This window comes from Molossus molossus, unplaced genomic scaffold (genome assembly GCF_014108415.1).
Source record: "Molossus molossus isolate mMolMol1 unplaced genomic scaffold, mMolMol1.p scaffold_m16_p_2, whole genome shotgun sequence".
NCBI classification, from domain to species: Eukaryota; Metazoa; Chordata; class Mammalia; order Chiroptera; family Molossidae; genus Molossus; species Molossus molossus.
The window spans coordinates 16,150,858-16,222,946 of record NW_023425355.1 but is presented as its reverse complement, the minus strand read 5'-3'; positions in this window follow the sequence as shown (position 1 = coordinate 16,222,946).

The following is a 72,089-nucleotide window of genomic DNA, read 5'->3' as shown; positions in this document are numbered from 1 at the left end:
GATAGATTAGATAGATAGATAGATGATAGATGATAGATAGATAGATAGATAGATAGATAGATAGATAGATAGATAGATGATAGATAGATTCTTCCCCCTTACCAGAATATATACTTCATGGGTCCAGTTATTTTGCTTGTTTTTTTTCCCATTAATGTGTCTCTATCACTTAGAATAGTCCCTGTCCTATAGTAAATTGTCAATAAATACTTCTGTAATAAATGAATGCATGAAATGTTTTTGTTTTTTTTTTGACAGCCCAAATGTTTAAACAGGATTAGATTTAGATACTTTTATTTTGTAAGTTCCCTCCCAAGCACTTCACTACAACCTAATAAATGGATATCATAAAGAAAACTAGAATGCTTATAGGAATACAAGAAACAAAAAGTCACATTTTCTTTGCATATCAGAGTAGTTTCTGTATATGTATTATGTAAATTTTACTGCAGAAAAGTAATTTTTTGTCCAGTATTCCTAAGAACAACTTTGCAAAGTACAACTTTATTACTGGTTGATTATATACCCAAAACTAAAAACCAAAGTCACCTTGAGGCCAGAACTTGCAAGAAAATATTTGTAGAGATTGATTTATTACTATCAATATAAGAAAATGGAAAAGCTTGAAAGTTACCTAATAGGTCTACTTCCCTTGCCGGGACATTAAATTTTTCAAAGAAGAGAATCTAATTCTAGGAGTAGTAACTCAGGCACAGAGTGTAATGGACTGGGACAAATCTAGAGAGAATTTATTTTGGGGAAGAGACTAGTTGCTTCATTGAAGCGTAAAAGAGAGCTCAATAATGTAGAAACTAAGGTTATCTTGGCAAATTTCAGAAAGACAGAGAATGTAGGCACACTGATTTTAGGAGAGAAAACTGAGTCCACAAAGATTTTCTTTTTCATCTACATGTAGAAATCACAGACTGAACAACGATTAATTCAAAAAAGAGAGAGATTGAAATTGATGCCTAATCCATTTTCTGTTGACTTTTTTCACTTTATTCATAGACATCTTCCCATGTCACAGTGTCAAACCACCAAGACATATTTCTAGGACAATTTTAGTTTTGCCTAGTAATATGGTTAAATTATCTGGATGATCCATGCTGCTAACAGAAGGAAGCTTAGCCTACAGGAACTATAAGCCTCCAATGTTAAGGGTTAAGATTTTTAGTCTGTACCCTGGATACCTAGTGAAACTGGGAGAACATAGGAACAAGAAAAAGATAAAAAAAATAGATTCTAGGAAAGAGAGGCACCATGATAATACTGAATTCCCTTTATGGAAGCACAAATGCTTATCTGGGGATAATACTAATTATAATTTTGGATCATTCCTTATTATGAAGCTGGTTTCTGTCTTTGTTCCCTTTCTACCATTATGTTCTACAGGGAAGGGAATGTTTACAACATGCCACCTCTGAGAAGAGAAAGATAGTACATGTGAGAAATATCTGCTAGACAGAAGAAAAGAAAATCCAGATTTAACTTCCTATTTTGGAGATGTGGGGAGGAGAAGACAGAGGGGGAGGCAAAGCAGGTCATCATGAGTAGGTGTCTCCTGGATTCTTCTTAAGTTGAGAGAAATATCAAAAACAGTATTTCTCTGATCCTTATTGTGATCCATGGGGAGAAAGAGAGACACCACCATGTAAGTTCGCCTTCTGCCAAAATGGGAGGTAGGGCAATAAATATAAAGTAGCTATGGCAAAGTACTACTAGATATGTGATTGTGTATATATTTAGACAATCTTCCTCTAACTTTCCCACCTCTTTATGGAAGCAACAAATATCTGAGGCTCAGAATTAAGGAATTTGTTTAAAGTCTCATAGTTTGTTAAGGGCAGAACAGGTAACCAACACCAGAATCCTGACCTAGTCCATGATCCAAAAATCCTTTAGAATTCATCTATATTAAGTTCTTCTCCTCCATCTCAACCATTTTTTACATAACACATTAGTAAATATGCAACTTTAGGTCTTGCTAAAATACAATCTCAACCCCTCTTACCTCACCATCAAATATATACTGATCTAATACACATATTAAACTTTTTTAAAAAGATAATTATTCTCCTATAGAACAATCATCTATAGAACAAGGACTATAAAATCTGCTCTCCAAAACTTTATCTCCAAAAGCAATCACTCCTAAATAATCATCAAAAATTACTTTTTTGTCAAAGTGAGTATCATAACTTCCCAGAACAGTCTTCAAAGCAACAAAATGTTGGGTTTCTTGTTTATGGAGAATAGACAATAAATTTTAAATTAAAAGGAGAAAAAGAGGCAACTGTTTATTTTTGTAGGTAGGCAATGTAAAATGCTTATTATGATAAGTAGATGACTTTGTAACATAAAACAAATTCATTATCATTAATGTCTAAATATAAAATTTCTTTAATTGATAAGTTGAAACTGTAGTTTATGTAGAGGGCTTATCAATTAAAATATAGGTATTACTTTTGTTTTCAGGCAACATGGAATAAAAGAAATTGAATTATCCTCCTGCCTCAAATAAATACAAAACAAAAACAGACACAATATATGAGCAATAATTAAGACTTTGGATGTCAAGCAATGAAGGAGAGATAGGAAACCAATGACGTGAGCCTTATGATTGCCCAGCTTACTGTCTTGGGAGAATTTTCATGGCATAGCACAGAGAGAGGAAATACAACTGAGCCTGAAAGACTCTCTGGTTTGAGGAGAAAGACTCAAAGTTTAGTAAGACCCAAGTGATTAGAATTCATAGTATACAGTACAAGAAATGAGAGTTGCATAGAGAGATAACTCCAGGGATTGTAGGGGCTACCCCTTGAATATTTAACAGAAGACTAATCAACATGTACATGTTGACGAAATTACCAGGGGCTGGGAAAAAATCACCTGAAAAGATTAAAGGAGAATGTTCCCAGTGCTCTTTTAGGGATGATAAATAATACCTGCTCTCTCCAGTCATACTAAAAAGACTTTATGATTCATATGGCATTGGGTAGAGTACACAAGAGGTTCTTTCCTCATTAGTTGTAAATAATTAGTACAAGATATATGCCACTTTGGTCTCGCCTAATAACTTAAGTACATCCCAGAACAAAGCCCAAGAATATTTATAAAAATACAAAAAAAGAAAATCAGAATATAATGATAAAATTTATAATGTCTGATATCCAATCAATGATTACCATATCAGGAGGAAAAACCAAGAGTCAAAACTGATCCACTACTATCATATATGTTGGAATTAGTACAAAACATCAAAACAGTTGTTATAACTGTATTCTAGATGTTCAAAAGTTAAGTAGAGTCACAGAAGATATTAAAAAAGACTCAAATTGATCTTCAAAAGATAAAAATGATACTTCCTATGATGAAAAATGCAGTGGATGGGATTAACAGCAGATTAGTCATTGCAGAAGAAAATATTTATGAACTTGAAGATACAGCAATTACATTTATGCAAAGAGAAAAATAATAATAATAAATTAAGAGTATCACTGAACTGTGGAGCAACTTCAAACAGCATGAAATAGATGTAATTAGAGACCCTGAAGAAGAGAAGAAACAAACAAATCTGAAGGCATAGTGGCCATTCTTTTTTCTAAATTAGATAAAAATTATAAACCCACAGATCAAATAAAAAAACTCCAAACACATACTCTCACACACATACAAACATGGAAAAAACTAACCAAGATATATCTTAATCAAATTGCTCAAAACCAGTGAAGAAGAGAAAATCTTAAAAGCGGTCATAGAACAAAAAGACACATTATATACAAAATAACAAAACTAAGGATGAGAGATATTTAATCAGAAAACATGCAAATGAGAAAAGAGTGGAGCAACATATTCAAAGTATTGGGACAAAAAGGTCATCTTAGAATTTTGTATCCAGTGAATGAGAATATACATATCCCTTCCAGCTGAAAAAAATGACATCATATTAAAATAAATATTTATCCAAAAGAAAAATAATTCTAGAAATGACAACTACATGGTTAAATATGAGATTTTTTTTCTTAAAAGAAAATTAACTGTTTAAACAGAAATTATATATATATAGTGTAACGTTTATTACATACGTATGAGTCAAATGTATGAAAGTTTACATATATCTGGAATAAGATAAATAGATGTATATAATTTTAAGTTTTTTATACTATAATTGAAATTATTTATCACTTGAAAGTAAACTATGATAAGTATAAAAATGTATACTATAAACTAAATACTATAAACTACAAACCCTAAAGCAACCACTAAAGTAATCAAAGCTATAGTTAATATACCAACAAAGATAAAATTTTTAAAAATGATAATATTTAATCTAAAAGATGCCAGAACAAGAAAAAGAAAAAAAATTGTCAGCTTGGACAAATAGAAAACCAAAAGGAAATATATAGACTTTAACCTGATCAACTCGGGAAATTCAGTATTAAGGAAACAGTCCAACTGCAAAAACTGAGCAAAATATTTAAACAGACACCTCACTAAAATATAGGCCTTATGTGGCAAAGTGAAAAGCAATACATTCCAAAATTTGGGTAAAGGATATAAGAATAACTGAAATAGGACAAAAGTACAAACCCAAAATTTATGACAGAAGAAGACACTTTCCACACCAGGATAAGATTGTGTTTGGAGGAGGATATCTGTTGTTTTGCTATGTAGTCAAGGTTGTCAGAGAAACAGAACCAATAGGACATGAATATGTAAATATATACACAAATATTTTCAAGACAGCAAGAATGAGAAAGAGATTAGAGAGGTGGGTTTACATCTATTTTAAGGAATGTGCTCACATAACTGTAGGGGTTGGTCTCACCTTTTTTTAGAAATGTAAATTTTTTAAAGAGTTGATATTGTAGTACTGAACCTAAATTCAACAGGCCAGCAGACTGGACACTCAGACAAGTTTTCTGTGTCACAATCTTAAATATAGGACTTAAATAAAGACTTCTACTTTTTTGGGAGAAATTAGTCTTTGCTTTTAAGACCTTCAACTTACTAGATGAGACCTACCTAATGTTATAAGGTTTATATGAGGAATAAACTTTACTCAATTTTTACTAACTTAAATGTTAATACAACCTAAAAAATACCTTCACAGAAATATCTAGAATATTGTTTGACCAAATATCTGGGTACTATAACCTAGCCAAATTGACATATAAAATTAACTATCACAAATCCATACCTTGTAAACTTGGCACCCATACACATCTTCTTAAAAGCATACTTAATCTCCAAATAAACATAATAACAAAGTTATAATCCTGTCTAACATGATATGATTACCCCTACATGCAATCAAAATGCACTAATCCTTTCCCCAGAAGAAAATGCAAATTTCTTGTATAATGTTCAAATTTCTCCTTAATAATCTCATAACTTAAATGCTATAATATAAAGAAAACATATCTTATAGAGACGTAATAACATTCGCATCATAGGAGTCCCCAAAGAGTAAGAAAATGGGCAAGGGGTAGAGAATATATTTGAACAAATAGTGACAAAAAACTTTCCTAACTTGGTGAAAGAAGAAGGCATTCAAGTTCAAGAAGCACAGTAAGCCCCAAGTAGGAAGAACCCAAACAGTCCCACACCAAGACACATAGAAATTAAAATGCCAAAAATTAAAGACAAAGAGAGAATCCTAAAGGAAGCAAGAGATAAGCAACAGGGTACCTACAAAGGAAACCCCATAAGGCTCTCAGCTGACTTCTCAACAGAAACACTACTGGCCAGAAGGGAATGGCATGAAGAAATCAAGGTGATGAAAAACAAGGATCTGAATCCAAGACTACTCTATCCAGCAAGGCTATCATTCAAAATAGAAGGTCAAATAAAGAGCTTTCCAGACAAAAAAAAAAAGGCTAAGGGACTATATTAACACCAAACCAGCACTGCAAGATATGCTAAAAGGACTGCTGTAATTAGTAGAACACACAAAAACACAAAATCTATGGGATGCAGCAAACGCAATTCTGAGAGGAAAGTTCATAGCCCTGCAGGCCTACCTCAAGAAGCAAGAAAAATTTCTAATAGTCTACCTAACCTCGCAACTTAAAGAACTGGAAACTAAACAGAAAGAAAACCCCAGAGCAAGTACAAGGAAGGAAATAGTAAAGATCAGAGCAGAAATAAATGACATAGAGACCAAAAATCAATTCAAAGGGTCAATGAAACAAAGAGCTGGTTCTTTGAAAAGATAAACAAGATTGATGGACCCTTAGCTAGATTCACCAAGAAACAAAGAGAGAGAACTCAGATACACAAAATCAGAAATGAAAGAGGAGAAATAATAACTGACACCACAGAAATAAAAAAGATTGTGAACAAATATTATGAACAATTATACGGCAAAAAATTTGACAATATAAGCAAAATGGACAAATTTCTAGCAACACATAGTCTCCCAAAACTGAACTGGGAAGAGATAGAAAACTTGAACAGACCAATAACAACAAAGGAAATTGAAGATGTAATCAAGACTCTCCCAGCAAAAAAAAAAAACCAAGCCCGGACAGCTTCATGGGGGAATTTTACCGAACATTCAAAGAAGAACTAATACCCATTCTCCTCAAACTATTTCATAAAATTCAAGAAGGAAGACTTCCAAACTCGTTTTATGAGGCCAGCAAACTCTAATTTCAAAACCAGAAAAAGACACTACAAAGAAAGAAAACTACAGACCAATATCCCTGATGAACATAGATGCCAAAATCCTGAACAAAATACTAGCAAATCAAATCCAGCAATACATCAAAAAAATTATTCACCATGACCAAGTGGGATTCATCCCAGGGATGCAAAGCTGGTACAATATTCAAAAATCAATAAATGTGATATACCACATAAACAAAATGAAAGATAAAAATTATATGATGATATCAATAGACACTGAAAAATCATTCGACAAAATCCAGCACCCATTTCTGATGAAAACACTCAGCAATCTGGGAATACAGGGATCATATCTCAACATAATAAAGGCCATATATGAAAGACCTACAGCCAACATCATATTCAAGCATTTCCCTTAAGAACAGGAACAAGGCAAGGATGCCCACATTTGCCACTCTTATTTAACATAGTACTAGAAGTCTTAGCCACAGCAATCAGACAGGAAGAAAAAATAAAAGGTATCCAAATTGGAAAGGAGGAAGTGAAACTGTCATTATTTGCAGATGACATGATACTATACATAGAAAACCCCAAAGACTCCATCAAAAATTTACTAAACTTATTAAATGAATTTGGCAAAATAGCAGGATACAAAATTAATGTCAAGAAAACAATGGTATTCTTATACACCAATGATGAACTCACAGAAAGAGAAACTAAAAAAACAATGCCATTTACCATCGCAGCAAAAAAATTAAGATACCTAGGAATAAACTTAACCAAAGAAGTAAAGGACCTATTCGCAGAAAACTACAGGTCATTGAAAAAAGAAATATAAGAAGATATTAAAACGTAGAAGCACATACCTTGTTCATGGATTGGAAGAATCAACATCATTAAAATGTCCATATTACACAAAACAATCTATAGATTCAATGCAATCCCCATCAAAATACCAACGACATACTTCATAGAATTACAACAAGTACTTCAAAAGTTCATATGGAACCAAAAAAGACCTCGAATAGCCACGGCAATCTTGAAAAGGAAGAACAAAGTTGGAGGGATCATATTACCAGATATCAGGTTATACTACAAAGCCACCGTAATCAAAACAGCCTGGTACTGGCACAAGAACAGGCATATAGACCAGTGGAACAGAACAGAGAACCCAGAAATGGACCCAAGGCTATATGCTCAATTGATATTTGACAAAGGTGGCAAGAGCATACAGTGGAGTAAGGACAGCCTCTTTAGTAAATGGTATTGGGAAAACTGGACAGCTACATGGAAAAAAATAAAACTAGACCATCAACTTACACCCTACACAAGAATAAACTCAAAATGGATAAACGACTTAAATGTGACTCATGAGTCCATACAAATCCTAGAAGAAACTGTAGGCAACAAAATTTCAGACATCATATGCAGCAGAATTTTTCCTGATACATCACATCACCTAAGGCAACAGAAACAAAGGAGAAAATGAACACATGGAACTACATCAAACTCAAAAGCTTCTGCACAGCAAAGAATACAATCATCAAAGTGGAAAGGCAACCCACTGTATGAGAGAGCATCATTGCCAATGATATGACAGATAAGGGGTTAATTTCCAATATATAGAGAGTGCTCATACATCTCAAAAAATGAAAGACAAAGAACCCAATTAAAAAATGGGCAGAGGAACTAAATAGACACCTCTCCAAACAGGACATACAAATGGCTAAGACATATATGAAGAAATGCTCAACATCACTAATCATCAGAGAGATGCAAATTAAAACAACAATGAGGTACCACCTCACACCTATCAGAATGGCTGCCATCAACAAATCATCAAACAAGTGTTGGTGAGGGTGTGGAGAAAAGGGGACTCTGGTACACTGCTGGTGGGAATGCAGAATGGTGCAGCCACTATGGAAAACAACATGGTGTTACCTCAAAAAATTAAAAATTGAACTTCCATTTGACCCAGTGATCCCACTTCTAGGAATATTCCCTATGAAGCCTGAAACACCAATCAGAAAGAATATATGTACCCCCATGTTCATAGCAGCACTATTTACAATAGCTAAGATCTGGAAACAGCCCAAATGTCCATCAGTACACGAATGGATAAAAAAGCAGTGGTACATATACACAATGGAATACTATGCAGCTGTAAGAAAGACCAGAGGAGCATGACATCATGGGAACAGGAAGAAAAAGGAATTACTATTGGTCCTCTAGGAATAATAGTGAATGTTGCCACTCCCATTCCCCTTGATTCCTGGATCCATAAATCCTGTCTACGGGAAAAACAGCACCGTATGTTAGATCAGCGATTCTCAACAGGTATACTGCAAGAGACACAATGATGTGCCACAAAACATTGTAACCTGTGCAATATCTGACTGGTCAGCAGCACTGACCTCTCTTTTCCCTTTGATTTTCAAATTTTTCAAAAAATTTTTTTGTTCAGATAGAGTGGGAAGGAGAGAGAGAGAGAGAGAGAGAGAGAGAGAGAGAGAGAGAGAGAGAAACATCGACATGAAAGGGACACATCGAGTGGCTGCCACCTGCACGACCAACCAGGGCCAGGGACAAACTGCAACTGAGATACATGCCCTTAGCAGGAACCAAACCCGGGTCTCTCTGGACTGCAGGCCGACGCTCTAACCGCTGAGCCAAACCGGCCAGGGCTGATTTTCAAATAAATAAAAAAAATAACAAGCAACACAAAAATAGCCACCCGGTGAGAATGAATCAAAAGTATATCTATTTTTGTCAGATCAGCAGACATACATACTTGGTGTGCCTCAGAATTTTAGTAATTCGATTATGCATGCCATGAGATGAAAAAAGGTTGAAAATTGCTGTTAGATGATGATATAGAGAACATGCACTCTCTTGGAGAACCTTGCCCTGGCCCTGCAAGGTATTGCCACCCAACTGGCACTGTACCTGAATCTTCAAAAGACCATTCCACCACTCCATCAAGCAAGCTGCTTCAGGACAGTAGGGAACAGGGTAAGACCAATAAATTCCATGAGCCTCAGCCCACTGATGCATTTAACTTGCTGTGAATTGAGTTTCTTGATCAGAAGCAATGTTGTGCATGGTACCAATAACAGTGAATAAGATATTTTGTAAGTCCATGGATTTTAATTTTGACAGAACCACTGCATACAGGACGACATTTCTGTATACCAAGGAAATGTCTATTCTGGCAAGAATGAAATGCTGTGTCTTTTCTGATGAAGATAGTGCAATGTAATCAACCTGCCGCCAGGTTAATTTCAGGTAGATGAATGATTACTCTGGAGAATGGTAACATACTGGGGACTCAATGTCAGTTTCTGATGCTGGTAGATTTGACATTCAGCAGTAGCCATACCCAGGTCAACTTTGGTGATTGGAAGTCTACATTACTGAGCCGATACATACCCTCCTTTCCTGCCATTATGGCCACATATTTAATAAATATATTGGATGATGACAAGGGTGGTTGGAGAAAAAGGCTAATAGTATTTGCAGAATTAGTCATCCTGTCCACTTGAGTACAAAAATTTTTCTCTGATCAGATTTTCCTTGGTGAGCATTAACATGAGACCCAAATATCTTTACCTTTCTTATTTATTTGCATAGGCTTATCCACATACCTCTTCCACAGATCTTCTTATCACCAATTTTTCCCATATATTTCGGCCAATTTCTTGACCATCCAGCCAATCTATTGGCCATAGTCCATGAATGAGTATATAACTATGCATCTGGCCATTTCTTCTTTAAAATGATATAAACAACCAAGTGCACTGCTCAAAGTTTGGCCCACTCTAAAGATATTTCTTTCTTTTTTTTATCGTTGATTTTTTTTTATAGAAAGAGGAAGGGAGAGAGGGATAGAAACATTCATGTGAGAGAGAAACACTGATCAGCTGCCTCCTGCACGCCCCCTACTGGGGATCGAGCCCACAACCCAGGCATGTGCCCTGACCTGGAATTGAACCGGGACCTCTCAATCCATGTGACAAGGCTCAATCCACTGAGCCACACTGTCCGGGCTAAAGATATTTCTTTACCATCGACTTTCAAAGGTGTCACAGGAAGGGGCTGTAGTACTGTCACTGTGCCTTTTCAGGTGATGCCTGCATATCACACAGAACCATTTGTAAACCAACCCTAGTTCTCTCTTTCTCAGGCAACTGATCATAGTAATTCCTTACGAGGATATAGGGAGGGAACAAGAAGAGTGGGGGCCATGAGCATTTGGGCCACGTGCTCATTTAACTTACACCTTCAGGGCCTGCTTAAGCCCAATCTTATATATATACTATTTCCATTTAATAATGCAAGTCTGCTGTGCATGCTGAACTTTATGGCTTGGTAGTCAGACAGCATCTGCTTCATGGCAACTCTGTAGCCCTTGGTTGAGCATTCAGTCTCTACCAAGACCCAATAGCAAGCCAAGGCTGTTTCTCAAAAGAATAGTATTTACAGAGAATGGCTAGACTTTGCTCCAAAATCCTAAGGATCTATGCCATGATTTACCTATAGGGTCTTTCCAAAGGCTTCAAACAACATGTCTGTGTGCCTCTAATACTTCAAGCACGGCTGGATCTGCTGAGTAATAAGGTCCCAGTATCAGAGAAGCTTACGTGACAGCCTGGACTTGTTACAGATCTTTTCTTCCTCTGGGCTTGAATCAAAACTAGCAGCTTTTCATGTCACTTGGTAACAGTATTGCTCTTACAATCCGGAGAGGCCCACTGGATAGTGTGCTTTGGAGTGGGGGTGGGGGAGGGCTGTAGAAGGTATAGAAGAGGCCAAATGCGAGACCTTGTTCTTCACCTTGGAAGGGATATATCAACAAGCTCAATACCGCTGGACCCCAGAAATTTCACTGAGATAGAAGGTCGCTGCATTTTTGTTAGATTTATCCCCCACTTTCTGTCATGCAAGTCTGAAGTAATTGCAGTTTCTTACTCACTAGGTCCCATTAGCATATCATCAATGTAATGGACCAGTGTGATGCCTTATGGAAAGTTTATCAAGTTTTCTGCATATCAAATTAGAATATAAGACTGGAAAGTTGATATATCCCCGAGTTATGACAGTGAAAGTATATTTCTGGCCTTGCTAGGTGAAAGCAAACTGTTTCTGGTGTTTGTTATTAACAGGTGTAAAGAAATGGCATTTTACAAATCAATAACTGTATATCAGGTAGCAAGAGACATGTTCATTTGCTCAAGCAATGCCATCGCATCTAGTAGAGCAGCTAGAACAGAAGTCACGGAATGGTTAAACTTATGATAATCCACTGTCACTTTTAGAAATCTTATCTGTTTTCTGCACAGACTAAACAGGCAAGTTAAATGGAGGATACTGGGGGAATTGGTAGCCTTTGAAACCTTTAAGTCCCTGATGATCAGAATAATTTTTATACTCTCTCTAGGCATGTGGCATTACTCTTGGTTTACTATTTTCCCAGGTAGATTATAGCAGTTCTAGTAGCTTTCACTCGGCTTTTCCTACCATATTAATCTTCACTTCACATGTCAGGGAAATACTGGGATGTTTCTGCCAGGTTCTGAATATGTTTGTTCCAATTATGCATTCCACTGGGGAAATAGCCACAGAATGGACTGATAAATCTACTGGACCCACTGAAATGTATCTGAGCTGACACTCTACTGATCACCTGACCTCAATAAGCCTTTCTCCTGACTGGTGAACCACAGTAGTATTTTTGCTCTCTTGGAATTCATGTTTAGAGCCAGGGTCCAGTAATCCCTGAAATATCTGATTGTTTTATTTTCCCCAGTAAAAAGTCCCTGATGAGAGATGATAGATCCCTTTGTGGAATGCTTTTGGGTTTTTTTAGTTAACAGTATTGGGTTTTGGAAGTGTAGATTGTTCTTTCCTCAAGGGAATCCAGTCTCCCCTTTATTTAATGGGGTTCTTGCTATCTAAAATAGCTAAAGTCTAGGAATAAACTGATAACCCATGACCATCTATTTTTAAGACTCAATTTAGAATTCTGTTCACTTGACCAAGAACTATTCTGCTTATACAGATCAAATAAGGATTTATTATACTTTTCATCTATTGAAATTCTAAGGACATTATGGTCAAGCTATTCAATATTATAGATCCCTATTATGATTACTGCTTTGACTCTGTAGTTCATTACAGTAATCATGCCCACCTTGCCTTGAACTATTAAGTGTCACTACTTGGCTCTTACTCTCCTGGGATCCAGTTATACTCATTTGATTTAAATTTTTCCATTAACTGGCAGAAATTTCCTCTTTAATTTCTGACCAACAAAGAACAGCAATCAGAGGTCTTCAAGGATGCTGGGGTTCCTTTCACAAATTTGTTTCACCCAAGTTGTGGTGAAAGACATATCTTTGGGACCATGCCAGGGTGTGCAAGCAAATATTAAATGACAAATGTACTGTAAAATTCTCCCTAGTCCTTTGCATCCCTTCCTCTACAATAAATATATCAAGAGATGTCTGCATTTCGACTTAACTTAGTGGATGTCACATTTTGGTCCATGCTTCAGACAACCAACAAAATTTTTAGAGCCCTTTCTAACTCTCCAGGCTATAACATTAAATTCAGAACCTCTGCTTATTAAATCCACCCTAACAAATTTGGCCTGATTCAACTTGATCTTTCTTCTTTCTTCCCCCATTTTTCTACACCCTTAGTATTCATTTCATATATATATATATATATACACACACACACACACACATACATATATATATATTTATATATATATATATATATATATATATATATATATATATATAAATCAATTCATTCTTTTGGATTGTAACACATCTCCTCATGGGTCATACATTGTACCAACCTTTCAAGAAGGGTTGGAACTTGAGTCTGGTTATATGTGTAGAAGCAAACAGGGGTGGTTGGCTTAGCCTTGCAACCACCTAAGGGAAGTCATTATAGTTTCCTCAGTCAAAGAAGGATTAATCTCCTCAAATAAGGGTAAAATGGCTTCTTCCACTCGCAAAGTAAACTTGGCAGAATTTATGAGTTCAGTATTTCCACTTTCATTGGGAAACTCTCATATGGCCCTATTGTAATTTTCAGAATTCCTTTTCTTCCCAATCAATGTTCTCACTTTAACAATATCTGAGTTTGGGACTTCAACCTACATTGCAATTCAGCCACTCACAGATTTTGGTTTTTTTTGAAATTTTATTTCTGAAGCCACAAGAAATAAGGTTTCCTTTCATGATAGACATGCAAAATTTTAGATTATTTATTCAGCACTTGACCCAGTAATTTGAAAACCTGAGCTTATTCTTTTCTTTTCCTACTTTGTCCAGAGAGATTCCGACAATCATATTACACTTATTAGTTTGACAAAAATGTTCCAATGTATCAAATGCATATTTACATAGTACTTCACCTCTTATTAGTTATGAGTATGCATGGCAGTATTTTGAATATCTATTTCCATATGACACCATGAACCGTCAATGCTCTCTTTACTATTAAAAATAGCCACTAGTGCCTTCAAATCTAATCAAATTATAGAGCCAAATTCAGAATCCCCAGAACCAATTCAGAAAACTTATCCTTAAAATTCTGTTTCTTTAGAATCAGGCTTGGTATCAAATCAGAGTTTTCCAGAGGAGACGAGAGAGAGAGTTAATTAAGGAATCAACACATGTGATTTGGGAAGATGGCACATATGAAATTCTTAGAGATGGCTGGCAGACTGGAAATTCTGGTTTTTATATATTCTTGAGGCCAAATTCTGTAGATCAGCAGGCTAGAACGTCAGGCAAGTTTGCGATATTGCGTTATTGAGGAAATTTACTTCTTGTTTGAGAAAGCTCAGTCTTTGCTTTCAAGGTCTTCAATTGATTGGATAAATTCTGACCCCATTATGAAGAGTAATAGGATTTAATCAAAGCCTTCTGATTAAAATGATAATAAAATCTAAACAATAACTTCACAGAAACATCTAGAGTGGTGTTTGGCTAAATAATTTGACACCATAGTCTAGCCAAGTTGACGCATTAATTTAACCATCATACTTGCCAAGCATTTTCTGTACCATTTCTTGGTTATTTATATTCTGTTGTCAAAAGTTCAGTGTTCCCTTTATTTCTCATCATTTTCTACTAAAATATCATGACAAACTTTGTGTTTCATACTTTATTTTACCCCTTATGTACCTCCTGCACTCCAACCTTATAAAATCTTGCTATATGAGTGAATTGTTGATGCAATTAAATAATCGATTATTTGTAGTTTTTATTTATTATTATGTCAGTTAGGGTGTTTTCATTTTAAAGGACAGAAGGTATGGCTCAAACTGGATTTGAAGATAAAATATTTGTTCTCTCAATTAAGAGAAAATCTAGAGTTCTAAGATAAATCAAAATCGGAGAGCAGATTGATTTAGTGATTTAAGGATAGCTTCAACAAAACAAGTTGTTATCACCTCACACCTGTCAGAATGGCCGCCATCAACAAATCCTCAAACAACAAGTGTTGGTGAGGGTGTGGAGAAAAGGGGACTCTAGTACACTGCTGGTGGGAATGCAGACTGGTGCAGCCACTATGGAAAACAGTTTGGTGTTTTTTCAAAAAATTAAAAATTGAACTTCCATTTGACCCAGTGATCCCACTTCTAGGAATATATTCTAAGAAGCCTGAAATACCAATCAGAAAGAATATATGTACCCCCATGTTTATAGCAGCACTATTTACAATAGCTAAGATCTGGAAACAGCCCAAGTGTCCATCAGTAGATGAGTGGATAAAAAAGCTATGGTACCTATACACAGTGGAGTACTCTGCAGCAGTAAGAAAAAAAAGATCTCTTATCCTTTGAAACAACATGTTTCGCTCATCCTGGGCGAAACAAGCCAAACAGAGAAAGACAAGTATCATATGATCTCACTTATTTGTGGACTATAATGAACATAACAGTCTAAGGAATGGGGTAGCCCCAGAGATGTGGAAGTGGGGTACAGACTGACTATCCCCAAAAGAGGGGGTGGGGGGTAAGATAAACCACAGAACTTATATGCATGTGTGCATGAACAACGGACATGGACAACAAAGCTGGTGACAGGGCAGGGAGGGAGAGAGAGGGGGGAATCAGTGGAGGAAAAAGGAGAAACATCTGTAACAAAAATAAGTAAATTAATTTAAATAAATTTAAAAACTGGTTAAAAAAACAAGTTTTTTTTTTCTTTTTCACAACTCTGTCATTCTAGATGATGAGTACCTTTTGAGGCAGATAACAGGATGTCTTTAGCTACTCTCTTCATTTTACATAGCAGTGGAAACACATTTTTGAGACTATTAAGACATACTTTTAATCTAGGACATGAAAATATTCATAGAGGACTGGCTACATAATTTGTGGGGTCCAAGTACAAAATTAAAATACAAGACCTCTTGTTCAAATGTTATTAAGAAATTTAAGTAGCTATTGAAGAGCATTAAAACAGTATAGTACCCTTCTGAATGTGGGGACCCTTGAAATTGCATAGGTCATACACTCATTAAATGGAATTAGAGATGAGATCTTCACTCTTTCTTGGGAAAGAGAAGCTTTCTTCAGAAGCAATACAGAAATCTCTCATAATTTTTTGCCATACAATGTTATACATCTCAACCTGAATAAAAAACTGGAAAAATGAATTATCTCTATTTATTTATTTATGTTTTATCCTCACCCGAGGACGTTTTTTTATTTTTGTTCAGATAGAGTGTGAGGGAGAGAGAGGAAGAGAGAGAGAGAAATATCGATGGGAAAGGGACACATTGACTGGTTGCCACCTGCACAACCCTAGCTGGTGCTGGGATGAATCACAACCAAGGTACGTGCCCTTGACCAGAATCGAACCCACGCCTCATTGGTCCACAGGCTGATGCTCTGACTGCTGAGCCAAACCGGCCAGGGCAGAATGAATTATCTTTAAATCAACAAAAGCCAACCTTGGACCTAATGGTGTAGTTAGCTTGCCTTGAGATAAATGGATGTATGGAGGACTGGAGCTGGATCTTGATTAAGAAGAAAGTAAGGGTAATGGATCCTGGATTTGCAACTAACAGCATACATGACAAGGTTAATAAATCTTTTTTTTAGTTAAAGGTATAAAATTAGAAGATTTCTGGTGTATATTAGTATATAATGTAATGGAGGGTGTTTAAATACAGATGGATATTATAATGACCAAACTGAACTATCAAGCAAAATAGAGACAGATTTATAGATGAGAGAAAGCAGACAGCTCTGGTGGCAGGGGGGTGGGATTGGCCAAAATAGAAAAAGAAAAGGAAGAGAACTCATGGACATGGACAACACTGTGGTTACTGTGGATGGGGAGAGCAGTTGGGGGAGGATAAGTGGTGATGGAAAAAATAACAAAAAAAAAAAAGAACAGATGGATAGTATGTCTACTATTATAAAGTCTCAAAACTGTGTTTTGCAACTGAATGATTGTATATAATAGAGATTATGCTCAGGTTCTCTAGCCTGCTTTTCTTTTTCATTTTTTTAAAAAAAAATTTCCCCCTTTATTGATTTTAGAGGGAGAGGGAGAGAGAGATAGAAACATCGATGAGAGAGAACATCAACTGGCCGCCTCCTGCATGCCCCCCACTGGGGATCGGGCCCACAACCTGGGCATGTGCCCTGACCGGGGAGCGAACCGGCGACCACTTGGTGCGTGGGTCGACGCTCAACCACTGAGCCACACTGGCCAGACCAGCCTGCTTTTCTTTTATTTGAAATTTTAGAAAATCAAACGAGGCCAAGTGAAAGGTAAATAATCTCATAAAACCTAACAGCAAGAATTCCAAATTAGCCATGCAAAGCTAGGAGCTGAAATCTGGAAGGGAAGGTAGCTACTTTGGGTTCTGTCTTGACAAGGCCACATATTTCTGTCTTTACTTTGCATCTGCCATTAATTTTGCTCTATACATTTTTCTCTTCACTCCTAGCTTTTTCTTTAATAAGCTCTGTTTTAATATGTCATGAAACCACTTCCACTTCTGTTTCTTCATGATTTTTACCTCGAACATATACTGCAAACTGATTAGATTCTATGTTCAAATTTCAAAAGAGGGAATCTGTTTGTCTACTGGTCGGTTGATCAGTTGACATTGGGTCATGCGTCTATCTCTGGTCCAAACAGCTTTTACTAGTGGTGGATGAATTACTGTTTCATTTGGAACCGCCATTTTGAAGAGCATTCGCTCAAGCAGACAATAATATCTGAACTGGAGATATAAATAGGTTTATATAATTTCAGTAACCCTAGCTTTCCAAAGAATTGTTTAAAATGTCTTTCCAATTAATCTTCAGGCACGGTTGACTCGGGTTCACAATACTTCCCTAACCAGCCAAATTCTCTGTAGAGTATTTAATGATTTATTAATATTCATTTAAAAAAAAAATTAGGTTGCCTCTCTTTAAAATAACCTTTTGGTAGGCAGCCATAAATCTTATGTAATAATTGACTTTTTCCCTAGACTATATATATATTTAAATCACTGCTTATAAGGGTCAGCACGTATAATTGTCTGACTTAGTAATAAGTAGAGGCTGAAAGAGTTTTGAGATGCATGCTAGAAAAAACCTACATTGCTGTAAATGCACCATTAAAAATAATTCAGGTGAGAGCTCACAAATTGAAGAGAGACATAAGTGAAAGTATCAATTTTCTTAAAAAATATCTAAGTAGTTGTGAACAGCCTGTTGGTAGAAATATAGATAGGAAAGGCCATTCTGATGAGATCTCAGACAGGAATAAAGAAAAAGTTATTGGAAACTGTAAGAAATGTGAACCTTGTTAATTAGTGTCAGAAAACTTGGCTAAATTGTGATTCTGTCCTAATCTTTTGTAGACTTGTGAACAATAAATTCAGATTATTTGTCTGGGAAATAGCTAAGCAAGATGCTTAATGAGTGGTCTGTTTTTTTCTTGAATATTAATAGTAAAATGTTAGAAGAGAAAAATTATTTTAAGATGTAACTTTTAGTCAAAAAAGAAGCAGAACTTAAAGATTTTAAAACATGTACAGCCTATTCATATTGAAAGGAATAGAAAAAAGTTTGTTCCAGGAAGAGTGGAGCTAAATTTGATAAAGATTTATTATGCATTAGCTACCTTAACAGCAACTAGGAGATGTCTATCAATACTATGGGAAGATTAGGCAACCTTTTAATAAGAAGCCAGGACCTATAGTACAAGACGATGGAAGAATGACCCTCAAAGATAGTTTGGATGTCATTTGGCTGCTCTCCTCCACACAGGACTAGTATACAAGCACCTGGAGTGCAGACTCATTTCAAAGGAGGGCTCATTGCTGCAGTTGCCTCTTCACAATGCAGGCTCCACTCGCTGCATTCCTGGACCACACCCCTCTCACCATCTTGGATCCAGCTCCTGCAAACCCTGGTGCACTTGGTGCTGCATCAAGCTAAGCTGAAGGGGGGGTGGGGCGTTGTTGGCTCCATTTCGATGTTGTAGAACAAAGCCACTGAGGGCCGTGGGTGCACAAGAAAGGCAGAAGACCACGTGGGGGTGAGACCATTGCAGCTAGCCCTCACTAGGGCAATGCCCCGCACAGCCGTGGGAGCAGGGTCACCCTTATAGCCCCAGAGCAGTAGAGCCACTGACATGCAATTTCAGCCCCGAAGAAATGCAGGCAAAGCTCTAACCCATGAAAACCGTGGTGTGTCTATGTCCAGCAGAGCCATGTAAACAGGACCACTCTTGAACTTAAGGGACCACTATTTACTCCAGGGGGTCTGGAAGGTGGGGCATCAGACAAGGAGGATTACTCTTCAAAATTGTTGTTCGCCCTGTCAAGTTTTGGACTTAATTTTGACCTGCTACCTATTTTATTCTTTTTTTTTTTTTATTTCTTCAGTTTTAAATGATAATACGTATCCTCTGCTTGCCTCAACATTTTATTATAAAAGCATGTAACATTTAATTTCACAAGTTTAGAGTTGAAGAGCAAATTGCCATAGAATGAATCATAACTTATCTCACACTAGGCCAGAGAGATTTGGTTGACATATTCAGAACATTTTACCCCAAAGCAGCAGAATATATATTTTCTTTAAGTGCACATGGACCATTTTCTAGGATAGGCCACATGTTAGGACAAAAAACAAGTCTCAATAAATTTAAGAAGATTGAAATCATATCAAGAATCTTTTCTGACCACAATGATATAAAACTAGGAATCAATTACAAGAAAGAAGCTGAAAAATATCAAACACATGGAAGCCAAATGACATGTTACTAACAATGAATAGGTTAATGATGAGATTTAAAAAATCAAAAGAGCCCTGGCCGGTTTGGCTCAGCGGTTAGAGCGTCAACCTGCGGTCCAGAGAGAGCCGGGTTCGGTTCCCGCTAAGGGCACGTACCTCGGTTGCAGTTTGTCCCCGGCCCTGGTCGGTCGTGCAGTGGCAGCCACTCGATGTGTTCCTTTCACATCGATGTTTCTCTCTCTCTCTCTGTTCCTCTCTCTCCCTCCCACTCTACCTGAACAAAATAATGAGAAAATGTCCTCGGGTGAGGATAAAAAATAAATAAATAAACAAACAAATAAATAAATAATAAAAAGACACCTTAAGGAAAAAGAAAATAAAAACTCAAAATCTATGAGACACATCAAAAACAGCTCTAAAAGGGAAATTCACTGCATTACAGGCTTAGCTCAAGAAACAAGAAAATTCTCAAATAAAAAATCTAAACTTTCACCTGAGGAATGAACTATCAGAAAGAGAAACTAAGAAAGCAATCTCATTTACAATTGCATCAAATGAATAAAATACCTAGGAAAAAATTTAACCAAGCAGGTTTAAAAAAAAAAAAAAGACAAAAAACTGTACTCAGAAAATTATAAGCTACTACAAAAATAAAATCGAAAAAATGAAAGCATATACTGTGTTCATGGATAGGAAGAATTAACATCATTAAAATATCCATACTATCTAAAGCAATCTAGAGATTCAATGCAATTCCTATCAAAATACCAACAGCATTTTTCACAGAACTAAACAAGTACTCCAAAAATTTATATGGAACCACAAGGGACCCTGAATACCACAACAAACTTAAGAAAGAACAAAGTTGGAGGTATCAAGCTACCTGATAACAAACTACTAAGAGGTCACAGTAATAAAACAGCATGGTTATTGGAGTAAAAGCAGACATATAGATTAATGAAATAGAATAGAGAGCCCAGAAGTAGACCCATGTCTGTATGGTCAACTAATATTTGGCAAAGAAGGCAAGAACATACAATGGAGTAAAGACAGTCTATTCAATAAATGATGCTGGGAAACTAGCACAGATGCATGCAAAGAATGCAACTAGACCACCTTCTTACACCACATACAAGAATAAACTCAAAATGCACTGAAGACTTAAATGTAAGACTCAAACCCATGAAACTCCTAAACAAAAACAGAGGCAGTGAAGTCTCTGACACTGTTCTTAGCAATATATTGTTCTGATGTATCTCTTCAGGCAAGAAAAACAAAAGGAAAAAACAAATGGAATTACATCACGCTAAAAAGTTTTTGCACAGTAAAGGAAACCATTAATGAAACAAAAAGATAACTTACTGAATGGGGGAACATATTCACCAATCATACATCTGATAAGGGGTTAATATACAAAATGTATGCAGAACCCACACAACTCAATACCAAAGTAATAAACAATCCAATTTAAAAATGGCCATAAGATCTGAATAGACACTTCTCCAAAGAGGACATACAGATGGCCAGTAGACTTATGAAAATGTTCAACAACACTAGTCATCAGACAAATGCAAATTAAAACTACTATGAGATATCACCTCACACCTGTCACAATGGCTATCGTCAATAAATCAACAAACAACAAGTATTGACGAGGATGTGGAGAAAAGGGAACCCACCCTAATTCACCATTGGTGGCAATGCAGATTGGTGCAGCCACTGTGGAAAACAGTATGGAGTTTCCTCAAAAAATTACAAATAAAACTGCATTTTGATGCAGTAATTCTACTTCCGGGGATATATACAAAGAAATCCAAAGCATTAATTCAAAATAATTTATGTACCCATGTGTTCATTGCTGCATTATTTATAATAGCCTAACTATGGGAGCAACCCAAGTGCCCATCAATAGATGAGTTGATAAAAATGTGCTGGTACATACATACAATGGAATATTACTCGGCCATAAAAAATAATGAAATCTTACCATTTGCAACAGCATGGATAGACCTAGAGGGTATTATGCTAAGTAAAATTAGTCAGAGAAAGACAAATTTAATATGATTTCACCTGTATGTGGAATCTAAAGAACAACGTAAATGAACAAACAAAATAGAAACAGACACTGGGCACAGAAAACAGACTGATGGTTTCCAGAAGGTAGAGCAGTTGGGGAAGTGGCTGAAAAAGGTGAAGGGATTAAGAAGTACAAATTGGTACTTATAAAATAGTCACAGGGATGTAAAGGGCAGCATAAAAAATAGTCAGTAGTATTATAACAACTATGTATGGTGCCAGGTGGGTACTGGAAATATCAGGGGGAGCACCTTGTAAAGTACATGATTGTCTAAACACTGTGCTGTACGTCTGGAACTAATACAACATAACATTAAATGTAAATTGTAATTTAGAAATATAATTTAAAAAGAATGCATCATACTTTGATTCTTACCCACATGTAATTTAGATGAGACTTTGGGCTTAAAACTTTTGAGTAAAAGAGGGAATGAATTAAGAAATCTGGGGCTATTGAGATGGAATACATACATTTTGCATGTGATGATAACATACATTTGAGGAGTCAGAAGTGGAATGCTAAGATCTGAATGTTTGTTTTTCCCTGAAAATGATATGTTGAAATTCTAACTCCCCAAGTATTAGGAGGTAGGGCCTTTGGGAGGTGGTTGGATCATTAGGGCAGAGCTCACATGATTGGGATTAGTGCCATTATAAATAAGGCCCCATGCAGCTCCCTAGGGCCCTCTGCCACGTGATGGTACAATGAGAAGTCTGAGACCTGGAAGAGGGCCCGCACCAAACCACGCTGGCACCCTGATCTCAGATTTACAACCACTACCGTGGGAAAGAAATGTATGTTGTTCTCAGCCTGTGGCATTTTGTTATAGCTAGTCACCCTAACAGAGTAAGACATTAGGTTTTATTGATTTTCAATATATATAGGGTACAGAAAAAGTAAGTGTACAGTTTTGTTTTGTTTTTAATTAAAACATTTTTTTTATTGATTTTAGAGAGAGAGGTAGGGAGAGGGAGAGAGAGATGGAAACATCGATGAGAGAGAACATCCACTGGCCGCCTCCTGCATGCCCCCCACTGGGGATCGGGCCCACAACCTGGGCATGTGTCCTAACTGGGAATCGAACTGGCGACCTCTTGGTGCATGGGTCAATGCTCAACCACTGAGATACACCGGCTGGACAGTTTACAGGATTTTGTATGAAAAATAATCAAATAATGAATAAATAATAGAGAATAAACTGTTTTGCATACTCCCAATTATAAATCTACTTTGCCCCACCTTGTATTGTTCAAACATGACTACCACTGAGCACCCAAGACAGAATTCCTGGAGTTTCTAAGTTCCACTTTTCAATGACCAGTATCTAACTGATTTGTCTTGTATCAGGAGATTGGGACCATGTGTCTCACTGTCTTCTCAGCAAGAACTACAAACACAGACTTCCTGAAATGGGCAAAGAGATAGACCTTTGAAGAATAAGATGTGGCAACAAGATAAAATCATTGGTGAAACAAATGATTAATATCTTGAATTCAGACCAATCTTCAAAATGGTGCAGATAGTCCGGCGAGTGTGGTTCAGTGGTTGAGTGTTGACCCATGCACCAAGAGGTCACTGGTTTGATTCCCGGTCAGGACACATGCCCAGGTTGTGGGCCTGATCCCCAGTGGGGGGCATGCAAGAGGTGGCCAATCGATGTTCTCTCTCATCGATGTTTCTCTCTCTCTCCCTCTCCCTGCCTCTCTCTCTAAAAAATCAATAAAGGGAAAAAAAATTTTTTTTTAAATGGTACCAATGAAAACATTTTAGAAGGAAGATAAAGAAAGGTTTACCTTGATGATTGCCTCTAGAAAGTCTGCTACTACACTCTCCTTAATTAAAAAAAGAATCATTGACTCCCAGATTTCAATAAAAAAACATTTTTGATCAGTCACTGGGGAAAAGTTTCAGCACATATTGTGAGACCTATATAGAATTCTTACACTATTTTTGGTATTAATTATGCTGTTGATTTTTTTAGAGAAACAATTTACTACATCTTCAAGCCCCACTTAACCCTAGACCCACAACCAACAGTTGTTGAGAGAAAAGAGAAACCAGTTTACATTCTTCATCTTTTCATTTTCTGCTGTTCCCTATTAAGAGAGATTCCTATGGAGAGTTATTAATGTCCTGCTGTCCTCCTTAGTTTCAAAGCAAATAAATTATTCTGTGAAAAATTATCATATTAATATCAGGCATAATTTCATTTTTTCTTGAAATTACGCACGTACACAAATGTTAATTTTATGTATTCTTCTTTTGAAATAGTCGTGCTTAAAAACTGCAAACTGCAATTTATCCACATGAAAATCTCAGCTTATTATTATTCCTTTTGTTTTCGGGACTATTTCTTTGATGTCATCCGAGTCATATTTTTATAATATTTTACTATTGGAAATGATGCCTGCAAATGTGTATATGCAAATTCTGTCAGGAATGGATTGATAGAACAGCAAAACAAATAAATTGAGCAAAAAAGAAAATTTTATTGGAGAGGGGACTGTGAGGATGGGTAAGGAAGAGTCACTTTAAATTGATCTCATCAAATTAAGGTGGTGTCCGTTGAAACAGTGACAGAAAAAGAGCTTCTCATTCACTAGACCAATCCTTCAATAGGAATTCCTTAATAATGAGCTTTCCAGGGGTAAAAATTCCCCTCTATTAATTCCACTCCATCATATTCCCTTCTTCCTCATGTCACCCACCTATGCAGAGAAGAATGTTGCTACAGTGTTTATCCACAGAGAAAAAAATAAATATAACAAGCATTAGACTACTTCTTCTTTTATTTATTTTTTTCTTTATTGATTTTAGAGAGAGAGGAAGGCAGAAGGAGAGAGAGATAGAAACATCAATGAGAGAAAACATCAATTGGCCACCTCCTACATGCCCCCCACTGGGCATCGGGCCCACAACCTGGGCATGTGACCAGGAATTGAACCGGCAACCTCCTGGTGCACGGGTCGGTGCTCAGCCACTGAACCACACTGTCTGAGCATAGACTTCTTCTTTTCCTTGCTTTGCAACCTGTTAAGTTTTCATCGTTTTTATATTTTCCCATGTGAAATAAAGTCAAGAAAATAATTAATCCTCTATAAGATGAGACAATGACCTTGGTCAAGTATGTAATTCATGTTATGTAGCTAAACTGGGTAGACAAGCACAGTTATTTGTGTTTTTTAAATAGCCTTAGTAATATTCTTTTAATGTGTTTCACTCACCTCAATTTCAATACAATTAATTTATATTGTTCTCCTGGGTTTCTCGGTTCAGTTGTACATTTCCAGAATGCATATCATGTGCTTAGGCATTAGTTTGGTATATATTTTTGAGGATACCAAATGCTATGCCTGATTTTTGTCTGTTTGACAGTCTTTTCAATGACAATCAGTTGGTTTCTATATCTGTTCTAGGGTACACATCCTAACTGGCCAGCCTCTTTCATTTTTTTCAGCTTTCAATTTTGCTTTTCATGGGACTTATTTTTAAAGAACTTTTGAGACATTGCAACTTTAGATTACTCTGTGATTTCATTAGGGCTTGAATGTGTTTTTGTAAATGCCTTTGCCATAGTATCCTCAAATCTGCAATTTCTTGTCAAAATTTTGTTCGCAGCAGTAGTCTCAGCACTGGGGATAAGGCTTGTCAGCTATTGTTCAGACAAACAGACAAGCTGGGTAGAAGGAAGAAAGAAAGAACAGAGGAACAAAGAAAAGAAGGAAGGATGGAAGGGAGAGAGAGAGAGAGAGAAAGAAAAAGAAAGAAGGTAAAGTGAAGAAGGAAGGAGAATTTAAAAAAAGAGGGGAGAAAGGAAAGACAAAATAGTATGACTTGGTGACTTATTCTCTGTATGATGAGGTATGGGAAGAAATGGAACACAAGATGAGGTGGATGACGATGAGATTTTGAGAGACAGGCAAAGTAGAGAGATAGTAGAAATAGACACTATTTACAAGAGAAATGATGAGATTCAGTTTATACACATTGAATAATTTATCTTACTTGATAAACATGAATATAAATATATGAATATATACATATGTATTTCATATATTATATTTTATTCTTTTTTATTTTTTTATTGATTTTTAGAGTGAGAGAAAGGGAGAAGGAGAGAGAGATAGAAACATTGATGAGAGAGAACATCGATTGGCCGCCTCCCACATGCCCCCCACTGGGGATCGGGCCCACAACCTGGGCATGTGCCCTGACTGGGAATCAAGCCAACAACCTCTTGGTGCATGGGTCGATGCTCAACCACTGAGCCACACCGGCCAGGCCATATGTTATTTTAACCAACAAATGAAATCCAGATGTCTGCTTCACAATAGAGCTCACTAATAAAGCAGATTATAAAGAGTCAACCAGAATGATGACTCAGTAGACTCCTGAGTGAACATCCCTCCTCCAATGAATGTATTGAATTGATTGCTACGTAAGGAGCAATGCCCTCTGAAACAAATCCAAAAGCTAGGTGAGTGATTTCTACACATCAAGTGAATAAGAAAATACCCACATTGAAACAGATGGGAAACACTGAGCTCACTTTCATCACAAACCTGACACCTGGCATGGCACCATACAATCAGAGTGTACCCCCAACTCCAAGCTTCTCCCTAAAGAATGGAGGGTTTAGACCATAGATCAATTGCCCCATCATTTAAGACTCTCATCCAAGGGACAAGCCTATAAAACACCTAGCTTTGAAAGCCAACAGAGTACACATCCACAAGACACAAAGGTCAACCTGTGGTTCGTGACCCCTTAAGGTAAGACTGGGAAATGGGTATTTTTGCCTGTGACCTCTGCACTAAGCCTTGGAGGGTTAGCTATGGTCACTACTTGTGTGCCTGTGAAGAAATGTTTCTTTGCTCTAGACCAGTGGTTCTCAACCTTCCTAATGCCGCAGCTGTTTAATACAGTTCCTCATGTTGTGGTGACCCCCAACCATAAAATTATTTTTGTTGCTACTTCATAACTGTAATTTTGCTACTGTTATGTCTTAGGCGACCCCTGCATTCTTTACAAGTGCTGCCTAAGGGTTGGGCTTCTAATTTAGCACAAATCTAGGAGTTGGCTACAAATCTCCCCCAAAGACTGGGAAAGCTGATGGACACTTCTCCAAACTTCTCCCTCTGGGCTGCCAGAACAATGAAACCAAATTGCTAGCATCTTCCTGAAAAGAGCTTATTTACATATCGGGCTCCCCAGCTCTTATAGTTACCACTTGAGCAACAGTTGCCCAGATCACCTGGCTTTGGCAGCTAAGGGGGCTTGTGTTAAAAACGGCTCAGTGGATTGAGCGAGGTCCCGTGCACCAAGAGGTCACCAGTTCAATTCCCAGTCAAGGCACATGCCCAGGCTGTAGGCTCAAACCTCAGTGGGGGGTGTGCAGGGGGCAGCCAATCCATTTTTCTCTCTCATAGATGTTTCTATCTCTCCCTCTCTATCTAAAAAATCAATAAAAATATAAAAAAATAAAATTAAAATTATAAAAATAAAAATCCCACAGGACTGCAGAAATCAAGGAAGCAGTTCTCAATGGGTGTGAGCCTGCAGGCATTTGCTGCAGCTGTCTCCCAAAGGCCGGGCACGGGGCCCATTTCCCAGTCTCCCTGAAAGGGTTCTAACTGCACATTTTACAAGCTGAGGCCTGAGGGCCTTGCTTCTGATTTAGCAAACCTCTATTGCTGGCTGCACTCCTCCCGAAAGAACAGGAAAACCAGTGGACATTTCCCCCGCCTCCTCCCCCTGGTAACAACAATAAAACCAGGTCGCCAGCACCTCTTTGGAAAAAGCTTGTATAAGCATCTAGTGCCCGAGCTTTTGTGGCTGTGGGTTGAGGGACAGGCCTCCAACTTATCTAGCTCCGCGAGTCAATAAGGCCTAATTTCATAAATACCACAGGACTATAGCAAATATAGAAGCAGATTTTAAACAAAGAAGGGAAGGAAGGAAGGAAGGGAGGGAGGGAGGGAGGGAGGGAAGAAGGGAGGGAGGGAAAGGGAGGGAGGGAGGAAAAGGAAAGGAAAGAGAGAGACTGTCTTTACTCCACTACATGCTCTTAACTCTTTGTCAAACATTAATTGAGCATAATGTCTTGGGTTGATTTCTGGATTCTCTGTTCTGTTCCACTGGTCTATATGCCTGTTCTTGTGCCAGTACCAGGCTGTTTTGATTACGATGGCTTTGTATTATAACCTGATAGCCGATATTGTGATCCCTCCTACTTTGTCCTTCTTTTTCAAGATTTTGGTGGCTATTTGGGGATTCTTATACTATACCATATAAAAAAATCAACTCAAAATAAATAATGACTTGAACATAAGACTTGAAATCCTAAAATTCCTACAAGAAACCACAAGGGATAAACTCCTTAAAATAGATCTGGCCAATAATTTTTTTAACACTAAAAGCAAAAGCAAAAATAAACATCAAGACTTCATCAAACAAAAAATGGTGCACAGCAAGGGAACCATTAACATAATAAAAAGAAAACCTAAGGAATGGGAGAAGATATTTGCAAACCAAATATCCAATCAGGGGTTAATACCTAAAATCTACAAAGAATGCACACAACTGAATAATGTTTAAAAACCTAGTAACCCAATTCAAAATGGGCAAAAAACTTGAATGGACCTTTTTTTAAAGACTTGAAGGGGCATTTTTTCAAAGACATACAAATGTCCAATAGTTACATGAAAAGCTGCTCAACAGCCCAGCCAGTGTGGCTCAGTGGTTGAGCACTGACCCATGCACCAAGAGGTCACCGGCTCGATTCCCTGTCAGGACACATGCCCAGGTTGTGGGCCAAACCCTTGGTGGGGACATGCAGGAGGCAGCCAATCAATGTTCTCTCTCATTGATGTTTCTCTTTCTCTCTCTCTCTTTCTTCCTCCCTCTCTAAAATCAACAAAAGAAAAATTTTTTTAAAAAGCTACTCAACAACAGTAACCATCAGGGAAATGCTAATCAAATACCTAATGAGTTATCAACTGTAACCTGTTAAGACATTTACTATCAAAAAGATAAGAGATAATAAATGCTGAAGAGAATGTAGAACACAGGAAAACTTGCATACTCTTGGTGGAAAAGTAAACTGATACAGCCACTATGAAAAATAGCATGAAGTTTTCTCAAGTAATTAGAAATAAAACTACAATATAATCCAGTAATTCCACTTCTGGGTATAGAGCCAAAGGAAATGACACCGCTGTCTTGAAGAGATATCTATACTACCTGTTTCCTGCGGCATTATTCACAGTAGCCAAGGTTAAGTAACAAACTAAAAGTGTTCTTCCACGGATGAGTGGATATATGTTTGAATATTATTCAGCTATATAAATGAAGAAAATTCAGCCATTTGTGACAACATAATGAGCCTGGAGGGTATTATGCTAAGTGAGATAAACCAGGCAAAGACAAATATTGCATAGCATCAAGGTGTAACTCACATGTGGAATCTTAATATATAGTCATAGAAACAAAAGAGTGGATAAATTGGTTGTCAGGTGCTGAGTGGTGGGGAAATAGGGAAAGGTTTTAAAAGCATAGACAGTTTCAGTGCAAGATGAACAAGGTCCAAGGATCTAATCTACAACCTGTGACTACAGTTTGTAGTACTGTGTTGTATAATTGAAAGTTTCTAAGAGAGTAAAACTTGTGTTCTCATACACAGAAAAAGGCAATATGTGAGGTGATGGATGTGTTAATTAACTTGATGGGGGCAAATCATTTTACAATGTATACATACATCGATTAATCATATTGTACACTTTATTTTATTTTATTTTTTATCTTCACCTGAGAACGTTTTCGCATTTATCTTCAGATAGAGTGGGAGGGAGAGAGGGTGGAAGAGAGAGAGAGAGAAACATCGATGCGAGAGAGAGAGAGACACATTGAGTGGCTGCCACCCACACGACCCCAACCAGGGCCAGGGACAAACTGCAACCAAGGTACGTGCCCTTAGTGGGAACCGAACCCAGGTCTCTCTGGTCTGCGGGCCAACACTTCAACTGCTGAGCCAAACCGGCCAGGGCATGTTGTACACTTTAAATATATTATAATATCACTTGTCAATTTTACATCAATAAAGCAGAAATTAAAAATCAAATTATAACCTTCCCAATATAAGAACTGTCCTTTAACACCTAAAATAGTAAAGATTATTAGTGGTAATACTTGTACTTTTAATATACTTATGTTCATATAGATTTGAATATATTTTCCAATACTCAAGCCCCCTAGTTTTTCCTGACACATAAAATTTTAAAAAGCACATTATTCAAATATAGCAATTTGATAAATTTATAATAACTAATGATTCTTCTTAAAAAATGTAAATATATATACAAAAAATTTCAGGAATACCAGTTACTAATATTTTATTTAGTGGGAACCGAACCCGGGTCTCTCTGGTCCGCAGGTCGACAGTCTAACCCCTGAGCCAAACCAGCCAGGGCTTTTATTTAAGTTGTATATGTTAGAACTGACATCAGTCTAGAAATATCAAGAAACTTAGTTCTGTGAAACTGCCAAACATCAAAAAATTAAAATAGTCTGACTGGTGTTGCTCAGTGGTTGAGCACTAACCCATGCACCAAGAGGTTACCGGTTCGATTTCCAGTCAGGGCACATGCCCAGGTTGTGGGCCTGATCCCCAGTGGGGGACATGCAGGAGGCGGCCAGTCAGTGTTCTCTCTCATCAATGTTGCTATCTCTCTCTTCCTCTCCCTTCCTCTCTCTCTAAAATCAATATAAGAAAAAAAAATTTTTTTAATAATATTATCTAACTCCTAGAATTCTTAGGATTACATTTTATTAGGTAACATAGGTAAAGTTATTGGCCTAAACTAGTACAACAGACATTGCTTTCTTTATTTTGCTACCATTTATTTTTCTAGGGTTCTCTTGTCCTTGAAATAATATGGTGGTTAACAGTTATCTAAATGTCACTTCCATAGCATGCTTTTGATTAATAATAAAATTGTAAACTTCTAACAGCTGAGGATATTGTTTAAAATCATACTTAGCAAGGATTTAAGTTTTTAAAAAGGGCTTTTTCTACAAAGCTTATAAAAGCAAGGAATTGACTATAGTGAACAGCTCATTAAAACACGAACAGAGCCCTGGCCGGTTTGGCTCAGCGGTTAGAGCGTCGACCTGCGGTCTGGAGAGACCCGGGTTCGGTTCCCGCTAAGGGCACGTACTTTGGTTGCAGTTTGTCCCCGGCCCTGGTCGGTCGTGCGGGTGGCAGCCACTCGATGTGTTCCTTTCACATCGATGTTTCTCTCTCTCTCTCCCTCCCACTCTACCTGAACAAAAAAAATGGGAAAATGTCCTTGGGTGAGGATTAAAAAAAAAAAAAAAAAAAAACCACTAACAGAAATTAACTGATTGTCAAACTTCTTTGCATACCCAAATAGCCATCATCAATTTGACGCCATTGCCTGCAATGACAAGACTATAGGACTTTGGTAAGTACAATCTGAGGACTAATCACATGCTTCTAGAGCATATGGACATCCCCTATTTACACTTTGATGTCAGCTTTACTTTTAAAAAATTTTTTTCCTTTATTGGTTTTAAAGAGAAAGGAAGTGAGAGGGAGAGAGAGATAGAAACATTGATGAGAGAAAACATCAATTGGCCGCCTCCTGCATGCCCCCTACTGGGGATCGGGCCCACAATCTGGGAATGTTCCCTGACCGGGAATCGAACCGGCGACCTCTTGGTGACCTCTTGGTGCATGGGTCAACGCCCAACCACTAAGCCACACCGGCCAGACTGAACTCACTTTAAATACATGACCACAGGCAACTTCAGGTGTGCTTTTAGCACTGTACAGTAATATTATTACATTTTCCAGGCCCATACTCTCTCTTACCTGCTAAAGACTATTTCACATTTTCTTGTCTCACTTCAAATCTTTTTTTATCCTCACCCGAGGACATTTTTCGATTTGTTCAGATAGAGTGGGAGGGAGAGAGAGAGAGAAACATCGACGTGAAAGGGACACATCGAGTGGCTGCCACCCCCATGACCCAACCAGGGCCGGGGACAAACTGCAACCGAGGTACATGCCCTTAGCGGGAACCGAACCCGGGTCTCTCTGGACCGCAGGCCGACGCTCTAACCGCTGAGCCAAATCGGCCAGGGCTCACTTCAAATCTTTAACACCTCACCTCATCCCTACTGCCAGTTAGCTCTCTTGTTTCTGTCAATAGAAAGTAGAAGCAATTAGAAGAAAATTTCCCGGGGGGTGGAGGAATAGGCAAAATGGGAGAAGGTGGTCAGAAGGTACAAACTAAAGGTATAACATGAATAAGCCATGGAGATGTAATATTCATCATGATGACTATAATTCATAATCCTTCACTACATATGTGAAAGTTGTTAATAAAGTGAATCTTACATGTTCTCATCATAAGAAAAAATGATATCTGTGGTGATATATATTAACTAGACTTATTGTGGTGACCATTGCATAATGTATAAATACTGAATTATTTTATACACCTGAAATTAATATAATGGGATATGGCAATTATATTTCAATTTAAAAAAAGAGAGATTCCACGCCCAGCCAGTGCGGCTCAGTGGTTGAGCGTCGACCCATGCACCAAGAGGTTGCTGGTTCGATTCCCGGTCAGGGCACATGCCCAGGTTGTAGGCCCAATCCCCAGTGGGGGGCATGCAGGAGGCGGTTAATTGATGTTCTCTCTCATCGATGTTTCTATCTCTCTCTCCCCCTCTCTTCCTCTCTCTCTCAAATCAATAAAAAAAAATATTTTTAAAAAATAGTGAAGAACTCTCATCTTAAAAAAAAGAGAGAGAGAGCAATTCCAGCCCATTTCACCATATCTACCAACATGTCCTGCAACTTTTCAATGTTGCCACTCATGGGCTTAGGATCAATCCAGTAATATCAGAAAAGCGATGACATCAAAATGGCAGAATTGGAGTTTTGTACTATCTTACCCCCCGAAAACACTGATTTTTGACAACTACCTATGGATTAAAGAACCAGTGCAGAAGTCCAAAAGTCTAGCAGGGAAATTCCAGAACAATATTGGAGGGAAAATATTATGCATATACATATATCTCAGACTGGAGACACTGAAGAGGGTAAGAGGAAATATTTGACTTTACATGTGTTCCTTCTTCCCAAAGGCAGCATAGCTGAGTGCCAAGTGAGCCTTTCTCATCCTGTGATTTCTCTGGTTGGGAAAAGTAAGAGTATGTGAGTTAGTACCCAACTTCCCCACACACCCAGCTCTAAAGAATGTTCACAATGAGGCCCTTTTTTTTCTCGAACCACACAGAGTACTGATTTGTGAGCTTCATGACTCAGGGGCGAGAAACTTCTGGGAGAACAACAGCCAGGACTGAGAATGAAACATATCCAAGGGCCCAGCTGGTGTTGCTCAGTGGTAGAGCATCGACCCATGCACCAAGAGGTCGCTGGTTTGATTCACAGTCAGGGCACATGCCCAGGTTGTGGGCTCGATTTCCAGTGGGGGGCATGCAAGAGCAGCCAGTCGAAGTTCTCTCTTATCGATGTTTCTACCTCTTTCTCCCTCTCCTTTCCTCTCTCTCTAAGATCAATAAAAATAAAAATAAAAAAAAATTTAAAAATAAAAAAGAAACATATCAAAGGGACATATCTCCTCGTCTCTGTCTTGTAGGTTCTATTGGGAGGCTCACATATGAGCTGCAGGGGACGCCTCACCTGCAGATTTTCCAACTGACTAGCAGGCACCCCCAATGCTCCTCATCCTTCAAACCCCCACTCTACCAACCCATGAACCTTTCCCTGTGGGTGTTCCTAACAGTGCCGAAGAGAGCAATGGCAGATGGCTAAGGAGCATGTACAAAAATTTGGCCTAAATCTGCAGGCCTGTGAAAAACTACAAACTTCAACATTTAACACCACCCTAGAGAAAGCAAAAGGGAGGCTGTGAATACCTAGCCTGACTTTGCATAACCAAGATAAGGCATAAAAGCTTAAAAATTCTGCCACAAAGAGAGCAAGAAGTGTGAAGTAATCATAACCACAGAAAAGGTCTGAGACAGCCTCAGAATCTATAGTAGGGCTGACAGAAGGTTTTTCTTTCCTCAAGAGGGTAAGTAAAGACTTAAATATTTAACTCCTAATTCAAATGTTAGGGCAACACAAGCATTCGAGAAACATGAAAAATCAAGAACACATGGTACCACCCAATGAAAACAATACCTGACTCCCCCAAATTAAAATCTGTGGTATGTCTAATCAAGAATTCAAAATAGCCCTAGCGGGTTTGGCTCAGCGGTTAGAGCGTCGGCCTGCGGTCCGGAGAGACCCGGGTTCGGTTCCCGCTAAGGGCATGTACCTCGGTTGCAGTTTGTCCCCGGCCCTGGTTGGTCGTGTGGGTGGCAGCCACTCGATGTGTCCCTTTCACGTCGATGTTTCTCTCTCTCTCTCCCTCTCTCTCCCTCCCACTCTCTCTGTACAAAAATTGGAAAAATGTCCTCGGGTGAGGATAAAAACAAAACAAAACAAAACAAAAAAAGACTTCAAAATAGTCGTTTGAAGGAAGTGTAGTGAGTTATAAGAAAACACAAAACAGCAACTCAGCGAAACAAGGGGAAAATGCATGAACTCAATGAGAAGTTTAACAGAGAAATAGAAATCATAAAGGATAAAACAGGAATTATGGAGCAAAAGATTATAATGTATAAAGTGAAAATTGCAACAGTCTGGACCTCACAGGTCATTTTTGTGGTCTCATGACAAGCCCATTGTTAACATTATACTCTACTCTGAAAAGTGGGTCTTTTTCTCGAAGATCAGGAACAAAACAAGGGTGCCCACTCTCACCACTGATATTCAACCTAATACTAGGAGTCCTGGCTAGAGCTATTTGGCAAAACAAACAAACAAAAAATTCATTTAAATTGAAAAGGAAGAAATGAAATTGTCTTTCTTTGTAGGTGATATAATCTTATATGTAGAAAATTATAAAGATGCAATGGATAAACTTTTAGAACTAATCTACCATTTCAATAAAACGACAAGATACAAAATCAACATACACAAATCAGTGCGTTTCTATAAATATATTAAAAAATAAATAAATGAGAAAAACTATCCCGTTCAAAATAGCATCACAAACAGTAAAATACTCAGGCATAAATTTTACCAAATTAGTAAAATATTTGTACACTGAAAACTCTAAGATTTTTCTAAAAGAAATTGAAAAGATATAAGTGAATGGAAAGATACCTTGTCCTCATGGATAGGAAAAATTAATATTGTTAAAAGGTCCATACTACCCTAAGCCATGTATAGATTCAATAAAATCCCTACCAAAATTCCAATAGTATTTTCCACTTAAATAGAATAAACAGTCTAAAAGTTGTAAGGATTCACAGAGGTCTCTACACACTAAAGCAATCCTGAGAAGGAAGACTAAACCTGGAGGCATTTCCCTTTCTGATTTCAACTATATTGCAAAGCTGTAGTAATCAAAACTTTATGGTACTGGCACAAAAATAGACACACACACTAATGGAAGCTAATCAAGAGCCCAGGATAATGGAACCACAAACGATTAAAGAAAAAAAAAAATATAGTCTCTTCAACAAATGGCATTGGGATAACTGGGTAATTATAGGCAAGAAAATGAAATTAGACCCCATCTTACACCGCTCAAAAAAATTTACACAAAATAGATTAAAGACTTCATGTAAAAGCTGAAACCATAGTATTACTGGAAGGAAACATAGGGAAAATGCTCCTTGACAGTGTTCTTGGCAACAATGTTTTGGCTGTGACACCAAAAGCACAAGCAGAAAAAGCAAAAATAAACAAGTGGGACTATACAAAACTAAAATATTCTGCACAGCAAAAGAACAATCAATAAAATATAAAGGCAACCTATGGAATGAGAAAAAAATATCTGCAAACCATCTAACGAATAAGAGATTAATATACAAAATATATAAGAAACTCATACAATTAAATATTGTGATTAAAATATGGGCTAACAAAGTGAATAGATGTTTTTCCCAAGAAGATACACAAATGGTCAATGCGTTATTAAAAAGTGTACAACATCACTAGTCATCATGGAAATGCAAACCAAAACCACAATAAGGTATCACCTCAAATCTACTCAGATGCCTATTATCAAAAAAATCAGGAGATAGCCCTGGCCGGTTTGGCTCAGTGGTTAGAGCTTTGGCCTGCGGTCCAGAGAGACCCGGGTTCGGTTCCAACTAAGAGCACATACCTCGGTTGCAGTTTGTACTGGCCCTGGTTGGTCGTGCGGGTGGCAGCCACTCAATGTGTCCCTGTCATGTCGATGTTTCTCTCTATCTCTCTCTTCCTCTTTCTCCCTCCCACTCTATCTGAACAAAAAAATGAAAAAATGTTCTTGGGTGAGGATAAAATATATATATATATATATATATATATATATCTCAAGAAATAAATAAATGCTGGTGGGCATGTGAAGAGAAAGATAATCCTAAAGAAAAAGACATATAGGTGCTGACCCTTGGAAATTGGGCTGGTTACCAAAAATGAGATGTGCCAAGGGACATGGGCAGAGCACCAACAACATTAGCTATTCTTGGGATATATAGTCTTAAAAACCTTTTCATTTTCTATCTCTACCAAGTTGGTCTGTGATCTCAACCAGTCCCATGTATATAAATACCTTCAATATTCTGGTGACTCCCAAAACTATGTATTTAAGCTGGACTTGTCTCCTTACATCCAAACTCATATATAAGCTGGGCTCCTCTCCTTACATCCAGACTCATATATCTAATTGAAGATCTAATATATATATGGACTTAATTATCTAAATAAACCATATGCTGTTCATCTCCAAAATTATTCCTTCCATATTGTTCTCTATATCATTAATACTGTGCAACAAACCCTGGCATCACCCTTGATTCTTCTCATTGACACTCCATATCCAGTTTGCCATAAAATTCAGTACTCTCTCAAAATAAACAGAGCCTCCAAAACTCTTGTATTTCTGCCATAGCCCCTCGCCCCAAGTCCATTCTAAACCCTGCAGCCAGATGGTCTTTAGAAATTATAGGTCAAATCATGTCATTACTGTGCTCCAAATACTCCAGTAGTGGTTTCCCATCTGACACAGAGGAAAAGTCATAATCTTTTCTTTTTTTAAAATTTTTATTGTTGAATGTAGAATGTATTACAGATGTTCCTCATTATTCCCCCATTGACCTCCTCCTCCCAACTCTCGCCCCACTCCTGCCTTTTCCCACACTATTGTCTGTGTCCATTGGTTATGCATATAAGTTATTTTGTTTATTTCTTCCCACCCCCCAACCCCTTTCCCTTTGAGGTTTGTCAGTCTAGCAATGAATTTGTACTTAATCCCTTCACCTTTTTCACCCATTCCGCCACCCTCCCCCCCCCCCCAATCTGGCAACAAACAAAATGTTCTCTGTATCTATAAGAATGTTTCTGTTCTACCTGTTCATTTTGTTTGTAGATTTCATTGTTGATAGATATGTATTCATTGCCATTTTGTTTGTTCATATATTTTATCTTTTTCTTCGAAAAGACCCCTCTTCATTTCATATAATAACGGTTTGGTGGTGAAGAACTCCTTTAACTTTTTTTTGTCTGGGAAACTCTTTATATGGCCATCAATTCTAAATGACAGCTTTGCAGGACAGAGTAATCTTGGTTGTAGGTTCTTGCTTTTCATCACTCTGAATATTTCTTGCCACTCCCTTCTGGCCTGCAAAGTTTCTTTTGAGAAATCAGCTGACAGCCTAATGGGAACTCCCTTGTAGGTAACTAGCTGCCTTTCTCTTGCTGCTTTTAAGATTCTGTCTTTGTCTTGAACCTTTTGCATTTTGATGATGATGTGTCTTGGTGTGGGCCTCTTGGGGTTCATCTTATTTGGGACTCTCTGTGCTTCCTGGACTTGTATGTCTATTTCCTTCACCAAGTTAGGAAAATTTTCTGCCATTATTGTTTCAAACAGGTTTTCAACTTCTTGTTCTCGCTCTTCTCCTTCTGGCACCCCCAAGATGCGAATGTTGGCACGCTTGAAGTTGTCCCAGAGGCTCCTTACACTATCCTCATTTTTTTGGATTCTTTTTTTCTTTTTGCTGTTTTGATTGGGCGTTTTTTGTTTCCTTATATTCCAAATCGATGGTTTGCTCCTTGGATTTACGTACTCTAGTATTGAAGCTGTGTAAATTATTCTTTATTTCAGTTAATGCCTCCTTCAATTCTAACTGTGTATCCATGATTTCTGACTGGTCCTTTTTTATGCTCTTGAGGCCCTCCCTAAGTTCACTGAGGTCCTCACTAAGTTCATTGAGCATCCTTATAAGCAGTATTTTGAACTCAGTATCTGTTAGGTTGCTTATCTCCCTTTCGCTTAGTTCTTTTCCTGGGGTTTTGTTCTGCTCTTTCATTTGGGACCTGTTTCTTTGTCTCTTCATTTTGGCTGCCTCCCTGTGTTTGTTTCTGTGTATTACTTAACGAGAGGTATGGGGCTCGCTGAGACCAGATGCTGCTTGTTTGAAAGAATTTAGGAAAACCCGAAGCAGGATCCAAGACAGGCCAATCCTATGGTTAAGCAAGTGGCAACAGCTTGGGTGGGCCTGAAAGTTGGGCGGGGCGGGGCCTCAGGGAGTCACCAGGGCGGGGCTACCAGTGTGGCCAGGTTGCTGGGGTCCCAGATATGGGGGCTGTCTGCCGCCCCCGGGAAGGGCTCACCAAAGGAACAGAGGCCTCTGACAGCACGTTTGTCCCCGAGAAAGCCCCCTCTCCAGCCCTCACTCCAGTGCCAAACAGCTCAGTTCTTCCCTGTGTGTCTCTGGCGCCCCTCGAGCTGCCTCCCCTCCGAGCTCAGAGGGAGAGAGTCCGAGAAGTCCGTGCGCGGGCCCTTTAAGGAGCTGCCTGGGGCTCCAGCCGCCTCAGCCTCCCTGAGCCTCAGTTCCCGCTGGTTTTCCAGCCAGAAGTGATAGGGACTCTCTTCCTGGCACTGGAACCCTGAGCGGGGCACCTGGTGTGGGACGGGGACCCCTCAGTCCTCAGGAAGGACCTTCCCAGCCGAGGTGTCCTCCTGATTTTTATCCGCCACACGTGGGTGTGGGCCTAGCCCGTCCCCTCCGCCCTCCTGCCAGTCTCCTGTGGCTGCTGCTGTCATCCCGTAGCTGTAGGACTGCCATTCAGGTGGTTCTGAATGATGGTTGTTCTGTAGTTTAGTTGTAACTTTGATGTGGTTGTGGGAGGACGCGATACCGCGTTTACCTCCCCGCCGTCTTGACCGGAAGTCCAAAAAGTCAAAATCTTTACATTAATTATAATATCTTACATGATTTTTACTTACCTGTTCTCATGACTATTTACCAGCTATAAATTCAGTTGTACTTGAGACCACAGCTTATGCTTTTAACCCTTATGCATCCTGCTTCCAAAAGCATTGTTGCTTTCCTCAAGCTCATTCACACATAGTGCTATTTTCTATGTATTTTTGTACTAATTAACATTCATTTTACTTACATTTATTTCAATATAAATTATTTCGAATTTAGATTTGTACTTTTGAATGCCAAATAATAATTGTGTATTGGGAATTCCTAAAGAATGTGTGGTTCGACATTTACGGTATTCAGTTAACATCCAGAAAAACCAAATAACTGACGTTTGTTGGTAGCAGAGCTACCCTTAAAAATCGAGTCCTTCACGTCTATTTGCTCCTTTTTTCACTCTTCTACAAATAGTCAGTGATGCTGCCTAGTCGGTGTGGCTCAGTGGTTGAGCGTCGACCCATGCACCAAGAAGTCACCAGTTCAATTCCCAGTCAGGTCACATGCCCAAGTTGTGGGCCCGATCCCCAGTGGGGGACATGCAGGAGGCGACCAATCAATGTTCTCTCTTGTCAACATTTCTATCTTTCTCTCCTTCTCCCTTCCTCTCTCTCTAAAAATCAATAAAGAAAAAAAAAATTTTTAAGTCAATGATGATATCTATATCTAAGAAAAAAAAAAAAAGAGAAAATCTGAGTCTCATAACAAAAAACCACAAATAGAGTATGTAGAGACAGAGTCTAAGAATGAGAAGTTAATGCCATACTTAAGTTTGTAAGTACCTTAAGCCATCTAGGATTAGAATGTGAAACTTAAGTTTATTTCTAATTTTTATGCCGAAGAAAAAAACCAAAATGTATTCTCTTATGTTTGATTGTAATTAGTAAATTGTTAGAGGTCATGATATGACCCACTGTACACTTGAATATGTGTGTCACATAAAACCATGTTGATCAGAATTCCTTTTTTTTTTGTTTGTTTTTATTGATTTTAGAGAGAGAGGAAGGGAGAGGGAGAGAGAGACAGAAACATTGATGAGAGAGAACATCAACTGGCCGCCTCCTGCATGCCTCCCACTGGGGATCGGACCCACAACCTGAGCATGTGCCCTGACTAGGAATCAAATCAGTGACCACTTGGTGCACGGGTGGACACTCAACCACTGAGCCACACCGGCCGGGCTGATCAGGATTCGTAATATTCTACACATGTTTCCTTCAAAAGGTGATTTGCACTGAATCACCCTTACACTGCATCTCTGACCAGTGATCATTTGAGCTATAAAAAGTAATCACACTTTATAACTGAGGCTTTCATTTCTATCCAAACATTTTATATAGAAACCCTAGTGCTAAATAATTTAGCAGTTGGATAAACTAGAGAGGAATTTCTAGCAAGGACATTCTCTCCCTCACCCTTTGATGTGAAGGAGAACAGGGAGAAGGTGAGAAGTTAGTCAGTGTAATTTCCTCAATAAATCTATCTATAGTCAGCAGCATGAAATATTTTTTGAAATCCTCTAAACTTCGCAGTCAGAGGGGGGAAAAAAACCGAAGAGACAAAAGTATAAAGCAGCAAGAAATTCGATTAACTGTCCCATTCAAAGTACCCTAGAGGAAAGAGAATTTGATTTTCCACAAACACACCCAGCACAGAAGGTGAAAATAAAGCTACCTGCTTTTATAGTATTTCTGCCTGCTAGTATGGTTTAATGTTCTGCATACTTCATAACTATTGGTATTAAGAAAGAAATATGGTGCGTGTTTGAGATATAGTTCACTTTGGAGTTAATATCCAGCGCTATTCTGAGTGTGGGAAGGGGTATGGGCAGGGAAGTCATAAAAGAAATTTAAAGAGCAGCGGGTGCTTGATGGTCTTAGGTAGTTAGCAGCCTAATTTAGAAATTAACTGGGAGATTAAGTGGGAAATAGTCATGGCTAGTTTTGTAATTTATTTGTTTGCATTCTTCCTCAGCCAGAGTACCTAGTAAAAATAAATAGCTTTTAAACATAAATATTATGGGTATTGAGAGTTGAGCAGTTACCCATGATATTGCTGCTCCAACAGTCATTAGGTTTGGCCAAGAAGCCTGCAGGGATCTTGAACAGACACCGGTCCCCTCCTGCCAGTACATGCTCCAGATAACACCGCTCAGAGTCACAAACAAATGAAATTCCCTGATAGGACTTCCCCAATGATCATAGTAATCAACAGTCTCTTTCAACTAGGGAGACCTTTCCCTCGTGCGCCCCTTACTTATTACTCCCTTGGAACTTCCCAGAATCCCACATTTTTTGGTTTGAATTGACCAATCCACCTTTAGCCTTGGAACCCCAAAGCACCCTACCCACAGACCCTAATAAATGTACCTTCCAGGTTCTATTGCTGTCTCTATCTGCACTCTGCCTTGACTGCCTCACGTGGCCACTGGAGGTATGCCATGTATTTCTTCCAGGGCCTGAGAGTCATATCTTCTGTGTTTCAATTACTCTTGTGATTTGTTGTTGAACTGTGGCACACCACCTGGTACCATATGCCGCACTAAACAAATGTTAATTTAATAAAGTCATAACATGGGGCGAGATGAATACCTCCTATTATTAAGAAGAGTAAGATATGGATGATTTTTTTTTTTTTTTGAGAACTTCACAGCATCTTCTTGTTGATGGGCAAAAACAAAATAAACTAACAAGAATAAACCTCTGAGTTCCATTTTACAAGTTAAAGATTTTATATAAGCTCTGCAGTAGATACTGCTAAACATTCAATTTTGTTGTCTCCTCTGTTACCATTTGATTGATAGCAGAGTTCTCAGCAGCATCTACAGAAGCCGAAGGGCGGGAGGAATCCAAAAATATCAAATGCTGGGAGAATAGCTTTTAATCGAGACTTGAGTATCCTAAAATTATCTTTCAAATATAATAGTTAAACGTACTTTTATGTAAACAAGAACAGAGTTTACCACCCGCAAAACCTCCACGAAAGTAGTTTCTAAATAATATCATTCAAAAAAAAGAAAAATAAAGGCAATTATAGCTTCTCTTTTCTTAAGCATAAAAAGCAAGAGGAAAAAAATCTAAGTTTAAAATGAGCAAAGAAATCGGAAAGCCTGTAGGTAAATATACATGTGAAAAGGATAATGTTAGTGATTTATTTTACAGTCCGTAGTGAAGAAAGTGATATCTTTTATAGGTTTTATGAAAATGTTGCATGATTTGAGGCAGGCAGTTAGGTTTATACTTTGTTAAGAATGCACCATAAAACTTCAAGAGTAACCATTCAAATAACACATTTTAATGACACAAAAAGACAAGGCATCCAACGGAATGTATTATCAGAATAAACTGAACTAAGTAAAAACTCAATCACAAAAAAATACTGTTTGAACATACATTTAAAGATGAAATTTCAATTTCTATATTACTCATAAATCAAATAAGTCATAATAAAAATTTTAAATATTTGCCCTGGCCGGTTTGGATCAGCTGATAGAGCATTGGCCTGCGGTCCAGAGAGACCCGGGTTCAGTTCCTGTTACAGGCACGTATCTCAGTTGCAGTTTGTCCCCACCCCAGTTGGGGTCATGTGGGTGGCAGCCAGTCGATGTGTCTCTCTCACATCGTTGTTTCTCTCTCTCTCTCTTCCCCCCTCTCTCCCTCTCGCTCTACCTAAAAGATGAATGCAAAAATGTCCTTGGGTGAAGATAAAAAAAAATTTCAAATATTTATATCGAAAAATGAATGACAATGGTGTGAATAAAAATAGATGTGGCAAAAGCAGTATGTCAAGGAAAAATATTTGCATTAGCCCTGGCCAGTTTGGCTCAGCGGTTAGTGCATCAGCCTGCGGTCCGGAGAGACCCGGGTTCGGTTCCCGCTAAGGGCACGTGCTTCGGTTGCAGTTTGTCCCCGGCCCTGGTCGGTTGTGCGGGTGGCAGCCACTCGATGTGTCCCTTCATGTCGATGTTTCTCTCTCTCTCTCCCTTCCTCTCTCTCCCTCCCACTCTATCTGTACAAAAAATGGAAAAATATCCTCAGGTGAGGATAAAAAAAATATATATATATTTGCATTAAATGCTTATATAATAAAGCAGGAATGAGCAAATAATTTCTTTAATAGGCCAGATATACAAATATTTTGGCTTTGTGGGCCAAAGATCTCTGTCACAACTATTCAATTCTGCTTCAACTCAAGGAGCCATTACAATATGCAAACGCACGAGCATGGCTGTTGTACCAAGACTCTATGGACATTGATATTTGAATTTTATACAATTTTCATGAGTCACAAAATGCTATTCTTGTTTTTTCAACCATTTTAAAAAGTAAAAATTATCCTTAGATCACAGGCCGTAGGAAAAACAAATGGTGGACAATATTTGGCCTGTGTGCTGTATTGACTGACCCTTGTGATAGAAATAAGAAGAGAAAAATTAATGGGCTAAGCATTTAGAAAGAGAAATAGTCTCAGCTAAAATAATTTTAATTATTGCTTCTCAGCTTGTCAAAATACAGTTACCTTGTTCTATTTCTTTAAATCTTATTTGAAATATAGTTGAAAACATTCTATCTATTATATCTCTTAACTTCTTTTTCATATTTATATTTTATTTTAATTTTTTTCTTTCTTTATTGATTTTAGAGAGAGAGAGGAAGGGAGAGGGAGAGAGAGATAGAAACATTGATGAGAGACAACATAGATTGGCCGCCTCCTGCATGCCCTGCACTGGGGATCTGGCCCACAACCTGGGCATGTGCCCTGACCAGGAATCAAACTGGTGACCTCTTGGTGCATGGGTTGATGCTCAACCACTGAGCCACACTTTCCGGGATCTTTTTTATATTTTAAATCTTTTTAGTTCTCTACCATATCCAGGGTAAACTTTTCAGTACATTATAATACCTCAGTTTATTAATTATCTTATCCCTTCAGCAGAAAAAATAATTTATTAAGCATTTTATCTTAAACATTATATTTAATTGTAGTCACTCTGCATCTCTCTTTCATTTCTGGTTCTAAATAATTTTTATTTTGTTTTATAGATGGTTGTAATTGTTGTTGCTCGCTTTTTAAAAAAATAATTTTTTAGATTAGGATTGGAATTAGGAAGGAGAGAGAGGTATCATCTTAATTAAAATTACACATGCTTCTGGTAATCATCTAAATTGAGGCTAAAATTCATCCCAGCCAATTAACTTTGCAGAGACCAACCTCTTGACACAGACTTACTTTGTATGAAACTAACCTGAAGAGCTAACCACGATAGAGAAATGCCAGTTCTCATGGTTTGTTAATGGTCTGAGAGTTCCCTGAAGGCAGGGACTCTATCCTATTTGTATCTCTATCAACTAGCATCATTTTTAACAAGGAGTCATAAAAAATAAATGCATGGCAATAAATGAAAGAATACCTTCTCTGATTGGACCCGTCATTAGTACCTTACTTAAACTCAATGCTGCTGTTTGATTCCAGCTGGAAATAGAAAGTCAGGTTACTTTTTTCATAAATATATTGATATATATAAAAAGGTGTTTCATGATCAAATAATTCTAAAATTTTTTTTTCTTTATTGATTTATTTTTAGAGAGAGGAAAGGAGACGGAGTGGGATGGAAACATCGACGAGAGAGAACATCGACTGGCTGCCTCCTGCATGCCCCCCACTGGGGATCGGGCCCACAACCTGGGCATGTGCCCTGACTGGGAATCAAACCGGTGACCTCTTGGTGCATGGGTCAATGCTCAACCACTGAACTACACCAGCCGGGCAGTCAAATAATTCTAAATTTATAATGTTGCCTTTAAAAATATTAAACATGACTTTGCTTATAGATCCTGTAATACATGACTATTGAATACATCTTCAAGAAGAAATTCCTACCTTATATGGAATATATTTTTTGAAGAGCACCTCTGTACTAATATTTTAAAGACAAAATTTGGGAAAAGGTGATAAAATAAATCTCTAAAACTTGGATTACATAGTGAACAGAGAATGTATTTTGAACCAGTCAGCCCTTATTAAATGTGCAACTTAGAAAAAGTCATTTAAACTATGTATATCTCAGTTATCTCATCTGTGATAGGAAATGATAATAAGTGCCTAATAAAACTGCCAGGAGAATTTTAATGAGATATTATGTGCCTATGACACTTAGCAATGAATCACATTTAAACATTACACATGAATAGTTATATAAGAAAGGGATGTTTTGGGAGTAATATCAGCATCGTGGTGGAGTGAGATGACCCCTTTGTATTTCTCCATAATTCTAAAATCAATCAAACATCTATAACCCAATAAAGGTTCCTCTACTCACAGTAGCGCATCTGAGAGATCCACACGTCAGTACATCTGAAGGTGCGCATGTTGGAACATATAAAAGAGACAGGATATGAGGAAGGACAGAGATGGGGCTCACTGATTGTGGGAGACTTTTTGCATGGCCTCAATTTTGTTATAATCCACTCTGCCATCGCCTGCCCCAAGGCAGGATATCTCTGCATTCTGCATTTCTTTATCTCTGCATTTTGCATTTCTTTAAGTAACCATTTACTCAAGAAGCCAGTCTTTGCTGACCTTTTGTTCCTTTGTAGTATTTCCTAGATTTGCTTCGGGCAAGCCTGGTGCTTGGCAACAGGTGCTTCTTGCCCTATATATTGTGTGAATTACCCCTGAATAAACGAGACTTGATCAGAGCCCTGTCTTGTCTCCATTTCTCGTGTCTCTTGTCCCTCCTCATCCTCACTCCCCTTCTAGAGTCCTCGTTGCTCGACCTGCGGCCCAGTCAACTGATATGGTAGCCCAACCACTTACCTCAGCCTATGGCCCCAGTAAATATGGTTGCAGTGGAGGAATCCAGGTGCGGCCTCCATCCATGTCTGAAAGAAGGGAAGATGGGCAGCAGCATCCTTGGTGTCTGAAAGTCTGGCACTGTCTCCAGTTGTGGTGAATCCAGGTAGCAACAGCGGAGACAAGTCTGTGGCCTCCTGCAGCACCGGCAGCCACAGGCACGAGCAAGCAGTTTAGTCGGCTCCCAAACCAGGCCCCCACATCAGTCACACCCGCCCACGAGGGTGTGGTGCCCCTTCGTAGTATTTGGAGAAATAATTCACAAACATTTAATTTTCTTTTCCAAAAGGAGGTGAAGGTTCTAGGATTCTATTTTATTGTTAGCTATGTATTTAAAAAAAGAACGTAATGAAGGTTGAGTAATCAAATTTTGAGGACTTTCCTTAGGACTAAACGGAATCAAAGGTTAAGATAACCAGGAGAGGGGTTACATATGACAAAGATAAAGCAAATGACAGAAAACATACTAAGACAGATCTTTAAACACTTATACTGCCAAGTTGGCCTGAGTACAGTCCTCAGATGACCTAGGTCAGAAACATCTAGGGCATTATGAAAAGAAGTCCACAGAATCCTGGTTTATACCCCAGACATATTGAATCAGAATGTCAGAGGGTAGAGGCCAAAATTGTTATGTCCAGCAAGCTGGCCAAATGATGAATGTCCACCCAGGTTTAAGAACCGTAAAACAGAGGGCAGCCAAGTGTTGAAAATTAGTCCTTAGTTGAGTTAAATAGTTCTCCTCTTCTTTCTGATCGCTTACTTTTTGTCTCATCTTTAACGGATAAAAAGTAATTTAAGCGGGTTCTCACTCTGGGTCATTATAACTGTAGTTGTCAAAGGAAGATTTGTGACAGCCCCGTGTCTATACTAGCCCTACCTTTGGGGAAGTCCACGTCCCCCCAACTATGGGAAAATGCACTCCTCTCGCACAAACCAAAGCCTCTGCTGGAAGCTGTAAATCTGACTATTAAACTGATGACTTAAGGACCTCCTGGTATTTGCATTTTGACTGGGTTAAGATATGGTACGGCATCCAAGTTCATGTATTTGGGTAACGTCTTATTGCTAATTTGCAAAGAGAAGGCTGTTGGGGGTGTGAGAAACAAGTAAATTTTGATAGGAGACTAACAGAAGGAAGTTGGGTCTAAGCATCGTATTACTTTATATGGAGAATCCGAAGAATCATGAGATCACATAGCATCCATGTCTGGTTATAGTTGTGGTAAGGGAAGAAGTACCAAAAAGCCAAGGAAATATAAAAGTTGGAACCATCAAAAGAGAGGATGAAAATGAAACAAATTTGCCTAATTCAAAGTTGGGAGGTATTACTAAGAAATCCGCCCTGGCCAGTTTGGCTCAGAGGTTAGAGCATCGGCCTGCGGACCAGAGAGACCAGGGTTCGGTTCCCGCTAAGGGCACGTACCTCGGTTGCATTTGTCCCCGGCCCTGGTTGGGTCGTGTGGGTGGCAACCACTAGATGTGTCCCTTTCACGTCGATGTTTCTCTCTCTCTCTCTCTTCCTCTCTCTCCCTCCCACTCTATCTGAACAAAAAATGGAAAAATGTCCTCGAATGAGGATTAAAAAAAGAGAAAAGAAATCCACTTAGTTCTTGAAAATTCCAATTCAGCCTCATGTAGCCTTATATTTTGTTTTCATTTGGAAGCTAGACTAGTTTTCTAGCTCGTGTTTTGCATAGTTCTGTACATTTGTAATTTAAACTTGATAGCTTCAAAGGTGAGGTTACAAAGAGGAATTAATATAATGTAAAAAAATTATCTATTATTTTCAGGATCATATGAAATTATTCAAATTAACCTTTGTAAATGCTAACCATTACTGCTTTAAATTAGGTTAGATTGTGTTTATGAGATAGTTCAGTTAAATGACAGGTAAAATTAGACATTCGGGTTTATATATCATTACAATTTGTTGTTTTTCAGATGTTCAGAGATGTTTCATATTTCTCTCCTTATGAGGAAAAATATCAAACTTATTTAAAAAGGCATTGAGAACTCTCGATTGTACACTTACAGCCAGAAATGTGATTTACTTCCCGCAGATAACATTTCTAAAAGAACTAGTAAAATCACTATGTCCTCTCGGAAATCTCAGCCTCTGCACATATATACACATTCTTTACCTTCCTCAAAGTTATGTACCAGAATTTAGAAACGCTGATAAGAAAAATGTTTGTTTGGGGTACATTATCCTTCTATACTTGATCATTTGTCTCCTGCACAGTGTTAAAGAAGTGTTGAATAATGATTTCTTTGTGCCTAACTCTCTTCTACGTATACTTGTAGCAACTGAAGAAAGATTTGGAGTGGGCATTGGAGCCCAGGACTACAGAAACATAAGATTCTCTCACTTGCACTAATGTGTTTACAACCTAGTTGGTGAGAAGAGACCTGGAAGCATAAATCCAAGAGAGGGAAAGAGATACTAGCATATGATCATGAGTCATTTTTTTTTTTTACAGTATGCTAAAGTATTATATGAGGTTGAAGAAGGGGCCAAGTAGGTTGGGATAGTCAACAGAAGATTTACAGAAGACGTGGGGTTGAGGGGTTGAGCCTAGCCTTTAAGAACGGGTGGGTTTGCACAGAAGGAAAGAGACTTCCTACAGTCCAAGAACAGCATGAACAAAGTTGTAGGGGAATGAAAAGTTTGCAATATTGTTCTGAGAAGCAGTAGGGAGGTTAAGCGGGATTGATTCGGTAGTGAAGAAATTTGTCATTTTTTCTGTTTCTCACATCTAACAAAATCACTATTATTGTTACTATAATGGCATAGTAAAATTCGTTTTTAAGGAATACAAATTTGGCACAGGAACAGTGGAAAAAAATAGTAGAGAGAGAGAGAGACTAAAAGTCTAAAGATCATATTGTCTCTCAATTAAAAAGGGCAGATGCAGAAGTAATTCAGTGAAGCAATGTTGATAATGCCAAAATGTCATGACCTAATTAGAATTAGAAGTGTGGCTTGGAACGACATGAGCAAGATAGTCCAAATTATTAAAGACCTCAGAAATTTTGAATTCTTACCTAATTAATCTGCAGCAGAACTAATTTGCCTTAGAAAAAAGTTCCCAGCACTGGAAACTTCTCGATATCAAAGTATCATTCAATATTTCTCCTTCCTTTCATCTTTAAATTTCTTAAAGACTTTTGCATAATTATTTTTGCTATTTTGTCTTCCTTCAATTGATCCTCAAACCACTGTAACCTACGTTTGGGTCATACCAAAATAATGACCATCTCTTAATTGGGTTCATGAATACATCTTGTCAAGCTCCATGATGTTTTCTTGTCCTGATCTAAACTGTTTTGACAGTGACAGTACTATGACTCTCCTGGCTATTTCTTCATTCTTAAAACTCTCTCCTTGTTTGGCTCTTCTAACTTGTACCTTGTTTATCGTCCTCTGTTCTTTATCGGGTCATTATCTCTATTCTTCAGCCTGCTTTTACGTGTTGGTATCATCTTATATTTTCAATGTATTTCTGGTAAGTTTCATCATATAATTTTTTTATAAGTCAAATAAATATAGCCTGGCCAGCATGGCTCAGTGGTTGAGCATTGACCCATGCACCAAGAGGTCACCAGTTTGATTCCCCACAGGGCACATGCCCAGGTTGTGGGCCCGATCCCCAGTGAAGGGCATGCAGGAGGCGGCCAATCGATGTTCTCTCTCATTGATGTTTCTATCTCTCTCTCCCTCTCCCTTTCCCTCTCTCTAAAATCATTTCTCAAATTGACCCTCTCATTCCTCTAAAGACCCCTATTTTCAGTTCTCATCCTCTCTGGTGTGAATTAGTCAATGAACTCTTCACTGAGCTTCTATTCTCAATTTCTTTGCTTTTGTTTTATATCCTCAGTGACCTTGAAATTCAGTCTGATCATGTCATTTCCCTGATTATAGTGATTCAATCCTCACAGACTACAGGGTAATTTTCAAATTTATGAGTATGGTTTTCATGGTTTTTACTCTACCATCCTATCAATATCTATGATTTTCTCATTCCCTTCTCATTGAAATATATTCTGCATTTAGCTGACCCCCAAAAGACACACACACAAAAGCAAAATTACCATCCAGTGGTTTCCTCTCATCTTATCAGCAAATTCCTCCCCACAAAAATGTTAACCAATAATGATTTAAGATGTTAGACCTCCCTAGGAAGATAAGAATTTTAATAGGAGAGTTTTGAAAATAAAAACATTTTCAAATGCCCAGCCAGTGTGGCTCAGTGGTTGAGCATTGACCCTTGCACCAAGAGATCACCGGTTCGATTCCCATTCAGGGCACATGCCCAGGTTGTGAGCCCAATCCCCAGTGGGGGGCATGCAGGAGGCGGCCAATCAATGTTCTCTCTCATCGATGTTTCTATCCCTCTCTCCCTGTCCCTCCCTCTTGCTCTAAAAATTAATAAAAAAGAAAAAAAATTTTTAATATTTTCAAATTTTACTCCCTCCAGTGTAGGCATTTTAGGTACCATATCAAATGATAAAGCATGTTTATACCAGGAACACTGAGTTTCTGAGAATAAAAAAATAAATATTTACTGATCAGCTACTGTGAAATGTGCACTGTGGCAAATAGTTAACAAATGTTAGCCTACCTAATCCTCACAAAAACAAATATTGACTTCATCTCTTTTTAGTGGGTTTTTACATCCTATGTTCCAATATAGTGGATTCTTTCTAAAACCAGATCAATCTTATTTTGTCCAAGAATAATCTCCAAAACTGTTAGAAGATTGCTCCCGTTTTATGGTAATCTACCCAGCTTCTTCTTCTTTTTTTTTTTTATCCTCACCCAAGGACAGTTTCGCATTTCTTGTTCAGATAGAGTGGGAAGGAGAGAGAGAGAAACATCGACGTGAAAGGGACACATCAAGTGATTGTCACCCGCACGACCAACCAGGGCCGAGGACAAACTGCAACTGAGGTACATGCCCTTAGCGGGAACCGAACCTGGGTCTCTCTAGAGCAGGCCAACGCTCTAACGGCTGAGCCAAACCAGCCAGGGCGGTAATCTACCCAGCTCCTAAACAAACTGTTAAATATAAATACTGTTCATTGGTATGATGACTGACGCTCCAGATCTGCACACAATCCAATTAGGAATGCATATTACAGTCTATTATGAGCTTGATGCTTGAATTCACTTTTGAATTAATTAAAATCTTGTAGATGTTACATAAATTGCAATGAACAATAAAGTTTCTAATACTTATAAGCAACCCTTTTAGAACCAATTGCTCTCCTATAGAGAGAAATAAGTATGTTTTCTCCACCTTATGGTGAGAAAATTACATTTCAGAGGTTTGGTAAATTGTTAAAATTACACAGCTACTTAGTGGCAAAGGAGCAATTGCGATTTAGGCTTATATGGACCTAAAATCTAGTCTCTGTCTACTACACTATATGGCCAACAATTGCTGTAATAGCATCATTATCGGTAGGTGTAAATTTGAACCTTGCTTAGGACAAAATAATTACACTGAACAGAAATGACTTCTTTGAAAAAAAAATTATCTGTCTATCCAATCTACCCATCCATTCATCACTCATCCTTCCTTCCATTCATCCATTTGTCTATTTCTTTCATAGGAACAGTATGCTCTAGTGTGGAGGATTTCAATTGATTTTGTTTGGCTGGAAAAACCTTTGGTCAAAAAATCGATTATCCAAAACTTTTAAGATAATATGGATTAAAAACAAAAATGCACCTAGTTGAAATTGAGGTTTAGATTGTTTAAAATTGTTTATTCAAGCCCTGGCCAGTTTGGCTCAGCGGTTAGAGCGTCAGCCTGCGGTCCGGAGAGACCCGGGTTCGGTTCCCGCTAAGGGCATGTACCTCGGTTGCAGTTTGTCCCCGGCCCTGGTTGGTCGTGCGGGTTGCAGCCACTCGATGTGTCCCTTCACGTCGATGTTTCTCTTTCTCTCTCTCTCTTCCTCTCTCTCCCTCCCACTCTGTCTGTACAAAAAATGGAAAAAAAAAATGTCCTCGGGTGAGGATAAAATTGTTTATTCAATATAGTTATAAGCTCATGTTAGTTTTAATTCAAACTTACAAGAAAAGAGACTAAAACAAGTCCATTCAAATAAAGCCTGGTAAGGACATTTTATCAAAAAAGAAGAGTAGTTAGATCATTCTTGTTAAACTGGATACAAGTGGAAGAATGTCTGACATTAAACTGATAGTCACCCACGTGAGGCAAGAACCAGAAAAATCACCCATGACGTTAGCAGGGATGGAGGCAAGAGTATGCATAGAAGTCCATGATCCATCTGGCAAAATATTTAAAAGTTACAAACCAAGCTAATACACTGCTTAAAATATTTTCTCCTTGTCCTGGCCGGTATGGCTCAGCGGTTAGAGCGTCGGCCTGCTGTCCAGAGAGACCTGGGTTCGGTTCCCGCTAAGGGCACGTACCTCGGTTGCAGTTTGTCCCCGGCCCAGGTTGGGTCATGTGTGCAGGAGGCAGCCACTCAATGCGCCCCTTTCACATTGATGTTTCTCTCTCTCTCTTCCTCTCTCTCCTTCCCACTCTACCTGAACAAAAAATGGAAAAATGTCCTCGGGTGAGGATAAAAAATATATATATATTTTTTTTTCTCCTTGATCAAATAAATTTTCATGAATACCTGGAAGGTCAGATTCTAGCTTAGAATCATCAGACTCCTGGATTTCTGTACCGAAAGGTGGCCATTCCAGGAGATCTCACCTATTATCCGTCTCTAGTCCTTTCCCACCTCTGGCTTCTCTAAATTGTATTGGAAGGAGTCTTTTATGCAGAAGTGTGGACACCCCAGTTTGCAAGGGTAAGCTCTGTCCACACCCTCATGCTGGCCCTCAGCAGCCTCAGACCTAGGGAGAGGCCCACCAGAACGCCATCCTGTGAGTTGGATGGGCCCAGGGAAAACGGTCATGATAGCCTTGGAAGCCGGCTCAGAATCATTTGGGCAGAGAATATTCCCAATTCTTGTAGATGTAGCGTAGCTTAGAAAGGAAGTGGGAGCTAGGTGCCCAGGTGGGCATGTCCTCTTGGCTAGTGGACTCCTCCCCCTCTAGAGAGTAGCATGGCCACAGGAGGGTCAGAGTGGAATGCTCTAAAGCACAGGGGTCTGGGGCATGGGCTTTTCTTGCTGGAATTGAAAGGCAATTATCTGGTAATTAGTTTCCCAGAAGAGCACTTGATCATATCATAGTTTACCCAAAAATTCCTTAAACATTTTATTTTAAATAATACTTCTTTTATTTTATTTTTTTTATCCTCACCGGAGGACATTTTTTTGTTCAGGTAGAGTGGGAGGGAGAGAGAGGAAGAGAGAGAGAGAGAGAGAGAGAGAGAGAGAGAAACATCGACGTGAAGGGACACATCGAGTGGCTGCCACCCGCACGACCGACCAGGGCCGGGGACAAACTGCAACCGAGGTACATGCCCTCAGCGGGAACTGAACCCGGGTCTCTCGGGACCGCAGGCCGATGCTCTAACTGCTGAGCCAAACTGGCCAGGGCTATTTTATTTTTGTTTATTGATTTTAGAGAGAGAGTATGGGAGAGGAAGAGAGAGATAGAAACATCGATGAGAGAGAACATCGACTGGCCGCCTCCTGCATGCTCCCCACTGGGGATCGGGCCCACAACCTGGGCATGTGCCCTGACCGGGAATCGAACCGGAGATCTCCTGGTGCATGGGTCGAGGCTCAACCATTGAGCCACACGGGCCGGGCTTATTTCTTTTTCAAAGTTTGTAAATAACATTATACAAAACTGTTCTGTTATATACTAGGTTTGTGATCATCTTATTTATTAAGAGTAGTAACCATCTTCCACTCTCCCTCAACATACAAACACAGAATGATAAATATGCCTAGGAGGCTTCATGAGAGCTCCTAAAAAGCCTGACTTTAAAATTACTGGTCTACTAAATTCAAATATAATTCAGCCCTTGCCTCGTTGTATATATTTGGATAAGTTATCTTCTCTAAACTCAATTTCATCATCTATAACAAAGGAATTTTTTTAAATGCTTTCCAACAGGTCAGGGGAACAAAAAGGAGTGTCTATATTTACCTTCAGTTTCCAGACACCTACTTCCTGAGAATTCAAGTTAATACAAATCATGGAGCATAGTGAGTTGGAGACCATTGTGAGGAAATTCTATAAAGAAAAACCAGAAACAAGGTCCATGAATCAGAACGTCCAAGAATAGTCTCTAGTATACATATCAAGGTCTACAAGAGACCTGAGTACAAGGGTCTTTAACGTCAACAGGTTGTCTAATTATATTTATGTAACTGGCAAGTTTCAAGTGGATTTGGGAATGCGCATCTTCTGTAACAGATGCAAGCCTTACACAAACCCTCTGAATTAGAGCGTGTAAGACTCTTATTATACTCACGTTCCATAAATGCCCAGTACTTCGGAGACAACTTTTCCTTTTCATGTCAAAATTCAGTAGACTAAGCTTTATCCTGTTTGATTTCCAGCATTTCACTTTTGTTGCTATTTGTTTTACTACATTTCCTTCCATAAATATTTATGGGATTCACCATAGAATTTTGACCTGGTCTACAAATCCATTTGGGGTGTCCCTTGCCACCTCAGCGAGGCTCTACATTTGTACATGTCATACTTATCCACTGAAAACTGCTTTCCACACACTGTTGTTTTGTTTTTGTGGTATGTGCCCCTAGCGGGAACCGAACCCGGGACTCTCTGCTCCACAGGCCAACGCTCAACCGCTGAGCCAAACTGGCCAGGGCTGTACTTCTTGATATAGCTTCACCCCAAACATGGGCTGACACTGTCCTCTCAATTCCCCACAGCAAGCAGCAAGATTCAGCTGTAATATTTAATTAGATTTTCCTTCAATCTTAGTTGTAAAGGAATGAAACTACCACATAGAAAAACTTGAACTAGATGAAGCTTTTCTTTGAGTCTCCAAATCTAACAAGCTAGACTAACTCACCTTTATACCTGTGGAATACTATTGAGTATATCTCCTCTCTCAAAGTCCCACTCCCTACAACTCTACCTTCCAAAGAAAGTGAACTTAATTTGAAGTATTGCAACACTATTGTGCAAAGCAATTTGGTTTTATTTTCTATTTTATGTTAGAATTATAGATTTAGTTAGCATTAACAAATCACCCATTAAGTGATTTCTCCATTATAAGGGACAACAGTCTTTCCTCAAGAGGAATTTTAGCTATTATATGTAGAAAAACAAGATGTGTAAGGTTTAAAAAAAAAAAAAAATGACAGTTTTTCCATCTTGCTAGCAGTTAATATATTTCTTAAAAAATGTGTGGATCAGCCCTGGCCGGTTTGGCTCAGCGGTTAGAGCGTCAGCCTGCGGTCCACAGAGACCCGGGTTCGGTTCCCGCTAAGGGCATGTACCTTGGCTGCAGTTTGTCCCCGGCCCTGGTTGGGTCGTGTGGGTGGCGGCCACTCGATGTGTCCCTTTCACATCGATGTTTCTCTCTCTTCCTCTCTCTCCTTCCCGCTCTATCTGAGTAAAAAATGGAAAAATGTCCTCGGGTGAGGATAAAAAAAAAAAAAAAAAAAATGTGTGGTTCAGTTTAACCAGAGAACTTTGTAATACTCTATTTGGGGCAAGCAAACTGTAGGCAACTCCGAGGAGAAAAATGGATGGCCAGCTTTATTTCCTGAGAGGAAATTGGAGAAGGTAGTTTTGAACAAAAGTTCATTGAAAAAGAACAAGAGTCCATGGTTGTGGTGGTTTCTTATGGGCTGGAACTGGAGAAAAATTCGCTCTTGCTGGGGTAGGAAAATCTTCCTTCTTCCTGCTGGTTATGCAAATTGAGATGGTGGTGGTGCCTGCATGAGAACTGCCCCTTCATGACCTCCCAGCTCTGTGTGGAGTTGGGTGTTCTTATCTATTTCTCACACATAGAAACACTGTTCCCAAAGTGCTAACCCAATAAATATTACATTTGATTATACCAATTACCAACAAAGTTATATTTTTGTTTTTTCAAACATTGTTTGAGAGTTAAATTACTATATAGGATTTCCAGTCTGAATAAGATTGTATAGCCTGGTCGGTGTGGCTCAGTGGTTGAGCATCAACCCATGCACCAAGAGGCTGCTGGTTCGATTCCCGGTCAGGGCACATGCCCAGGTTGTGGGCCTGATCCCCAGTGGGGGGCATGCAGGAGGCAGCCAATTGATGTTCTCTCTCATCGATGTTTCTATCTCTCTCTCCCTCACCCTTCCTCTCTCTCTAAAATCAATAAAGAAAAAAAAAAAGATTTTATACATTTCTGTTTCTCTGTTCCTCCCTTCTGAGGACAACTATAAACCCTAGACATACAGAAGAAACAAATGAAGGAGAATGCTGAAAGATAAGAGGAAGGTGAACTGGTTTGGGACCCAAGGACTGAAGGGAAACTCTAGGGCAGGGCTTTTGTCCTGCCCACATACAACTAACAGAAGAAAGCGATCTACACAAAGGTGGCAGCAGAGTAGGTAAAAGCTATACTCACCTCCTCTCAGGACCAAACTGGAATTACAACTAAGTTATACAACAATCATCGTGAATAACCAACCGCAGACTAGCTAAGGAGAAATCTTATAACCAAGGATCTACAGAAAAATACCATATTGAGGATGGGAAGAAGGGTAGAGATGTGAAAAGATCTGTCCCACTCCCACGGGTGGTGGCTGACATTCCGGAGGGCTATCTCAGCGGTAGGGGGTGCCCCAGGGAAGCATGGGGTCTCAACCCCAAGCTGGGCTCCCAAACCCAGAGCACCAGAGTCAGGAAAAGACACCCACATAACTTCCAGTAAAAAGCAGCGGGGGTTTTGTCCATCAGGGAGAGACAAGATTCTGCTAGAGATAGAAGAATACTCTTAAAGGGCCAGTGCACAAAAGTTCATTCAAAGCCACTCACTCTGGGCTTTGATGGAGGAGAGCACAGCAGAGTAGAGTCATGTGAAAAGAGTCTGAGGACTGTGGCTCTGGGGAGAGAACTGAAGGAACAGCCACCAGGATCCTTGTGCTGAGTCCTTCTCTCATTCCACAGATGCCATATTTCTTGGGTAGAGCACTCTCTTCTGTGTGGCATCAGCCTAGGGGAAAACAATAGCCCCGCCCTTTGGATTCTCTCTCACCTCACCCTGTGGAGCTTATGCCCTGCTGAGGAGTCAGCTACCTTTGGCCACAGCATTAAGGTCTGGCCAGACCTAAGGGGGTCTCAGTGACTGAGTTGTGTGGTTTTGCGGCGAGTGTCATTCCCTTCACCTTCTTGTCAACTTGACTGATGTTTCCCCCTCTCAGGAGATACTCTAGAACCCCCACTCTGGACTTCTGCCAGAGCAAAGCTTCAGTGATCCAGTTCTGGCTATGGAGGCCCACTCTCTGACATCTAGTGGCTTTGCCCGGCCTAGGTTTGGGCAAAGTCTGGTACAGCCTAAGTGGTATGGCTCTGGGGCATTGACCACATCCTCAGCTTCACTGAAACCTGACCGGAACCTCCCATTCGTGGGAGATCCACTAGCCCCATCATCCTAATTCATGACAGCCCCACCTGGCTGGATCAAATAAGCTTCACAAGCATATCCACTTTATTGCACTGTTTTTTCAGAAAAATTTTGTGCAATAAAAAAACAAAATACTGGATGCAGGAAAAAGAGGAATTTTATTTTATTTATTTTAATTTTTTACTTTTAGAAGTAATATTTTATTTTATTTTATTTTTATCCTCACCTGAGGACATTTTTCCATTTTTTGTTCAGATAGAATGAGAGGGAGAGAGAGAGAAACATCGACGTGAAAGGGACACATCAAGTGGCTGCCACTTGCATGACCAACCAGGACCGGGGACAAACTGCAACCGAGGTACATGCCCTTAGCAGGAACCGAACCTGGGTCTCTCTGGACCATAGGCCAACGCTCTAACCGCTGAGCCAAACCAGCCAGGGCAAGAGGAATTTTAATTATGACAACAAAGGGAAAGAGACCATGACAATTTTAAGAATCTTCTGTTTCTAAAGATGATGAGCCAGAGTAAACCCCCTTAAAGCACTTTTTAACATTAGATGTACTCAACGATTTTTAGCCTCGTAAGTGATCAATGATTGATTTGAAATCAACCAAGAATTAAATCTAGGGATCTTGTAATTTCCCTACAGGAGAATTAAGTTGGACATTAATGGAAAAGTAGCCAACAGCATTAAGTTTTCCCCTGGAGAGGCCAAAAACAAAGAAGACTCCACACACATACACATACACAGGCACATACATACACACAGTGAAGTTTTGGGTTGTTTTTGGTTTTTTTTTATCCTCACCCGAGGACATTTTTCCATTTTTTGTTCAGACAGAGCGGGAGGGAGAGAGAGGAAGAGAGAGAGAGAGAAACATTGACGTGAAAGGGACACATCGAGTGGCTGCCACCCGCACGACCCACCAGGGCCGGGGACAAACTGCAACCGAGGTACGTGCCCTTAGCGGGAACCGAACCCGGGCCTCTCTGGACCGCAGGCCGATGCTCCAACCGCTGAGCCAAACCGGCCAGGGCCAGTGAAGTTTCTTTTTAAATTGCTTTCCATTTTCTCCCAGATTCTGTCCTAGAGCCAAAGGAAAATAAACTCTCATTGCTCTTCTGCTACATGCGCCAGCTGGAGCTTTTTCACACCATCTCGAAGCTGGCAGAACTAAACTCTTCTTGGCCGGTGGACTGAGAGCTGTTCTGCATGTAGCAGAGTGGGGGGCAGCTTGCTTCCAGGCCCACTTTTTTAGGGTCCACTGTGTCGAGCATTGTGTATGGGCAGTGACCTGACACATATTCTCTCTGCCTGAAATTTGCAAGAGACTTCATGACAGACCGCTTCCAGCTTCCCGTCCTGTAGGGAGAGGAGAAATAGGTTGAAACACCAACTTTTGCAAATGCGTCAACACAATCTTGTTGGGATTTAAAAATACTATCAGTAACTTATTCTCTAGAAAGATATCAGAACAGGCAGCATGATAGAATGCTAGCGTTTTTGTTTTTGTTTTTTTAAAAAAGCAAAATACAAGAGGGAAATGTGTTTATTTAAATTTTCAATTAGATTTTCTAACTATTGTATTCTTTGCTCATGTTTGGGTTTGTGGCCTTTTCTATGACACAGAATTTACCAATTTTCATAAAATGAACTAAGCTGGTGTGGGGAAAGAATTTTAATTTTGTAGTCATTGATTTTAAAGAATTGAAAAGCATGACAGACCACCAATCAATATTATTTAGTTTGTCCTACTAATGCTCCAGAAATAGTTTATCAAATCTTTTTAATTTATTATGCAAATTTTTACATTGAACAATAAATATACTTAGCACACTGTATTTGTCATGTGTTCTAAACAGTAACTACAATTGGTTTTGAAATATCCAATTCTTAAAGATTCAATGATTTCATCCTGGACAGTTTAGCTCAGCGGTTAGAACATCAGCAGCCCATGGACCAAAGGATTTCAGGTTCGATTCCCGGTCAAGGTCATGTGGGAGGCAACCAATTCATGTGTCTCTCTCACATCAATGTTTCTCTCTCTCTCTTTCTCTCTCTCTCTCTCTCTCTCTCTCTCTCCCTTCCACTCTATCTGAAAAAAAGCAACAGAAATATATCCGTGGGTGAGGATTAACCAAAAAATAAAGATTCAATTATTTCAATAATTGTTGTCCACTATATCTTTGTTTTAAAATTTTAACTTATATGGTCCCACATTATTCAATGAGTTCCAGAAAAGTTATATATACTTGTATTTTTTCTTTGTATATATGCACTATAATAGAAAGAATTTAACTTTAATTTTTGTAAAATAATTATAGTTGTCAATCATGAAAACCTGTCTTAGAAATGTTATTCTGGTTGTGACCACAATAAATTTTCAAAATTTCTAGGCCTCTAACAAGTATTCATTATTTTAGGGCCAAAGTTAATCAGAAATTATGTAATCAAGAATCCCTATTTTAACAATGAATTAAAGTCCAAAGTCTTAAACAGTTCCCTACTGTTGCATGTATATCATAGTGGAATAAGGACTAGACACCAGATTTGTTTACCACTCATTTATAACTTTTTGTTGTTTTCCATCATTGGCTTCCTACAAAATAGAGGAAAAGAATAAAAACTTACTAGAAGTTAGTATCGTTGTTGTGTACGTATTTTATATGTTTCTAGGCTGTTAAATGACAGCCTCCTATCTCCACTAATATATTTTCTTTTCTCTTTTTTTATTTATTTTATTTTATTTTATTTTTCTTTATTGGTTTTAGAGAGAGAGGAAGGGAGAGAGAGATAGAAATATTGATGAGAGAGAACATCGATTGGCTGCCTCCTGCATGCCCCCCCCTAGTAGGGATCAGGCCCACAACCTGGGCATGTGCCCTGACAGGGAATTGAACTGGCGACCTCTTGGTGCATGGGTCGATGCTCAACCACTGAGCCACACCAGCTGGAGCCTTTATTCTTAAACATTTGTAGGTATTCAAGGTATAGAAGTTTTACTATAAAAAGTTACCAAACATAATATATTAATCTGAAAGTTTGAAAATTTCATTATTCTGTCACATTGATATTACAGAGGGAAAATGAAACCGTGATTAGAATGTATTTTAAGCTTTCAGTTACTTGTGTTGATTCCATGTGTCCTATGCAATTTCTTCTTAATCCTGAGGAAAAGTTCAAGTTGTTTTTGAAATAACCTAAGACTGGAGAATAGTGGATGGCTCTTTAGTTGAACAAAATACAAGTGTATTTAGGTAGCTTTGGGACAACTTTCACTCAACTGAGGTCCAAGTGGGTTAAGTTAGGGTTTTGTTTTTTTTAAACCACAAATATGCCAGAAAAAGGCCCTTAAAGTATTTTTTTGCTCATTATCTCAAATTGATTAAATAATTCATGAACATATTAATATAGAGATTGAATACATATGAAAGTTTATGTTAATTCTTCCTAGTCCTCTGTAGTAATTTACCAATAAAAGAAGAGTAGACAAGCATTTGAAACCTAGCAAACCTCACGAACGTTTCTGTTCAGCTTGCCAGATACCTAGAAGTGTTATCTATTTGGCAGAACGTGTGTTATTCCTTGATGTATAATTGATCTTAGAAACATTGTACACTGTTCAGTGGAAGAGTCTGGGGAGATAGTCAAGAATTATAGACTGATATATCTTCCTTGCAAATAAACTACCTTAAAAAACAATGATCATATTAAAATGAATGATTCAAATTGAAAAAAGTACTTAGGATGAAAATTTGGAAAAAAAAAAGATATTCAATGTCTTAAAACATGATAAAAAAAAAGGTGGCCCAGTAAAGAAAAGCAATTCACATAGCTGCTGCTGAGGTCTCTGGATTCCTGCCAGAATGTGTAATTAATTAGATTAGTGTGTTCTTTTAAAAAGAAATTTTTTTATAGAGAGAAGAAGGGAGAAAGAGAGAGAGATAGAAACATGGAAGAGAGAGAACATCAATTGGCCGCCCCCTGCCTGCCCCCCACTGGGGAATCGAACCTGTGACCTCTTGGTGCATGGGTCAGTGCTCAACCACTGAGCCACACCGGCCAGGCTCTTTCATGTATTTTTAAATGAATGCAGTAATTAACAGTATTCAATACAGAGGTATGTATGTCATCATTTGCAGATGCACTTTCATCAATAGATACAAAGAGGATATATTTCCAGTTGGTGACAGGCCATACTGCTTTGGGGATAATCTTACTTTGATTAGTTATTCTGCTTCCTCATTGTTGGACAGGTTCCCCAGAACCTTTCTGTGTTTGTAAGTATCACATGTAGATATAAGGTGGTACGATTTTAAAGCTTTTGGTGAGGTGCTATTTGACTAAGATAGAAATATTTTTAAAGTCTGATTTCTTAATTATTAGCTGAATTTTATAGAGAAGTGGTTGTTTATACTTGTAAGAGTTATAACACCACTTTAGAAATATCCTATCTCTATATAAAATATAAAAATTGAATTCCAAGCCATGATCAAATGAAGTGAAATGGGCTATGATAAATATATTTTATTAACATTCATAACAAAACCTTAAAAGAAAAATAAATCCTGAATTCTAAAAAGAAAGAATAAACTCAATGTCAGGAAAGAAAAATGAAGGTGAATACTTCAACTGGCCTGGTGGCTATTAAACCTAGGGCTGAGGGCTTAGATTTTAATATCCAAAAAGACAGAAGATACATCCTTCAGGCCTGCACAAAGTGAAATGCTGGTCCTAAGAATTTGAATAAAACTACAATTTTTTATTTATCACTCCATCCTTGAAAGAAGACTAGAATACTTCTTTTTTTTTTAAAAAATAATTTCTTATTTTTCAATTACAGTTGACTTACAATATTATATTAGTTTCAGGCATATACTGTAAGTTATTAGACATTATATAACTTACTAACTTATCATACTAATAAATCTTATACCCATCTAATACCATATCTGGGGTGGGGGACGTCTGGCCCGTGGGCCATATAAGGCCTTCAAAATCAATGCCAGCTAACATCACACGCCTCACCAAATTAGCCTGACCAAATATAACAGGCTGATTTTTAAGTTGATAATTTTGTATGGTCCACAAATGATGCTATAAGTATCCAAATGGCCCTTGGCAGTAAAAAAGTTCCCCATCCCAGAATTAGAATATTATTAACTATCTTCCCTGTGCTATAGTTTACATCTCCACGACTATTCTTTAACAACCAATTTGTACTTCTTAATCCCTTCACCCATCCCCCAAACCCCCATTCAGTCTGACAACTGTCAAAATGTTCTCTGTATCTATGTGTCTACTACTGTTCTGATTGCTTGTTTATTTTGTTTTTTAGATTTAATTGTTGATAAATATGTATTTATTGCCATTTTATTGTTGATATGTTTTATCATTCTTTTTCTTTATCTTCTTCTTAAATAAGACCCTTTAACATTTCATATACTACCACTTTGGAAGTGACGGACCCCTTTAGCTTTTTCTTGTCTGGGCAGCTCTTTATTGGCCCTTCAATTCTAAATGATAGCTTTGTTGGGAAGAGTAATTTCAGTTACAGTTCCTTGCTTTTCATCACTTTGAATATTTCTTGCCACTCTATTCTGGACTACAAAGTTTCTGTTGAGAAATCATCTGACAGTCTTATGGGAACTCCCTTATAGGTAACTAACTGCTTTTCTCTTGCTGTTTTTAAGATTCTCTGTCTTTAACCTTTTGAATTTTGATTATGGGGTGTTTTGGTCTGGGTCTCTTTGGTTTTGTGTTGGTGGGGAATCTCTGTCCTTCCTGGGCTTCTATGTCTATTCACCAGGTTAGGAAAGATTTTGTCATTATTTTTTTAAATAGGTTTTCAATTTCTTGCTCTTTTTCTTCTCCTTCTGGCACCCCATGATGTGAATGTTGGTATACTTGAAGTTGTCCCAGAGGCTCCTTACATTATCTTTATTTATTTTTTATTCATTTTTTCTTTTTGCTGTTCTAATAGACTGGGTTTATTTTTTTGTTTGTTTGTTTGTTTTGCTTTCTTATATTCCAAATTGATGATTCAACTCTCAGATTCATCTACTCTGCTCTTTATTCCCTGTAAAACACATTGACACAGACAACACTGTGGTGATACTCAGAGGGACAAGGGGGTGGGGGTAGGTGGAGGTGGACAAAGAGATGTAAATGAGGACTGAAAGAGACGTTGCTTGGGGTGATGGGTGCATAATGTGGTGTGCAGAGGATGTTTTGTTGCATTGTACATTTAAAACCTGTATGGTTTTGTGAACCAGTGTCATCCCAATAAATTCAATTTTTAAAAATGAGCTGAGCTCTTAAATAAACATTTCATTACAAGGATTTCCAAATGGTCATTAAACATATGGAAAGTGCTTAATTCTTTAGTCATCAGACAAATACAAATTAAAACCATAATAAAATACCACTATACTCTCCCCAGAAAGATGAATATTTTCTAAAGGACGTTTTATATCAAGTCTTGGAGATAACGTAGATCTTCACACTTGTACGTTGCCCATGAGAGTGTAAAGGGGTACAATTCATTTGGAAAACTATTTAGCAGCATGTGATAAATTTCAGCATAAATATACACTATGACACAAAAATTCCACATGTATCTTACAGAAATTAGTATTTCTTGTCGTGAGAAAATATATAAAAATGTAATAAAGTTTTTATTTATAAACAGCCAAAAGGGTGAGGAATACCCATACCTTCATCAATGATAGAATGAATTAAGAAACTCATATATATTCATACAATTAAATATAAGACAGCAACAAAAAGTAATGAACTATTGTTATATGCTACAACATAGACGAATCTTAATGATAAAGGTTTGAGCAAAAGAAGCAAGGCACAGAAGGATTAATACCATATGATTCCATTTATTTAAAGTTCAAGCACAGGCAAAACTAATCAATGGTGCTAGAGGTCAGAATGGAGGGGGTTATTGACTGGGAAGAGGCATGAGGGAGCCTTCTGCTATGATTGAAATATTCTGTATAATGATCCAGGTAGTAGTAATATAATTATGCACATATATAAAAATTAATTGACCTATATTCTTAAGAGTGTCAGACTGTTCTCTGAGGGTCAACTTGAAAAGCAGAAGAAACTTTCAAAATAAACAGTCATCTGAAGTCATTGAAAATTAACTATCATTTCAAGGATGAAGAAAAGCCAGAGAAGAGAGCTTGAGATTTGTGGCCAGTTTTCCCAAGGAGGCTGCTAAGTGATTGAGAAGCTGAGCAGAATTTGAAAGTCTTTCAGATCTAGAGAGACAAAAATTGTAACTGGAGTTCAGCATCTGCCAAGGAATAAATGTGCCCTGGAAAACCCACCAAGATTTAAATTGTACTACTAAAGGCTTACCTCCTGGATGCGAATGTGAACCAGATATGGATCAGTGTGAAAAGGTCTGAAGTTTGGCTTTTACAATTAGATTGAGGTCATCTGAAACCATTAATACATTAAGCCACTTGCTGAAAGAAAACAAATCCTCCCTGGATGAAGACAATCATACAAACCCTAAAATTATTTTGACAATTATTAATGTAGACTCTTGGCATTGAATGTAGTCATTAGACGCATAAGGAAAAAAAGAACAAAAAAGACAAACAGTAGATAATAACACAGATTTAAGGAAAGAAAGGTAAAAATCATACAAGACACAGTGAGAAGGTCTAACAAGTTGAACATTACTCTGCAAAAGAAAGAAAATACATGGGGAAGAAGTAATTTTTGAAGAGATAATTTTTATCGATGTTCTAAAACTGGCAAAAGACAATAAGCCACAAATTTCAGAAGTACTATAAATACCAAAGAGGATAAACAAATAGCAAAAATAATAAATCAAAGGAAAAGAGAAAATATTAAAAGTATGCAAGTTTTTCTAAGGTGAATTACCTTTATTTTTTTTCTTTCTTGATCGATTTTAGAGAGAGAGGAAGGGAGAGTGAGAGAGAGATAGAAACATTGATGATAGAGAACATCAATTGGCCGCCTCCTACATGTCCCACACTGGGGATCAGGCCCACAACCTGGGCATGTGCCCTGACCAGGAATCAAACCACTGACCTCTTGGTGCATGGGTCGATGCTCAACCACTGAGCCACATTGGCCGGGCAAGGCAAATTACCTTTAAAGGAAGAAAATAAAACTGTATGTACTGTCATGTTATAAAATAATGTATCTTTGGTGGATCATATATTAAATACTGGAAAGATAGCAAAAAGATCTGAATTCTGGACTTGACAGTTAAGTAGTTGTATGGATAGAACTCAATTTTTTCACTTATAAATGGAAGCCATCTTTTAAAAACATTTAAATGTAAGATGAACAAGACGCTGCTGGAGAGTAATTTATTTTGGGGTGATGGTAAAGGGGGACTAGAGTTTTCAGTTGATGTGAATAAATATAGAAATGGATAGTATTAACAAATTGTGAATAAGTGTAGGAAGTATGATGTGGCCACAAAAATAAACTCATAAAATATTAGACGTCATTCAAGAAAATTGTGATTAAATAAAAGGAGGTGGTAATCTTAATCTATGTCTCTTGGTTTGGGCATATCAGGCATGTCTAGTTCTGACCACCACTTGTTAATAAGGACATTGGTGGGGGTAGTTTGTCAGGAGCAGCGTACAGTGGGTTTTTTAAAACATGTCAAATTATGGTGTGCAGGGGTGGGGTCTCAGGATTGGAGGGGTGGGGCCTTGGTGCACAGGGGTGGGGTCTCAGGGTTAAAGGGCGGGGCCTGGGGCTAAAATAAAAAAATAATAATAATAAAGCATGTCAAATTAGGAATTAAGAGAACTTGGATTTCTACCTTGGAGAAAAGTGTATTTGAGGTGGGGATGTGTTTGGGAGAATATAAGTACCATTTATAAGAATTTGACTGTGTTTGAAATAAAGATGAAGTCTGTAAAGATTCTGTATTGTTTTAGAGGGCAGAATAAAGTACAAACTCTAAGAAGACTAATGAATGCAAGTAGTTTGAGTTCAAAGCTCAGCTCCTTCACTTACTCCCTGTGTGACCTGAGGTATATTAATCAGGGTTCTTCATAGAAATAGAAGCAGTAAGATACATTCATATTATATATATGTTATATATATATGTGTGGAGAGAGAGAAAGAAAGAAAAAGAGGGAAGGAGGAAGAGGAAGAGAGAGAGAGAGAAGGATCAAGAGAGAAGTTTATTATAAGACCTTGTCTCATGAGATTATGGAAGCTAGCAAGTCTGAGATCTGCAAAGCTCACACCTCAGTTCAAGTCCAAAGGCTGAAAGTTGCTGTAGAACCAGGAAGAGTCAGTGTTTCAGTTTGAAGGCTACATTAGCAGGAAGAATTTCCTCAAACCCAGAGGACAGTCAGCCTTTTGTTTTGTTTTTTCAGGTCTTCAGTTGATTGGTTGAGGTCCATTAACACAATGAAAAGAAAGCTGTTTTATTTAATCTAGCAATTTATATGTTAATCTCATCCAAAATCACCCTCACAGAAACACCCAGAATATATATGGGAACTCTAAAGCACAATGATATTAATTGACATATGTTATTATGTCATATCATATTAATGATATATGATATTATTGATATATGATATTAATCATCACATGAGGCAAATTACTTAACTTCTCTGAGCTAATAATAGTACCTACTTCACTGGGTCATTGTGTAGATTGAATAATAAAAATATAAAATGGCATTTCAGATAGTCCCTGCACCATAGTAATTCTTTAAAAAAAATAGGAGGTAGCATGTTTTTTCATGCCCAATATACAAAGCTCTCAAATAAATATAATTAAAGAGAATACGATATTTGATTATGAGTCAAAGAGTAGCTACACTTTGACTCATTTCCAAAGCCTAAGGTCAGAAAATTGAAAGCTTATCCTGATCCTTTACAATATGTAGCATATAGCAATCTAAGCATTTTTTTTTTCATTTTCTATTAATTTATTTTTGTTACAAATGTTTCTCCTTTTTCCCCCATAGACACACTCCTCCCCATCCTGCTCCCCCCCAAGCATTGTCCATTAGTGATGCATACATGCATGTAAGTTTTTTGGTTTATCTTATCCATTCCTCCCACCCCCTCCTCTGAATCTTTTTTTTTTTTTTAAATCCTCACCTGAGGACACTTTTGCATTTATCTTCTAATAGAGCGGGAGGGAGAGAGAGAGAGAGAAACATCAATGATAGAGAGACACATTGAGTGGCTGCCACCCACACGACCCCAACCGGGGCTGGGGACAAACTGCAACTGAGCTACGTGCCCTTAGCGGGAACCAAACCCAGGACTCTCTGGTCTGCGGGCTGATGCTCTAACCACTGAGAAAAACTAGCCAGGGCTCTGGGTCTATTTTATTCATCAGCTTATTTTGTTTATTATATTCCACAAATAAGTGAGATCATGTGGTATTTGTCTTTCTCTGATTGGCTTATTTTGCTTAGGATAATACTCTCCAGGTCCCTCCACGTCGTCTCAAAGGATAAGAGATCTTTCTTTCTTACAGTGTGTAGTACTCCGTTGGGTATATGTACCACAGCTTTTTTATCTACTCAACTACTGATGGACACTTGGGCTGTTTCCATCAGATAAAGGGTTAATTTCCAAAATATGTAGAGTGCTCATACAACCTAAGCATTTTTAAGTGATTAGTAATTGGTATAACTTTAAACAGTATTTTAGTACTTTAGTAAGCCTTTGATACAATTCTAGAAAGACTTGGGTTTTCATTTGATTATGTAGCAAAGAAAATTAGGTTATCGCAGTGAAAATTATAGAACATTATGTCTAAACAAAGGCAAGGCTATTTTGAACAGTGAGAAATTAGATTTTAGAATAATTAAAAATATTTATTTTTATCACATTGAAGCATAGAGAATAATGCTAAATAACTAAAGTTTCATCAAACAAGAATCTTATAGGGTTTCCTAGATTGAAGAAAAATGCCATTTGTAATCACCAGTAGATATTTTGCTATAAATAACTAAGATTCTTAAATCTTGAAGAACAGCTTATTCTCTTCACTAAATTAAATACTTTTTCTTCATATTTTCTGAAATTTGCTTAAGCAAAATATTTCTCCAGAACAAGAACAAAAACAAAATTCAACCTGGCCAAGCACAGTGTAGCCTTTTTAATCAATAAATCTCATTAATGATAGTTTAGGATATGAAAGAACAAAGTGTAGTTAAACATGGGTTTTTAAAGAAAATGACCTTTTTGTACTCAAAGGCTAATTCTTCTCTGTGTGTCACCCAGAGGGAAAGTTGGCAACGGGTTTACTTTATTCAGTTTCCTTTTTTCATTTAAAATACCGACTTTCGTGTTCATATTTTATTGCACTGATTGTGACATTTTAATGTTCTACTGTATGAATGTCATCTCAGGAAGTATAAACACTGAATGAATTAGAGGCCGAGGAAGACCTCATTCTGTCTAAATTGAGGCATATCACAGGTTGTCAAGCCTAATTTACTACTAGAGTTATGTCAGCATCTCACCTGATACCTGTTATCAGACATTCTTTAGAAATTCAAGAAAATACAGCCACACTCCACTTTGAGAGTATCTCTTGATTTACCACCGATAAATATGTAAATGTAAGACCCTCTCCCTTTGTAAAGCAAAACCAGAAAGGTATGCACACCTACTTTCTTCTAATGGCTCCCTCTCAAGAGAAAGCAGAATGGAAAGGAATATAAAACCTTTAATAACCAATCTGAACACTCCAAGGTTTTGTCTTGCTTCTTTTCTCATATCATAGGATGTATTACTCATATGTAAGAAGGTAATGGTCCGAGTAAGTCTTCCCTGAAAGTTTGGGCCTCTGAAATATAAGCGAGTCATGGTAGTTCTATAAACTCACGTTAATATAAAGAGTTTTACCACGGATCTGTAAAACATTTCATTTATATCTAACCACCTTCAGGGGAACCTTAATCAATGGTTTCAAACTTCAAAGACCACCACAGAGTACTGAGGTTCTTTAGAGCTATGTTACTGGTTTCTTTGGAGGAAAGAAGGAGGTTTTTCTCCATCCTCTTCTCAACTTTAGTTGAATCATATTCAGTATGCATTTGTCTCCACGTGTAAATATCATGCTTCTGGATGAGATTAAGTGTGAAAAATTTACATAAGTGGAGCCATCTTAAAATAAAGCCAGAGCAGGAATTCCAGAGGAACTGCTTTGCACGTCTTGCTTCTTGAAACTTTGGAATGTTTGAACTGGGCAAAAGAAACTTTGAACTGTGCTAAACCAACGTTATCTTACAAACAACTGTTTGCAAAGCCAACAAGAAAGCAGATGTCCTGGGACTGATGAGTATGAACTCTATTTCTGAAGATATAATCAGAAACCGGCCGTGTATTGACAAAGAGTGACTCAGCTTTTTAGCACTGATAGAAATTTCTTTTTCCTAGTCACTAAATTATTTCTCTTCCTTTTCTTATAAAAACCCCTTGCTTTCACCATGTGATCTGAACACTATTTGGGTTTCTGTTTGAATCTCTGCTTCCAGAGTTATAATTTTAAGGTCTTTGTGGGTTTTTTTGTTGTTGTTTTTGTGTTTTTTTGTGTTTTTTTTTTTTTATGTTTTATTGATTTCCTTTTTAGAGAGAGAAGAAGGGAGAGGGAGAGGGAGAGAGAAACATCGATGTGAGAGAACATCGATTGGGCACCTCCTGCATGCCCCCCACTGGGGATTTGGCCCACAACCTAGGCATGTGCCCTGACTGGGAATTGAACCGGCAACCCCTTGGTACACGGGTTGACTCTCAACCACTGAGCCATACCAGCCAGGCTACAATTCTTTTTTTATCCCAAATAAATGTCAGTTGCCTCTTATTTTGGCTTTTCATGTTCAGGTTCACTTACTTAGCATCAAGGGTGGAACCTGAAATGAACTCATATTCATGGACCTAGAAATGGGCGCAGCACCCACAGAGCACTTTATGTTCCTTGAACCACCACCCTCTCCAACTGTGAGTCCTCTCAGGCTCAGAACTTCCATTTGGTTTGTTGGCTTTGGGGGATTTAGTAGGGTTTTCTTTAGGGGATGATTTCCCACCAAAGATGCTTGTTTTCGTGCTGGCTTATGGTTTTTGCCACAGAGCTGGTACTAAATGAGGGGTTGTCCGCAGAAGGGCTTCCCTCACAACTCTTACACTTGTAAGAAGTTCCCCAAGAGGTTAGCAATTTGCAGGGATTTTCCTGGTTGGTGAATATTCATTATTGTTTGTGCACCCCTGTTTTCTTGAGTTTGTCTTTTGTGTCTTCTGCAATAAGAGAGCTTGGTTTTTGGACCAATGAGAATACATACTCTCTGTGGTCTCTGCCATGTGGAAAATGCATGTCCCAGCATGCATTTGGCAGTCAAATAGGCTGCAATTCCAGGCACTTGTAGCCCATTGGTCAAAACAACAGGTAACAACCCTGAGCTTACAATTGGTGTCTCTTTGTCTTTGCCTGGCCATGCCAACTCTCAAGGAGAATTGTCCTCTACATTTTGTGTCATTTGTCATAAGGAGACAAAGTATCTTCTCACCTTATTCTAACAAAAGACTTCCATCTTCTCAAAGTTCCTAACAAGTTTCTCGCTCAGAAACTCTATTTTTATGTTTCCAAACTATAATCTTTCATCTTGTAAATTTTTCTTCTGGTGGATCAAAAGTACGAAAGATAATTTTAAATTACAATGTCATTTTGGAGCTCTTTTGAGGTATCAAACTTGCATTTTTATGCACCAAACTTGAACACCCTAGATTTAAAACCAAACAGATAAAATTAGATGCATATATTAATTGGTATTATTAATTATTGGCATCCAAATAACAAGGGGAATCTAAAACTGCCTCCTTATAGAATGCTGTCTTGTGGATGACTGGGTGACTGTGAAAAATTCTAAATTAGAAAAGGGTCATGACTCTGCTCCTACCACATCTCTCTCTCAGTTCTCTTCTACTAACCAACACCCAGCCACTGCTTATTTCTGCCACACTGTCTCCTTTTTCTTCAGTTTCTCCTCCCTCTTCTCCCCTTCTCTAGTCTCCTCTCACTGAGTTTACCTTTTACTCCCAATAGCCTGAAGTTTCTCTTGAGTCTCCTGCAAAACCTTCACCTTGAGCCTCTGTCTCTGTACTCCCTTTTAGTACCAACCATGGTTGATGGTACTCATGCTACTGCCTTTATGGATGAAAGATGAATTAAGAACAATAGCTAAAGATTTTTCTTGGGTCTCAGAGAAATCCTATCAGTTTGCAGAGAAATTCAATACTATCATTCAAACTTTCTACCCTGGCTTCTTCAACTTCCGTCAATGAATTCAACTCTCAGTAGGTGAAAGCCA